Here is a 71,331-nt window from a genome sequence, read left to right on the forward strand (position 1 = left end):
TTCTCATTCTTCCATATCATTATGAAATAAATTAACTGGAATATAAATATTGCACTCACATTTCAATGTATGATATATACAGCAGTATAAACAAGTCATATGAAATTTGAGTTTGTACTAACTTCGCTTGTATTTTTTATGTAGCCTGTTGTAATACTAGGCAAATATTTAGATGAGTTGATGTACCCCCTGGAAGCCCTCTGCGTACCCCTAGGGGTGCACGTACCTCTGGTTGAGAACCACTGCTCTAGACCCTGCCCCTGCTCTGTCGAATTCCCCAGTCAGGGCAGCTCTTGGGCAGCCCAGTCTCTTCACAGTGCACCAGGATTTGTATGCAGTTTGTGCCCAGGACACAGAGTATCACTGAGAGAGATTGTGAGCTGAGGCGGGAGGAAGTGACTCAGTGACAGGGAAGGGGAGGGGGTTTGAAGAGAAAAGGAAGCAAAATGAAAGAGTACCCTGCAGCTCAGGTAATACCTTAGCTTCCCAGTCCCCGTGGGAGTCCAATTCTGGGGAGGAGCTCTGAGCCTCAGGGTAGAACTTGGTAGAAATGGCTCCCGGCAGGTCAAATGGGGACTGAAAGTGCTTTATTGGAACTGGACTCACCCAAGAAACTGCCACATCATTACACACGCACACACCCCCACTCACCAGGGAAAAAGGAAATGTCTCTTCACATATGCTAATGCTGGACTCGTGCCATGCCACATCACACTTATGTACACACATGAGGTAGAGAGAGGCACTGCATCACACAGGGAAATGCCACATTATTACTCTACCACATACACCCACACCCCCCACAAAGCATTCTTCTCGCCAAGCTACTCTCACTCATGTGCCAGAGTTATATCCCTTTACCCAGGGAAATACCCCCTCACTACAGCTACGTGTGCACATATACAGACCCAAAAGTTTGTCTCCTGCACCCAATCTCCACTCTTCCCTGAAAAAAAAAATCCTCCCCCCTCCCCATTTGGATACTTTTCCTTAAACGTTATTGGGTTTTTAAAGAAACAAAGTATAAAACAAATGCAGTCTCTCTCTCTCTGTGCACCATGATCCTGGCCAGTCTGTCCAAGCAAACTCATCAGAATCACCTGAAACAATGTAAAAAATGCACCACCAGGTGAGCTTTTGGTGAGCACCAGGGGTGTATTGCTGATCTCATGCCCTGATTGGGTCAGTTTTCTTGGATGGGTGTTCCCCTGGTCAATTTCCTTGTGTGTACCCTTTGCTCAGTTTCTCAGTACCTTGCTGTGGGAAGCCATTAGGGGACAGCGAAGTGTCACTGCTTGTTTCCAGCAGTTCCCACAAGGCGCCTGGTTCCAGACAAACACAAAAGGAGGCTCAACCCCTGCCATGCAGCAGTTATGCTCCAGATGCAGGCTACTGAATTCCCTTGCAGTTTTATCAATGAAAAACACCTGTCTGTATGTAAAGAGAGCAACAGTAGCCTTGATATTCTGTGTGAAATGCCACCCTCTCGTACAAGAGCTCAGAATAGTTTTATGCTAGAGGCAATTAGTCTTGTCGAGTAAAACCCACCCAGAATGCACGTGATCCGTACTGCACAATCCCCCTGCCCCCTTCTCTTCACATGCTTCTGCAAGTGCTCATGAATCTAATCCCCACTGGGTCCAGTGAATGGTCACTGGACCCAGTCTCACTCCCACTGAAACTGAGGAAAGGATGGCAGGACACAGCCAGCATGAAGGCAGAAGTAACTACAGCAGGTGTCGTGCAGTGCAGACTGAACAATTTATTAGCACACTGCAGGTCCTCTAAATGGCTCTATAACAGAGCGCTGTTCTGAACTATTTGTACTAATATCTCACCTGTGTTATTCCACAAAGTATGATGGCTGCCTCTTTCAGGTACTTATCTGACCCCTTGATTGGAGTATCTGAGTGCTACAACTCCCCTGTGAGGCAGGACAGAGCTGTTATACCGATCACAGATGGGAAACTGAGGCACAGAGCAGCTACGCGACTGGCCCAAGGTCATACAGGAAGTCTGGCAGAGCAGGGACTTGAACCTAGGTCTTCAAAGTCCCATATTAGTGCCCCAACCACTGGCTCAGTCTTCTCTTTTCACACTAACCAGCAACTGTGATTCCAATGACACCTGCCTTTTCCAGAGGGAGTCATAAGGGCCACACAACTGGTACCTAACAACCAGTCAATAACAGCCACTCCAGGGAATACAGGTCCTCTGACTCCGGTTCCACCTTCCACATCCTGACATCCCATCCCAGAGTGACTGGCGTTTCCCCTTCACTGGAAAGCAATCTGCTAACTAGTCTGCGAATCGTCCGCTCCCCACTTTTACAGAAATGATCAGAGTCCAACTGCTCTTACCTTGAGGGTGGCTTTCAAAGGAGTGAGCTCAGGCAAACATCGACTAGGGACTTCATATGTATGGAGAGGAAGGGGCTGGATATGTCTCTGTCCCTTTCCAGCCCAAGAGGCTTATGCAGAGATTTAGCTGGGTTGCGGGCTGCTGTGACCTGGAATTTGTTCTCATTTCAGAATGAAGTAAAACCTTGATCTAGAAATTAATCTCCGAGTGCCACATCTGTGCAGAAAGGGCTGTAGTGTATAATTTGTAAGGCTATGTTTTAGTCATGGGTATTTTTAGTGAAAGTCAGGGACAGGTGATGGACAATAAACAAAAAGTCACGGTCCCATGACCTGTCCATGACTTTTACTAAAAATACCTATGACTAAATCTTGCCTGCTGAGGGGTCGGTGGGGAGCACGGGGCCCCACTGCCACTGGGAGCGGCGCAGGGCCCCCTGCTGCTGGGGGGAGGGATCAGCCCAGGCCCCCTTGCTGCTGCTGGAGGGGGTGTGGCCCAGGGCCCTGCTGCTTCTGGGGGGAGGAGCAGCCCATTGCCCCGCTGCCACACCCAGATGGGGACAACCTGGGGTTCCCCGCCACCGTTGGTCCAGGCTGGGGAGGCAGCCTGAGGCCCCACCACTGCCGCCACTGGTCCCAGACCGCTGCTCCATGGCAGGGCTGCCAGAGCCCCAGCCAGTGCGGCTGGCCCCGGGGCTTCTCCAGCTGCTGCGGTGGTTCTGAGGTCAGCCACACCAGCGCTGCAAAATTCACAGAGGTCATAGTGTGACGTTATTGACATAAACTGTGACCGTATATATCATTGTTGCAACCAAGGTTCTATAGTTGCACGAAATCTTGTACAAAGGAGGTTGAGTAAGGTGTCTATAGAAAGGTTGCAAAGAGTCCTGTGGCACCTTATAGATTAACAGAAGTTTTGGAGCATGAGCTTTCGTGGATGAATACCCACTTCATCGGATGCATGTAGTGGAAATGTCCAGGGGAAGGTATATATATGCAAGCAAGAAGCAGGCTGGAGATAACGAGAATAGTTCAATCAGGGAGGATGAGGCCCTGTTCTAGCAGTTGGGGTGTGAAAACCAAGGGAGGAGAAACTGTTTTTGTAGTTGGCTAGCCATTCACAGTCTTTGTTTAATCTAAACTGATGGTGTCAAATTGACAGATGAACCAAAGCTCAGCAGTTTCTCTTTGAAGTCTGGGTCCTGAAGTTTTTTGCTGCGGGATGGCCACCTTAAGATCTGCTATTGTGTGGCCAGGGAGGTTGAAGTGTTCTCCTACAGGTTTTTGTATATTGCCATTCCTAATATCTGATTTATGTCCATTTATCCTTTTCCGTAGAGACTGTCCAGTTTGGCCGATGTACATAGCAGAGGGGCATTGCTGGCATTATGATTGGCGTAATTACCTTGGTGGACATGCAGGTGAATGGGAACCGATGGATGGTGTTGCAGGATCTGGTTAGGTCCTGTGATTTGGTGTCTCTGGTGTAGATATGTTGGGCAGATGTCTGCATCGAGGTTGTTTGCATGGATTGGTTTCCTTAAGTTTAGAGTTAATAGGTGCGGTGTGCAGTTTACTGGTGAAGAATATGCTTTCAGGTTGGGGCAGGTTTTGGTTCGTTGAGCGGGGGCGGAGGACTGGCCTGCCCCATAAAGCCTGTGAAAGTATGGATCATGTTGCCAGGATGTGTTGTTAGATCCCTTGATGATGTGTTGGAGGGTTTTAGCTGGGGACTGTATGTTGATGGCCAGTGGAGTCCTGTGTGGTTTCTTTCTTGGGTTTGTCTGCAGTAGGAGGGCTTCTGGGTACAACGTCTGGCTCTTGTTGATCTGTTTCCTTATTTCCTCATGTGGGTATTGTAGTTTTGAGGATTGGCCTTTTTTTTGGGGTTTGAGATTTTTTGGGGTTAGGTGTTGGTCTCTGTCTGAGGGTTAGGAGCAGATGCGGTTGTACCTCAGTGCTTGGGCTGTAGACATGGATCGTGTGGTGTGCCCAGGATGGAAGCTGAGGCAATGAAGGTAGGCATACGGTCTGGTAGGTTTTTCGGTATAGAGGTGTGTTAATGTGCACCATCACTTTTTGCACGTGGTGTCAAGGAAGTGGACCTCTAGATGTAGATTGGTCAAAGGCTGAAGTTGATGGTGGAGTGGAAGCTGCTGAAATCGTGGGAATTTTCTAGAGGTTCTCCTTCCCATGGTCAAATTGATGAAGAATGTCATCAATGAAGCATAAGTAGAGGGGGCGTTGAGTGACGAAAGCTGAGGAGTGTTGTTCAGGTCTGCCATAAATGTGTATATTGTTGGGGCCATGCGGGATGCCCATAAGCAGTGCACTGATTCTGAGATATATATTTGTCATCAAATTGAAATAGTTGTGAGGATAAATCAAGAGCTCACAACCAGTTTTGCTTGTTGGCATCATCGGGATACTGTTTCTGACAGCTTGTATTCATCTGTGTGTGGATGTTTGTGTAGAGAGCCTCTACATCATGTGGCTAGGATTGTGTTTCTGGAAGGTACCAATGGATTGTAGTTTCCTCAGGAAAACCAAGTGGGTCACGGAGATAGCTGAGAGTGTGTAGAATGGGTCTGAGGGTCCACAAAAACCTCAGTGAGAGCTCCATGGCGAAGATAGGGCAATCCAGGATTTCCGGTTTGTGTTCTTGGGTAGTAAAGAATTAATCCTGGTTCGGGGCTCTAAGGGTATGTTGATTTGTTCCGGTGTTGGTGTACGGAGTGTCCTGAGTAGATGGTGCAGTTTCTAGTATTCCTCAGTGCGATCTGAGGGAAGTGGCCTGTAGAATTTTGTATTGGAGAGTTGTCTGGCGGCCTCCTTTTGGTAGTCAGACCCATTCATGATGACAACAGCATCTGCTTTATCAGCCTCTTTGATTATAATGTCAGAGTGGTTTCTGAGGCTGTGGAGGGCATTGCGTTCTGCACGACTCAGGTTATGAGGCAAATGATGTTATTTTTCCACAATTTCTGCCTGTGCACGTCGACGGAAGCATTCTATGTATAGGTCCAGACTGTCATTTCAACCCTCAGGAGGAGTCCATGTGGAGTTCTTCTTCTTGTGCTGTTGGTTGGTGGGTAACTGTGTATCAGTGGGCTGTTCAGTGTTATCCTGAAAGCATTCTTTGAGTCGGAGACGGCAAAAGTAGGCTTCCAGATCACCACAAAACTGTATCATGTTTGTGGGGGTGGCAGGGCAGAAGAAGAGTCCCCGAGATAGGACAGACTTTTCTTCTGGGCTGTGTGTGTGGTTGGATAGATTGACGATATTGCTGGGTGGGTTAGGGGTAACATGGTTGTGACCCCATGTGGCAGGTAGGAATTTAGACAGCTTACAGTCCTTTTTCCTTTGTAGAGAGGTGAAGTGAATAATGTAGATCTCCTGTCTTATTTTAGTGAAGTCCGTTTATATGGAAGTTTGATTATTTATGACAGTCTCCAGGTTGGAGAGCTCTTTTTTGATGTTTTCCTGTTTGCTGTATAGGATGCTGATCAGGTGGTTCCTCAATTTCTTTGATAGAGTATGGCATAATCTCTCACTGTGGTCTGTGTAGTATGTAGATAGCAGTGGATTTTTTACCCTTAGTCCATTTGGTATGATGTTCATCCGTTTGCATTTGGAAAGGAAGATTATATCTGTCTGTATTTGTGCAAGTTTCTTCATGAGGTTGATGGATTTCCACTCCATATGGCTAAATGCAGTGCCTTGCATGGTGTCAAGTATCAGAGGGGTAACCGTGTTACTCTGCATCTGTAAAAGCAGCAAAGAGTCCTGTGGCACCTTATAGACTAACAGAAATTTTGGAGCATGAGCTCTCGTGGGTGAACAGAAAGGTTGTAATTTGCTGGTTATTATTATGTTGTCTGTATGCATGTATCATTTTTGTATTTGAAATTATGAATATTGGTTATGTACTTGTACCTCAGTGTGTTTGATTCTAAGTAGCACCAGTGAAGCATTTGGTCAACTTCTTGAGAAAGGACTATTCTCAGTAAGTGCCCAATCAAGTGGGTCATTGAAATGTAATGAACTAGAAAGCACATGCCAGCCACACCAAAAGCACAGTGCAGCCCCTGTGTGGCATGCTCCTGCTGCAGCCTTGCCAAGGGCACAGAGACCAGAGGCCTTGCACGTGTCAACAGTTCTTAAAGTGATGGCGGAGAACAACTCACTGGGATCTGGGGGTGCCCCAAGCGTGGAGACTCCCAGGCACTTTAGCAAACTCAGCTGGAAACAAGGCACTGGGCCAAACTGGACCATGGAGTCAGCAGGGGTGATGCCATTGACTTCACTCACAGCTTCGCCTGTTTTCACTAGGGTTCAGATTGGCCCATCACACCTATAAACTTAAAGAAGGATCATTTGGATCCCAAGCCAGAGAGCAGAACCCTCAAAGTCTGGGGTGGTGAGATGCAGGGGTTTGGCACAGCGGTGGTCCAGGTGTGCATGGCAAATCTGGATTCGGATTCCGGCCTCTGTCCCAACTCCACTCCAAGCCTTAGAGAGAGTTTGTAACCCAGGGGTTGGTTCTAGCCCCTCCCTAATATGACCCCAGGAGCTGGTGCAGTGAAAGAAACCCACCTCCCCAAAACAAGCCGTCTCCTAAGGAAACGACTGGCCTTCAGCCTTGCCCTGAAAGATACCATGATGTGTGTGTTGAGGTGGGGAAGACCCTGACTCCCATCCACTACGTATAATTTTGGGAGGCCAGGCCCAGAGGTGAATTAAGGTTTCGTGGGGCCTTGGGCCAGAGCAAGTGGGGGGCCTTCTTCCCAGCCCTTCTGCCTGTGGTTCCACCCCCATTCCACCCCTTCCACCTGTGGACCTGTCCGAAGCCCCACACCATTCTTCCCCTTCCCCGGCTCACCCCCTTTCCACCCAGAATCCTGCCCCGTTCTGCTTCTCCAACACACTACTCCCGCCTTTGCTGTTTTCTGCCCCACCCCGTGGCCCCAAGACTGGAGAAGCTCTGTCACCCTGCCAAGGCCCCGGGGCCTCAGAGGGGTGTGAGAGCTCCTCAGCCCTGAGGTCATGGCAGGGAGCCAGCCAGAGCTCCTCCAGACCTGGGGCCGCAGCCAGGGTCCGGGTGCTGGGGCTTCCCACACCACCCAGCTCTTCTGCTGGGGATGGAGTTGGGGCACTGGGGCTTCACCCATCCACCTGCCTGGTGCTGCTGCCAGGAAGTAGGATCAGGGAGCAGTGATTTCCTCCACCTCAGCACTTGTCTCCAGAGGGCGGGGTGCCAGTTTTTTCTGGGGCCCCCAGAATTGGCTGGGGCCCCTGGGCACGGGTTCCATGGATCTATTGGCTAATCCACCACTGCAGCCAGCCACGCCCATTTCACTCACTGCGATGGGGCAGAAGGAAGCAGTGCCGCCAGGCTAGATGCTGCTGGAATGCTGCCAACCTCAATGGAAGCTTCCGGCTTCAACTCCATCCCCGCTCCCCAGCTGCTGCCATAAATCAGCCTTGGGCTCTGTAATGCAGGGGCCTTGCCACCAGCCAGCATAACTGTGGCAGAGACCCCAAGGGGCACAGGAGTGTTCCCCACCCCATGGCTGGGGAAAAACACCCCTCCATGCCAGTCCTCAGCTCTGTCAAAACACGGACGGTACCTCCGGGCAGGGAGGAGAGCTGGGGAGGTCTTGGAGACTGAGATGCTGGTAGGGGGCAGACAGTGCCAAAGGGCCACCAGGGAGCAGTGGGCAGAGCCCTGTGGGAGAAGGCACCTGCTTGGATGAGCGCTAAGCCATGCTGGGGCAAGCTTCCGCTCTGACAAAGCACACAGGGGGTGACACTTTCCCTCGCAGCAAAGCTACTGAGGGGCACAGGAGTGGAGCTCAGCTGTCAGCCGGAGGGGAGCTGGGCTGCATGGCCTGCAAAGCAGTGAGAGCTGCAGGGAGTAGCTCCCCTGCATGCTGCAGTCCTGAAGTCCATGTGATCTCCGTGGCGATTTCCTGCCCAGACCGTAAACTCCCAAGGTCCAGGAGCTTTGCGTCTGGGCATGCCCCAGTCCTGCAGAGATCCTCAGCCTAGGCCAGGGATGGGCAAGTTTTTGGCCTGAGGGCCACATTTGGGTGGGGAAATTGCATGCAGGGCCATGAATGTAGGGTTGGGGCAGGGGGTTGCGGTGTGGGTGGGAGTGTGGGCTGTGGGAGCAGGTGTGGTGTGCAGGAAGGGGATCAGGGCAAGAGGTTGGGGTGCAGGAGGGGTGTGGAGTGCAGGAAGGGGCTCAGGGAAGGGGGTAGGAGTGCAGGAGGGGTGTGGGGTGCAGCAGGGGGCTCAGGGAAGAGGGTTGTGGTGTGGGGTGCGGGATGGGCTCGGGGTGCAGGCTCCGGCCTGGCACTGCTTACCTTGAGTGGCTCTGGGATGGCAGCAGTGTTCTGTGGGGCTGAGGCACGCTCCCTGCCTGCCCTGGCCCCATGCCGCTCCTGGAAGCGGACAGCACCAAGACCCTGCCACCCCTGGGAAAGGCACCCGCAGGTATCTCCCCCTGCAGCTCCCATTGGCCATGGTTCCCTGTTCCCGGCCAATGGGAGCTGGGGAAGTGCCTGCAGGCAAGGACAGCACAATCAGAGCCCTCTGTCCTTCACCCCCCAGAGGCCGCAGGGACGTGATGCTGGCTGCTTCTGGGCACAGTACGGGTCCAGAGCTGGCAGGGAGCCTGCCTTAGCCCTATGGCGCCATGGGGGTGGCAATCCCAGGGCCAGATCCAAAGCCCTGACAGGCTGGATCTTGCCCATGGGCCATAGTTTGCCCACCCCTGGCCTAGGCTCTCGAATGAGATATCTCAGGCCACAGCCAGGCTGGGAAATACGGTGAGTGAGAGCTGCATTTCCCAGGATGTTTTGGCAGAAAGTGCAGGGATTCAGGACCATTACAGACAAAAGGCCCCCGGCCTGCCATCACCTGCTTGCAGGATCAGGGCCAAGGAACCAACCAACCAGACTAACCCCATTTCCCCCACACCTCAGAAATGCCCAGTCTGGGCTGGTTCTTACTGAATCCAAACCTGTTCAGCCACCTGTAAGTTCCATGGGGGCTTCTTGACAATCTAGATAGAATTCAGAGCAGTCAGAGCTCTCTTTATACCTCCTGGACAGGGCCAGTACTCCCCAGTCCTGCAGCTGGACAGTCCACTCCTCATCACAGAACTCGGCTCCAGAATTCATTATTTCATTTTTTTAAAATTATGTTTCTAGCTCTTCTGGTTATGAAGTAACCCTTCCAAATGTGACCTGTGCATAAAGCATTGCAGCAAGAACTGCCTGAGCATGCAACAATAGCTCTGAGAGGCACAAACTCCTCCCATTTGTCTCAGAATGTTAACTCTGGAACATAATGATGATACTACAATGTCAACATTATTAATGATTTCACTGTTCTTTGCCACTTTTTAGTGATTTCACTATTTATTAAGACAGCAGGAACTTCCAGCTGATGTTCTTAGCCAGGAAACAGCCTCCCATAACTACTTGGTACCAAAATCTCCAACTGCTTCTTACCTAGCAGCTAAAACCTTCTGCTTCCCCATTGACAACTTCTAGCATGTAGTTGGCTGTTATCAATACAAAAATCTACAGCACATTGAAAATATTGGGGCACAATGAAATAAACACAGCAACACTGGACTGGATCCAAGCCCTGGTCCACCTACCCAGAGTCCTGTTTCTGACAATAGCTAAAGTTACCTAGCATAGGTGCTGACTTCTGCTCCCACCGGTGAGTGCTCGAACCCTCCGCTGCCTCCAGCCCTGCCCCAAATCTACCCCTTCCACGAGGCCCCACTCATGTCCCACCCCTCCCATCCCTGCTCTGCCCTCATTCCAACCCCTTCCCGCAGATCAGCATCTCCCCCTCCCTCCCAGCGCCTACCACCTGCTGCGGATCAGCTGTTTCACGGTGTCAGGAGACATTGGGGGGGCAGGGGAGGAACGACGGTGCAGTGTGCTTGGGGGCAGGGCAGGAAGAGCTGGGGCACTGCGGGGGTGGTGTTATACCAATAAAAACTAGCAGGATCTTATTAAAGGGGACAAGACATTTGTCACATTTATTGTAAATACCATAATAAAATAAAAGATAACAGCAAACAATGTTGTTTGGATACTTTTCCTTGAATATATAATATAAAATTCTCCTCCACCCTATGGGTGGTATGTGTCTCCTCAACCTCGGGTCCTCTACAGAGGCCTGGGATTGAGGTTCTGTGCAGTATCTTAGCTGTTCTAACACTGCACTCTTTGGACAGAGGCTCTAATGTTGTCCTGGGATTGTTGGAGCACTCACCCAGCTTAGAAGTCAGCCCGAGTGCTCTACCACCACTGGACACTTTTGGCTCTTTCCACATCCTCTTAGTTCTCTTTCAGGCTCTGGTACTTCTCCAGCTTCTCATATTCCTCTTCTGATGTTGCTGTCAATTGGCATGCTATACCTATCACCACCGTGTCTTCTGGTCTTGTCTATTCACCGATGTCTGGTTGATTGGCAGTACTGCCCTGTCCATCTGAACTGGAAGTTCCTACAGAATCTAGCCTGCTATCTCCACAACCTTCTGTGGAATCTCCATCTGTCTTGGAGGGTCTAGTCATCGCTGTGCAGATGTTCCTGTACACATGCCAGCCACTTGGTTGTGCGTTCAGTGTATGCTGTTCTGCCTGCATCTTACATCTGCCACTATGTGTTGGACTGTCTCTGAGGCCTTCTGCAAGTCTGCCACTTGGGTCCTCTCTAGTGTGTAGACCTGCTTCAATGGATCTGGTGTCAGTGCCTGTTTGTGCTGCTATGATCAGTGCCTCAGTGCTGTCTTTTATCCAGCCTTTAGCCACTGGTAGGATTTCCAATGTCAGCCCCTCAGCTATCTGTCGATGTGAAATCATGCAGGTCTTGTCTGCCATGGGCACTCTTCTGCTTGGTCTTCCTCCCATGTTCTGCTGCTGCTCAGGCATTCTCTCAGTAGCTCATCTTTGGGGGCCATCTTACTGATGTACTCTGGATGTTCCGGTTGTCAGGACAGTGGCTTTGACCTCACCAGCCCGCCCGCTTCTTCCGGTGGTATACAGTCTTTGGGTGTTGGACTTGGGGTGGAAACCTCCGTGCATTGTGAGGAGTTCGGGTCTTCACATCGGCAGCCTCCATGTCCTCCTTTGGCAGCTCACTATACCGGAGGGTATCTGATGACCGGCAGGGTGTATCTGTTGATGGCGTGGATCTTGTTCTTCCACTGAGCTGCTCTTCAGGACCTGTTTATCCTTGGTGATACTGATGTTGCTGTCTTCCTTGCTCCTCATCGTGGTTTCATGTGATGTGGGACGCCAAGGTACTTGTAGCTGGTCTGTATGTCTGCTATTGGGCCGCTGGGAGTTCCACCATCAGACTTGACTACCTTTCTCTCTTCACTGCATCCGGCCACACTTCTCCAGTCCGAATGACTCCCAATATCCTCACTGTAGATCCGCGTCAGGTGATTAGTAGTCGATGTCTCGTTTATTCTTAGCATACAGCTTGATGTCATCCATGTAGAGGAGGTGGCTGATGGTAGTTCCACTCTGAATCGTACCCGTATCCAGTCCTTGTGATTATCTGACTGAGGGGGTTTAACCCTATGCAGAAAGCAGCGGGACGTGCATCACTTGGTATATGGCGCACTTGATGGCCACTTGTGCAAGCTGCCTTGAGTTGACTTCCAGTGTTGTCTTCCATAGTTCCATTGAGTTCTTGAGGAAGGTCCTTAGTGTCCTGTTGACTTTGTATAGCGCCAGACATTCACAGATCCACGTGTGCGGCATTGAGTCGTAGGCTTTCCTGTAGTCAATCCAGGCTGTGCTCAGTACATGAGCACAGCTCAGAAGGGCATTGTGACTGGCATAGTCAATCCAGGCTGTGCTCAGATTGGCTGTAGATTCTGGTGCCCACAGTTCAAGTAGGATGTTGATAAATTGTACAGGGTTCAGAGAAGAGTCATGAGAATGATTGTGGATAGGACAACATGTCTTATCGTGACGGACTCAAGGAGCTCAATCTATTTAGCTTGACAAAGAGAAGGTGAAGGAGTGACTTAAATACAGTTTATAACCCTCAGGTGGAGGATCATTGTGGAGACTTTTGCCTCAAAACCTTTCCTACAATAGCCTTTATCCCAGCAGGGGGTGCTCACACCCATTATGGGCACTTTTCCCATACACAGTCACCCTCTGAGATAGGCTGCAGAAGTAAATTACTCAGGGCTAGTGTCAGAGACAGGATTAGAACACAAGACCTCTCGGCTGTTAGCCTTGTGTTTAGCCCACTAGATCACACCACCAAAGCACTGATGTTGTTATTACACAAATAAATACCATAAAGGAGCTATGTAAGCACCCAACAAAGTGGGTCCGCTGTGTACATTTTATTGCTGTTCACCTCCAGTCGGAGAAGAGAGCTCCCTGACAAACATGCTGCCAAGGTTTCCTTTGCATTCAGTAAACTATGTCTCATATCCTTTTAAACCATAATGGGCGAAAACAGAGTTCCATGGCGTCGGCTCTCCTGTGGATTCAGGCTGTTTCCGTCTATTATTTAACAGGAAGTTCCGAAAGAATCAATCCAGGCCAGAAAATTTCTCCTCACCCCTCTTTCACTCATAGTATGGATAGAGCAGGCTGTGCAGGCACAAGTTACAGAGAAGATGCTGGCCCTGAACCTCTATCTGCTCTTGTGGGTATTTGGCTGCTTTCATTTTATAGGTAAGGCAATTAAATCACACTGCAGTGGGGAGGGGCAGATTTTAGAAAGAGTTTGGCTCCCATTTAAGCACCTGCAAGAGGTATCCGCTTTTTCAAATGTTCCCAGCCCGCAGCAGGTCCAACTGAAAATCTCAGAATCTGTTTAAGTGCTTATATTGGGAGATCAGCTCTTTAGAAAATCTGGCCATGTTAGCACTTCTAAAATTTACTTCAGAGGGATCATACTGACATAAAAGAACGCCTATCTGGTGATAACATAGGGACATGGAGGTGGTTTTTAGTATTTAATATACCACTTTGGTATAGAAATAGTATTGCTAGAGCTACTGCATTTTGAAATGTGCAAGATATTATTGTCCTGTAAAGTATTTTGCATCTTTCTCTTGATTGATTGATTGTTCATTTCTTGTAGCTGTAAATACAAATAATGTAGTGCTCTGAACAAGACACTGAAATAAGAACATGAATCACCATCCTTATCCAAATGAAGTTCTGGCAGCAGAGATTATTTAATAATCCGGCTTTTAACTGTTCGTTAACACATGATGTTTGGATGTGGGGCAGAGCAAGTGTTAATCCAGAGCCAGCAATTAATGTTTTGAAGTATGGCCTGCTGCTTTTCCCTTTGTTGTAGGCAAGCGGGGCATGCATTGTACTATTGACAGAGTGCGGAGTAGCTGTGTTTGTTTCTGTATTTAACTGGAGGCAGTGGAAGGGACTGCAAAGTTACTTACTGTTGTTTCCATAATAGATAGCTGCTAAAAAAACCCCAAAAACTTCTTCCTGCATTTTTGGGATGAGAGGTTTTTATTTTATAACTAAACTATATGAAAAGTTGTCCATGAGGTAGAGGCATTGTGCTGTGATAATAATAGGATTTACAGCATGCAGATCAGAAAGTAGAGAATAAACCTGTGCATGTCACACGTAATAATGCTATTGACTCTTCAGTTGCTAGCTGTTCATTTATCATGTAATTCTCAGGAGCAAGAGCATATGTCTTTGAAATTATATCCAAATGATGACTAGACCAAATTCATCTCGGATATAACACCCCTGGCTTCAGGGGAAGAAGGGATTTTGCCCAGTAATTAGATAAATGTTTTTAACTGAATTAGAGGGGTTCCTTAGTGTGCTATTAAGCTTTCTAGCAGTTTTGGACAGTTGGTCTCTCAGCAACAATGCTGGTTATTCCACAGAAACCTCTCCTGTGGCTTGACAGACCTGCTATGTCACCCAGCTCTCCAGCAACCTTTTGGATCAGTATTGAATATTTAAACTCAAAATCCACCTACCTGTTTACCAGGGCCGGCCCACAACATTTTGGCACCATGTCCCCTCGCTTGGGCCAAACCTCTGAAAGGTCTCAATTCTGCCTTCTTTCTGTTCTACTCCTCTCATGGTACTGCTCTGCTACCTACCCCAGTGAAGGAGAACTAACAACTTAAAATGCCTTGTTCAAAAAATGTAAGTAACACTTAACTTTCAAACACCTGAACAACAAATGTTACTTTTCTTGTCTGCATAGTAAACACTGGCATTTTTATCTGTTTGAATAATCAAAGTGGTGCTTTCCATGCCTTCTTGGCTTCAAAGATTTTAACTGCTTCCTGAAGGTCCACAGTCTGGGCCAGCTCATGCTCTATTCAGATGGTTGCAAGGCTGACCAGCCTCTCCTGTGTCATTATGAAGCATAGATGTGTTTTTATTAACATCAGCTTGGAGAAACTGCATTCTCCACTGGCCACAGTTACAGGAAGTGTTAGAAGTATGTGCAGAGCAAAAAAAGCATTTGGAAAGAGGGTGGTCATCTTATTTCTGCACATATATTCCATAAGAGCCTTTGGATTTGATCCTGCTGAAATGTGTCTTGAAAGGGCTTTCAGTTCATCACCTAAATCACTCACATCAATATCGCGCATGTCATCATGTGTCAACACTGTCTCTAGTGCCCTGCATTGCTGGTGTAAGTCTTCTTCAGGTATAGTGAGGAGTTTTGGAATGTCATACAACATCCCAAATTTACTGCTATGTTCCTTGAGCTGCACGAAAGGTTCTTCACTGACTATATTGCACAATCTAGCACCTGATTAAAGAATTCAACTCTGAATTGTTGTTTGGGGTCTCTTATGGGATTATCCCATGCCTCGTAATCAAAATGTCTTCTTCTTTGGTTTCAGAGTAGCAGCCATGTTAGTCTGTATCCACGAAAAGAACAGGAGTACTTATGGCACCTTAGAGACTAACAAATTTATTTGAGCATAAGCTTTTGTGCCAGCAATGCCTCTCTGCCATGTACATTGGCCAAACCAGACAGTCTCTATGCAAAAGAATAAATGGACATAAATCTGACATCAGGAATCATAACACTCAAAAAACAGTAGGAGAACACTTTAACCTGTCTGGTCATTCAATGACAGACCTGCGGGTGGCAATTTTGCAACAGAAAAGCTTCAAAACCAGACTCCAACGAGAAACTGCTGAGCTGGAATTGATATGCAAACTAGATACAATCAATTTAGGTTTGAATAGGGACTGGGAATGGCTGAGCCATTACAAACATTGAATCTATCTCCCCTTGTAAGTATTCTCACACTTCTTATCAAACTGTCTGTACTGGGCTATCTTGATTATCACTTCAAAAGTTTTTTTCTCTTACTTAATTGGCCTCTCAGAGTTGGTAAGACAACTCCCACCTTTTCATGCTCTCCGTATATGTATATATATCTCCTCAATATATGTTCCATTCTATGCATCTGAAGAAGTGGGCTGTAGCCCACGAAAGCTTATGCTCAGATAAATTTGTTAGTCTCTAAGGCGCCACAAGTACTCCTGTTCTTTCTTCTTTGGTGACTCTTGTATTCTTGAATGGGTAGGAAAATAGCTTCAGTCTGAAGTTACTCTGCCAATTTCTGTGCACTCTTCTGAATGTTTTGAAATCCCTCATCTGACCGATAAGACTGTAAGTATGACTTGGCTTTGTCTAGTTGTTCCATTGCTCCAGATATATCAAGGTCAACACCTTGGAGTCTCTTGTTTACAACATTTATTTCAAACAGTATGTCATGCCACAACGTTAATCCATACGGAAATTTGAAGTTATGGATGTTTCTGATGATTCCATTTCCCTCTGCCACTGTTCTCCCACGAACAGTTCCTGTCATAGCATTATCCTCCATAATGACAACTATGGCATCATCTATCTTCCCAGTTTGGTGTTTGATAGGCTTTATCGCCTCCACTCGACGTTCCCATCGTTTGCACTCAGTGGTTTCAGTGTCAGAGAGGATGTTCTCAGATGTTGCTTCAAACTTTGCCATCGATGAGTTGATGCAGAGAAAAATACGTAGATGCTTTGAATTACATTAAAAAATTCAGCAGCCTCACTAGAAGCTGATGCTGCATCACTGATCACCAAGTTCAATGAATTAGAACTACATGGGACTAAAAAAGCTCAAGGGTTTAACTCCCGGATCTGTGTCTGCTCTCCTCTGTTCTTTCCTCTCATGTTGGCATCACTATTGTAGCCGTGACCTCTCATGTCAGCTATCGCAATTCCCGTATCCTCCAGGTTTTTAAGAAGCACATGTGTCATACCAGCTCCTGTAGTATCATCAGTGTCAGTACATTCTAGAAAATGCTCTCGATGGTCACCATTGCAGGGACAATTTCACTAGGTTCTGTTGTTGTTACAAAACACACCATTAAAGTCATTTATTCCATATGGCTGATGTCAGGTGTGGAGTCCAGAATAATGATAATATCTTGCTGACTTCAGATCTGCCACAATCTTCTGTTTAACTTTTTTTGCCAGTAACTGCATGATCTCATTTTGAATTGTTTTTCCAATGTAGTGGTGTGTTTCCCTTTGTCTGTTTAACTAGTACTCTCATTTTAAGTTTGTAGGGTTTACTGTTAGATTCAGTTATGGCCTCTGATCAGCAGCTGGCCATTTAATATGTTGGCATATTTTGTCTCACGGTGTTATTCTTCCATTGATATAGCAGTTCAGGACATAGCTTCTCCGGCTTGTCAGTTTTAATTTCAGAGCAAATTCATACTGATGTGTATGTTGCACGTTATTTCAGCTCCCTTGCAGCTGGTGAAAGGGTCTCTGTGTGACGGCTGCGTGAGGCTTAGCGCAAATGGCAGAGGTCAGAACATGTAGGGATAAAGTTAGAAAGGCCAAAGGCCATTAGAGTTTTCCCTTGCAAAGAGAATTAAAACCAATAGTAAAAGGTTCTATAGCCATATAAATAAGAAGAAAACAAAGAAAGAAGAAGTGGGACCACTAAACACTGAGGATGGAATGTAGGTTAAGGATAATCTAGGCATGGGCCAATATCTAAACAAATACTTTGCCTCAGTCTTTGATGAGGCTAATGAGGAGCTTAGGGATAATGGTAGGATGACAAATAGGAATGAGGATACGGAGGTAGATATTACACATCCGAGGTAGAAGAAACTCGAAAGTTAATGGGATATCAGAGGCCGCATAATTATACAGAATATTAAAGGAACTGGCACATGAAATTGCAAGCCTCTTACAAAATTGTAAGATCTGTAAACTCACGGTTGTACCGTAGACTGAAGAATTGATAACATAGTTCTATCTTTAAGAAGGGGGAAAAATGATCCGGGGAACTACAGCTCAGTTTGACATCTGTAGTGCAAGGTCTTGGAAAAAATTGAAAGAAAAATAAGTCAAGACATTGAGGTCGAGGTAATGGAGAAATACAACATGGTTTTACAAAAGGTAGATGTGCAGCCAACCTATCTTCTCTTTGAGAGGTAAAGATTTTTTAGACAAAGGAAACACAGTGCTCTAATTTACCTTGATTCATAAGGCATTTGATACAGTCACATGGCAATTATTACTAAATGGAAAAGATGAGATCAATATAAATTGAAGGTGGATAAGGACTGTTAAAGGGAGACACAACGGGTTCATACTGAAAGGTGAATATCAGGCTGAGGAGGTTACTAGTGGAGTTCCTCAGGATCGGTTTTGGAACCAATCTCATTTATCTTTTATACTGACCTTGGCACAAAAAGTGGAATTGCTAATAAGTTGGATGACACAAAGCTGGGAGGTATTGCCAATACAAGAAGGACAGGATACATACAGAATTTGGAGACATAAACTGGAGTAGTAGTAATAGGATGAAATTAAATAGTGAAAAGTGCAAGGTATGCATGGGATTAATAACAAGAACTATTGTTATAGGAGGCATCAGTTGGAAGTAACAGAGGGAGAAGGACCTCAGAGTATTGTTAGTCAAGGGATGCTATGAGCGCCAATGTGAACTGGCTGTGAAAAAAACTAATGCGGTCTGGGATGCATCAGGTGAGTATTTCCAGTAGAGATAAGAAGTTTAGTACCGTATCAAGCACGTGAGACTCATGGAAACTGTGTGCAGTTGGTCTCCCATGTTTAAGAGGATGAATTCAAACTGGAACAGGTACAGAGAAGGGTACTGGATGATCCAAGGATGGAAAATCTGTCCTGAAGGAGATCAAGAGCTTGGCTTTGTAGCCTAAGAAAGAAGGCTGAGGAGATATGATTGCTCTCTATAAATATATCAGAGAATAAATACCAGGGAGGGAAAGGAATTATTAGTCAGTACCATATGGACACAAGACAAATGTGATATAACTGGCTATCAGAAGTTGTAGACTTGGAAATTAAGATGCAAGGTTTCTAACATCAAGGAGATGAAGTTCTGGAAAAGCCTTCCAAGGGGAGTAGAGGGGAAAAAGCTATCTGGTTCAGACTAAGCTTGATAAGTTTATGGAGGGGATGGTATAATGGGATAGCCTAATTCTGGCATGCATTAGTCTTTGACTATTAGTGGTAAATATGCCCAATGGCCTTTGATGGGATGTTAAGTGGGGTGGGATCTGAGTTACTACAGAGAATTCTTTCCTGGGTGTCTGGCTGGTGAGTCTTGCTCACATGCTCAGGGTTTAGCTGATTGCCATATTTGGGGTCAGGAAGGAATTTTCCTCCAGGGCAGATTGGCAGAATCCCTGGGCGTTTTTCGCCTTCCTCTGCAGCATGGGGCATGGGGCATCAGTCACTTGCTGGACGTGCTGGAAGGTTCTCTGCACCTTGAAGTCTTTAAACCATAATTTGAGGACTTCAGTGGCTCAGACACAGGTTTGATAGAGGAGTGGGTGGGTGAAATTCTGTGGCCTGCATTGTGTAGGAGGTCAGACTAGATGATCATAATGGTCCCATCTGACCTTAAAATCTATGATTCTATGATTCTATGACTGAGAGCAGTGCTCTTTGTCATCAAAAACACATCAGCTTACAGGGGGCAGCTTGGGTCTGCTTTTGAAACAAAGATATCACAGAAGAGCTGTATGGATGGGAATACCACAGGGAGAGAGACTGTGCTTAGCATGTCACAAGAGTATATAACTAAAAAATCCTGGGAGGATGTGAAAGAAGATCAGGAAAATATTCCTAGCAGTGAAATGTATTCGATGGTGACCTATGCTCCTGAGGAGAAATAGTGGCAATCCCATTGCATGGGCCATTGCAAACTGGACTCGACAGTCTGGGGAAGAATACGTTGCTGGCCAAAGGAGTAGTGTGGGGGGACAGGGGGAGTTAAAGCTAGTATTAAGCTATCATGGAGTTACCAGGCAAAGCTCTGGAACTACTCCATATGAAACCAGTCAGGACTCTGGGGGAGCATGCCTCTTCTCTGTGAGCATACTGTCTCCAGGGCAAGAAGCTTACACAGCTTCAACCGTCCTGGGTCTGACCTCGGAGCATTCAGCATCCCCTTCTCACACCATGCGCTTCCCACGGTGAGTCCACACAGGCGGGGCTCCTGGGGAAGCTAGTAGGCCCTGTACTCCAATTCTGCAGTCAGACGTGACTCTCAGCCAGCCAGGAAAACAGAAGGTTTATTAGACAACTTGTAGGTAAAGAGAACAGGACTTCTCAGTCAGGTCCATCTTGGGGCCAGGGAGGCCAGACTCCCGTCTGGGAGCCCCTCCGTTTCCCCAGCCAGCTCCAAACTGAAACTCTCCAGCCCCTCCTCTGGCCCTCTAGGGCTCTGCAACAATCACACACCCTTATCCCACCACCTAGATACTTAAGAACTGTATAGGGGAAACTGAGGCAGCCACACAGTAGTCAGAGAAAACATTAAGAACATTCCCACTTCATCACATAGGCTATGTCTGCACTGCAGTGTGGTTCCCTGTTTCCTGTGCATAGACATATTCGTGCTAGTTCTCATCGAGCTAGCATGGGTATAAATAACAGTGTAGCCTTGGTAGCATGGGTAGCGGCAGCAGAGGCACAACTGAGCCATGCCGAGTAGGTACCCACCAGTTTTACCACATTTGTACCTGGCATGGCTCAGTCATGCCTCTGCTCCTGCCACCCTAGCTACTGCAGCAAGTATGGTTACCACATGGCTGGTAGGTATTGGAACAGCCTGGAGGGTTTTTTTATGGATTTGCCAGTTACCAGAAAAGTAATTTTATCTGCCAGGTTTTCCTTTATGTGGGTCTAGAGATCTGCATTATTATCACAATGCACTGGGGTATGGAATGTTCAAAGTGTCTATGTCCAGTGTGGCAAACTAAGGACAGTTAGCTACCAGGAGAGGGGTAGTAATTGGTCCCGGAAGGCTTAGCCCTAGAGGAATGAGGTTCAGCTGGGACAGGGGTTAGCAGGGAACTAATCAGGTTCAGCTGGCTCCAATTGCTGGAGACCTTTTTTAAAACCTCCCTGGCAGGGAAGCAAGGGCAGCAGCAGCAGCCGCCGCCGCCGCCAGCGCCAGCAAGTAGGGGCAACTAAACTCTAAGACTCTCCTTGGAAGGCAGCTTGCATTCTCCCCAGAAGGAGAGGAAACTAGAACAAGGGGCTGGCTGAGAAGGGATCAGCCAGACCCTGTGAGATTGGGACGGGTTTTTTTTCTGTTTTCTTTTACCAAGCCTGTGTCTCCGGGGCTGAAAGGGACTGAGCAAACAAACGGAGAGGCAGGTACTTTGTCACACCAGCTAAAGGTGCTACAGTGTTCCCACTTCCACAGTTTAAGCGATAACAGATCAAAACTGTTGAAAATACAGCAGCTGGCTGCCCACCAACACGCAAGCGTATGGCATGGATGTGTGTGAGAGGGTTTGAGTCACATGAGAGTGAGGAGACATGCAATGTTAGCAGTCTTGTCTATATCTGTGATCTCACTAGATTTTATGAGTGGCTGTTGAAGTGGAAGGGGTCACAGAGTTGCCTTGTGGTTGGGGTTATGGCGGACCTGTCTTGCGGGTGGGTGCATTTCAAAGGGTAAATCTAGCAGCTACACTGGCTGGCACACTGAGAGCTCGTGCAAGTATGTCTGTGTATGCGCCAGGGGAATCACAGTCCAGCTCATAGTATAGTCTTCCAGTGGCAGGTGCCTTAGCTCACTGCACTGCCAAGGGGGACCACATTCAGATCCTAGCTCTTGCTCTCCAAAGCTGCTGCAGAGGCCTTCTCTGCCTCCCTGGATGGGAGCTCCCGGGGTTATTCCCTGGCCACCATCATGACCGACAGGCCTCGAAAATGCGGGTCGACAGGAGCAGCCACGGTGCAACCCTCCACTTTGCAGCCTGCTGACAACTGCTGACTCAAGAAGCCCAGCCCCAGTTTGAGGCTCCACCCTGATGCCCCCTTGGCAGAGTCCCAGAGCAGCTGATTGACCGCTGGCCCTACTTAAGCCAGCAACAGGAATGGAAAGCTATCGGAACAACTGGATCCACCCTGCTCTGGACTGTGTACCTTGTGCCTCCTGCTCCCCTGGCTTGACTTCCTGGCATCCTGTCCTGGTGTGGCTCTGAACCTCTGGCTTGTGGGTCTGATCTCTGGTTTGTCTCCTGCCTCTGACCCGCTGGTATCCCAACTCAGTTTGACTCTGGTTACAAACCTGTAGTTTTGATCTCCAGTCTCTCTTTGGCTTCTGACCTCCCAGTATCTTGACCCAGCTGACTCCTGACTGTGGACTCCAGCTCCAACCACTATGTCTGTCTGTGCACAACCCAGCCCTTACAGCCATCCTCTTTGACCAACCCAGCAAGATCCGCCTTCTCCACTCCTTGACCAAAAAAGCCAAGCCAGTCTGACATGTAAGAGAAATGGGGAGGGTGAAAAACAGGAGGATCCCAAGCAGGAGCAGCACCAGGGTTTCTGGCACCCTAGGCAGAATTCAGGGGGTGGCATTTTGTGCGCTCCCCAGGGGGCGCGCAGGAACTTCTGGTTCCACTCCCATCGCGCTGCCAAAGAGGGATCCTCCACTGAAATGCCACAGGTGACAGCAGCAGTCATTGAGCTGCCCAATTGCCTGCCGCTGTTTTCCACGGCATGTCAGCAGAAGGTCTTTCTTCGGCGGCGTGACGGGAGCGGAACTGGAAGCTCCCATGCACCCTGTGGGGAGCGCACAAAATGCTGCCCCCTGAATCCTGGCATCCTAGGCGACCGCCTAGGGTCGCCTAATGGAAGCGCCGGCCCTGATCCCAAGAGAACCACCTTCCAAAAACTTTGCTCACTAAGCAAATTTTCCTGAACTAGTGTAGCTTTCGCCCACACATCATTACAGTACATGCTTCAAGTTCCCCAGAGGACTCTCCAGGGAGCTTCTCAAAACTGTTAGCAATGTCCTGCAGGCTGTGCATCTGGGAACCAAGTTGTGTCACAGTAGCTGAGTCAGCAGCAGGTGTCCTTAAGGGAAATCGTTCCAGTAACCAAACACCAGCACGTCTCTGCTTTGAAAGTGGATTTTTGCTGTAAGCCCCAAGCCCGGAGCTGGCAGAAGGACTAAGGCCTGTACACACTATAAGCAAGAGCCATCACTGCTGAGGCTTAGCCTCAGGGCCAGGTGGTCCAACCTCTAAGATTTGATGGCTATAAACCATGCAAGAGACTGGCTGGGACAAGTTTAGCTCGGCTGCTGCTGTTTTGGTGAGATGAACTCCCCCTCTTTGACTCGTGTGGTAGAGCTGCTGCTTATGAGGTAGGAAGGTCCTGGCTGTAGCCTTGCTGGTAATAACCTGCAGGGTGTGCACTAAGGGCACACCACATATGGCTTGACAGAGGGGTTAAATCCAGCCTAGTGTCTGAGCACCACATGCCTATGGGAGAGTTCAAAGTCAAGGACAACATGGTGACATTCAGGGATTGGAGCCGAGAACGAGAACACAAGAGTGGCAGGCGTCTCTTAGATCTCATCTCCAGTGCAGGATTGTTCCCTCTGGCCTTTCCAGGTCCATCTGCATCTCTGTCTATGTCTCTAGCCTAGAAAGGTTGTGGGTGTTTGGTACACCAGACTGCATCTTTGGTAGTTGTGAGATGACCACACTTTTCAAGCACTTGGGCACCTGGCCTCCAGCCCTATAACTTGTCGGGCAGCCACGTGGCTAGTTGTAAGGTTTGATGCACTGCTCAGCTCCTGCATTTAGAGGGGTGCTTCTGTCTTTACACTGATGATCTGGTGAATAGTTTATTTTTGGATTAGACCCAGCAGCTGTGTGGGGCAGTCAAGTGACTGGGACACCCTGACCCAGTAGCAGTGAAGGAAGAGACATGGAACGTCACAGCAAGAATTCTCATCCAAGATTTCCCAGAGTCTGGGGATTTGCAGACTGGGGGACTGGTCCAGGCCCATCTTGACAAGAAACAAGCATGGCCTGCAGAACCCTGGGATTCTACCATTGCACATGTGCTAGAGATGCGGACTGGGGTACAGAACTGGCTGCTACCAGAGTGACGTCCACAGGAGCAAAGGTCCTCAAGCAACAGGAGAAATCATAGATCACTTTCTCAGGGTTGTGTCGCCCTAAAGCTAATGGCTGTGAATTACATGCCCAGTAACTGGAATGTTTAGCCCAAGCATCTGTCAGGGGTTTACAGACCCATCCTACCACAGGGACTAAGGGGTCAACAGGCAGGTTAGCCATCTTCTCAGCTGTGACTAATTGCTGGGCCAGCAACAGCTGGGGGATAAAAGGCTGCAACTCAGAGGAGAGGGGAGGCTGCCAGAGACCCAGGGGTACTGAGAGGAGCTGTCCTTGGCAACAGCCTGGCAGGAAGTCAGACCCCCGCCCCAAGGAAGAATCAGAGAATGTGAGTCTGCAACGGGCCTACGCTAGAGGGGAGATGGGTGGCAGAAATGGATTGTGAGGAGCTGGTCCCAGCTGCTTAGTGTAGGGTCCTGGGGCTGGAAACTGGGGGGAGGCCTCCCTTGCCAGCCCCCTTGCCAACCACCCCACCCCCCAGCAAAGGGGATAGTAAATTCCAGAGGAGCAAAGGGGTCAGGACAGTGCAGGGGCCTGAGATTTTTGGGCTCCTAGTGTATCAGACTCATTATTGCCCTGGAAGGGGAGACACTATAAACAACCCGGCTGCAGTCGTAAGAGGAATCTCCTCCGGCATAGAGACAAATGATTGTTGGTGGGCTGGGGAAAACTGAGGCAGAGTCACTGTAATCATGTGCACTGTGGTGAGAGGGTGCTGGATGGCAAAGGCACCTCTGGACAGTACCTGAAAGGCCTGGATTGAATTTTGGGGATAGAGAGTGGGTGAGACTCTGCACGAGCCACCCGTGCGCTGACACTTGGCTTCTCATGGGCAGACCATTCACAGTACTCCCCGGGCAGGCCAAGCACCAGGAAGCAAAGCAGCCCAGAAGCCCCTGCAGACCAGTGAGCCTGAACAGTAGGAGCGCTGTGTCTTGTGCCCCCACCCAGTGATAAGCTGCCAAAATCTTAACAACCGGTTCCCTACTGGGTCTTCGGCGGCACTTCGGCGGCGGGTCCTTCAGTGCTGCCGAAGACCCGGAGTGAGTGAAGGACCTGCCACCGAAGACTCGGCACGCCACCCGGTGACTACAAGCCCCACGTGTTTTTTTACATGTTTTTTTAAAGTCATCCCTGCTGGGGCCCCATCTAAACTGTTTGAATTGGGCCCCACACTCCCTAAAGCTGGCCCTGCACATCGGGGTTGCAAAATTGTATCGGGGGCCAGGTAGGGAAGGCTGTGCCTCCCAAAACAGCCCGTCCTCCCCATCCCACCCCTACGCACATCCTGCCCCTGGCTGCCCCCCTCAGAACCCTCAACCCATCAACCCACTCTGCTCCTTGTCCCCTGACCACCCCCTCCTGAGACCCCCCCACCATAACTGCCCCCCAGGAACTCACCCTCTACCCAACTCTCCCCGCTCCCTGTCCCCTGACTGCCCTGACCCCATCCACCACCACCTGAACAGACCCCCGGAACTCATGCCTACCTGAACCCCCCCATCCCCCGACCGCTCCCCCAGAACCTCTGCCTCCTCCAACCACTCCCTGCCAGGCTTCTGCCTTATCCAACCCCTCCTCCCAGCCCTGGCCCAGCCCCCTCACCATGCTGCTCAGGGCAGCATGTAAGGATGCTGCGCAGCCCACTGGAGCTCGCAGCCCCACGCCTTACCATGCCGCTCGAAGCGGCAGGAGCTGCAGAGCTGCGCAGAGCACTGGCGCCGGTGGCCCGGTGTGCTGAGGCTCCGTGAGGGGGGGAGGGAAGCGGGGGAGGGGCCACAGGAGCCTCCCCAGCTGGGAGCTCAGGCGAGCCGGAGACAGGACAGTCCTACAGGCCAGATGTGGCCCGCGGACTGGAGTTGTTTGCCCGCCTGCCCCTTTAACAGCGGGTTCTACACCGGCTTCTAAATTTAACAGCCGGTTCTTGTTAACCAGTGGGAACTGGCTCCAGCTCACCACTGCCCCCACCCCAGCAGCAGCTATAAGGTGAGGCTGGGGAAGGTGACACGGAATCCTTTGTCTCAATGATGTGGAACAGGAAGCTAATGTCCTGGATGACTGAATTTGTCCTCTGCCTTCTTCCTCTTCCCCTCACCTTGCCTAATCCCTTTGTGAGGGACCACAGCACAGCTACATCTGGGCACATTCCTTAGTGCGGGCAGAGGAGACTGCTCTCAGATGGAAGCTGGTGAAGGTGTTTACACAACTCCCCAGGGCATGAAGTGGATGAGTTCAGATAGGCCTGCTTCATCAGGTACTTTCCCTTCCTCCCTCAGCTTTGGCGAGGAAGAACAGGGGAAGGGGAAAGGAATTGGAATTAGAAAAATCCACCCCCTCACCATCTCTCTGCCGAAATCCAAGCCCTCAAGGTGGGTGTTAATGCTGAGCCAGCCAGAATAAAATGAGAAAAAAACAAAGGCGAGTCTCCAAGAGGGAGCACAGTGTATGTTTCCTCTGTAACATGCTGCAGCAGCTCTGAGGACAAAATGGCAGCCAGCCCTGATGCCAGCAGACTCCTTTGAAATGTAAAAGTGCAGTACAAAAAGAAAGTTTCGTACAAAATAACTAATAGCTGGAAGTCTGTATTGTTGCACTGGTGTAGCCGCTGAGCCAAGTAATCCACCATGTGTGCAGTTTCCCTCATACAACCAATGAAACTGTTGCATGCAAATTAGTTGTAGAGTAAGGTGGGTGATTGATTGAGTACCTCTAATATCGCAAGGGTCTAGGACTCTTGGCACAACCTAGATACATGCATTGCTGCAACTGTACACCGCACAGGTGTAATTCATAAAGTCAAAATGGCTGAGAACTTAAAAACTGGACCGTACCAGACAGTGAAATCCCAGTGATTGACCATGGGATATTCTGAACAAAGAATGCTCTCAGCCATGCTTGTATCTGTTCCATGGCTTCACCCTGATTCAACAGACAGTCCACACTTCAGAGTGCACAGACAGGTGACAATCCTGTAATTTTATTAGCTAGAAATGCACCATTTTCGGAGTGAAGATTGTCAGAACCCTGCATGATAGCTCTGTTCGTGGACAATGCTTGGATTAGACAATATCCATCAGCTAGCTGGGCTGGGAGCTGCAGTGGGTTTCTAGTCCCAGCCTGAACAGAAGGTTTTTCTCAGCCTATTTCACTCAAACATGGCAAGCAGCAGATCCTTCCCCAGGCCAAGCCAGACAGACCCAAGCAACCACACAGCAGAGAGGCCGAGAGCACCGCTGCCATGGGAACCCAGAGCAAACACACCACAGTTTTCCAAACAGAGGTGTGCTTAGGAAACTGGAAGTGCCGGCTGGGTGGGGGATCTCCTGGCAGCGGCCAGGGACCTATTCTGAGGACACGGCTTCACAGAACAGATCTGTTTCACTTGGAAAGCTGATGATGATGAGGAATGTTGGCGTGGGGGCGGACAAATGCAGGAGGCAGCTTTCCTAGGCCCAGCCTTCAGGAGGGCACTGGAAGGAAGCACATGCCCCTCATGCATTGCTAGCTGCTTGACTCAATGGAATTAGTAAACAGGATTCGACAAGTACCGTAACGTGGCCCTCCCGTCCCACACACGCCGCTTCCTCGCATTGTTTGGCCTTTTGGCTTGCTGCCTTTTTTTATTATTTTTAAAGAGTCAAATGGTTTTTGATTGACTTCCCATAGAACACTGATCCGTCTCCAGCACAAGCATCTAGAAAGCAAATCCAGTGAGTAGGGAACAAATGAGAACCAGCCCTCTGCTAGGAGCATGGAGCTGTGATTAAAGCTCTTGATTAGAACTTTTAATAGTTTTTTGTTGTTGTCCTGTGGACTTTCCCCAATTTGTCCACATCTTTCCACAGTATGGTGCCCAGAACTGGACACAGTACTCCAGCTGAGGACTTATGAGTGCTGAGTAGAGGGAAGATTTACTTCTTGTGCCTTATTTGCAACATTCCTGCTAATACATCCCATAAGGATGCTCGCTTTTTTTTTCTTTTTGTACAACACTATTACATTGTTGACTCCTATTTAGTTTATGATCCACTAGAACCCCCAGATCTTTTTGCAGTACTCCTTCCTAGACAGTCATTGCCAATGTTTCCTCTAATTTTTCCCATCCATGTGCAGAATGAATTTTGTTATGTGCACCAATATGGAGGGGATGTGTGGCAGGGATGGGGCTGAGGGGTTCCGAGTGTGGGAGGGGTTTCAGGGCTGAGGCAGAGGATTAATGTGTGAGGGGGTGAGGGTTCCAGCTGGGAGTGCAGGCTCTGGGGTGGGGCTGGCGGGGTTGGGGTTCAGGCTGCCCTGGAGCTGCAGTGGGGAGACAGGACTCCCCTCAGCCCTCTCCCCCCACAGCAGCACCTGGACTGGGGGAGAGGCGCCTCTTCCTGCCACAGCAGCTCCGGTGCTGAGGGAGTGCTCCTCTCTCCCTGCCGCAGCAGCTCTGGGGTTGGGAGGGAGAGGCCCCTCTTCCTGCCACAGCAGCTCTGGCGCTGAGGGAGTCCTCCTCTCTCCCTGCCGCAGCAGCCCCAGAGCTGGCAGGAGGTAAGTGCAAGGCCCTTGGTGGCCTCCTGTGCAGCTGATCAGGTGTGCGCCTTAGCAGGAACTTACAAAATGGGCAATGACCTATTTGTGCAACTGATCATTCCTTCCTAAGCGAGTACTTTGTATTTGCCCTTATTTAATTACATCCTATTATTTCAGACCATTTCTCCAGTTTGTCAAGATCATTTTGAATTCTACTCCTGTCTTCCAAAGCACTAGTGACCCCTCCCAGCTTGGTGTCATCCACAAATTTTATAAATGTGCTCTCCATGCCATTAGCCAAATCACTGACGAAGATATTTAATAGAACCACACTCAGGACAGATCCCTGCAGGATCCTATGCGATATGCCCTTCCAGCTTGAATGTGAACCACGGATAACTACTCTGTGAGTACAGTTGTCCAACCAATTGTGCACCCATCTTATGGACACCTAGGTAGCACAATGGGGCCCGGATCTTCATAGAGGCCTATAGTTACTAGTGTAATATAAATAATCAAGGCTAATAGACACAAGGGCCCTGGTCATGATGCTGAATGATAAGACATGTCTATGTACATTAAGTAAAGATGGATAAATAGTGTCACACTTTCAGGGTTAACTGCACCTTTGAAACCCCCAGCCCTACCCCAGTTTTTTTCAAGGTCACCCACTTAAAGTTTCAGGCTTCCTAGTCGTCACTTCTTGGCCAGAGACCTGTGGGTGTCTGTCTCCAGCCTGGGGGTTTAGACTAGCAGTCCGTCTGCATGTCACTGTGATTTTCCCCATTAGATCTGAGTGGGATCCGGCATCTGTGGGTAACCTTTCTCCAGGGGCTATAACAGTGTATACCAGTTACCTGCCAGCCTTCACAAAGCCTAAGAATAGTCATATTTGGGTGAAAGCATTACAAAGAACACCCATAAAAACGACCAAGGTTCCTATACGCATACTCAAATCTTACCAGAGGTCACTCAGCCTTTTCTTCAAGGGTTGGGTTAATCCTTGGCCAGGTGGGTGTGTCCATTTGCTGGATCAGAAAGAAGTCCCTGGATCAGTTTAAATTCAGGCTGTTTAAAGAAAAGATTCTTTGTCTGCTGGTCTCTGAAACCACCCCCCCAGTATGAACTAATCTCTGCAAGCCCCCCTAGCTAACTGTACTTCTCTGGAGTTGTTTACAGCCTGAGTGATTCCCGCAATCGACTCCCATTGTGTTTAATGCCTGGAGAAGCTGTGGTAGCTCTCCTCCCCATAGAATCATAGGACTAGAAGGGACCTTGAGAGGTCATCTAGTCCAGTTCCCTGCACTCATGGCAGGACTAAGTATTAGCTAGACCAGAGGTTCTCAAACTGTGGTCCATGGACCACCAGTGGTCCATGAGCTCCATTCAGGTGGTCCACGGATGGTTCTTTCTAAGGTGCGTGCCTGGGCAGCTGCACACAAGAAAATGAAGGGCCACCCACCTAATTAATGGAGCCGTTCAGGCATGGCTCCATTAGTTAGGTGCCTGGACCCTGGAGAAGATGCACATGTAAAGTGAGATGGTGGCCTTGGGGGAATAAGGGGTAGGTGCGAGGGGGCAGTGGGGTGAGAAGAGTGGATGAGGGGGAATTTGGGACATGCTGGGCTGTGGCGGCTAGAGAAAGAGGCGACTTTCCTCAGCTCCAGGGCTGTGGCTGCCAGGGAGAGACCTCCCTCCTTCCCAGCCCCGGCTCAGGGGCTGTTGTGGTGGGGGAGAGACCCCCGCTTCTTCCCAGCCCCAGCTCGGGGGCTGCCACAGCAGGGTGGGAGAGGGCATATCCATCGCATTAGAAAGGTAAGACTACTGATATTAAAATATGAGTTGTGTGCTTTTATTTGTAGAACAAAAAGTTAATTAAGTTTTTTTTTATATAGTGCTTTTATCCAAAGCATGTTAAAATAGTTAGCTAATGGTACAAGCAACATTTAGTCTGCCGAGACCCTCAGCAATTTTCAAGTGATCCATGGGAAAAAACGTGAGAACCACTGATCTAGACTGACAAGTGTTTGTCTAACCTGCTCTTAAAAATCTCCAGAGATGGAGATTCCACAACCTCCCTAGGCAATTTATTCCAGTGTTCAACCACCCTGGAGTTGCCTACAGTCCGTGGCCCTCAATGATGTATAAACTTAAAACAATATGGTCCCCAAAGTCTAAGATCCTGCATGTGGTTTCAATATCTGTCACAGCTAATAACTACAAAAATTATATACAGGATTCCACCCATCAGATTAAATTCTACCTAGCAGAATCTCCACCTGCAGCTTCAATGAGATATAGGATTTTCCTTCAATGCCATCAGAAACTGTTCTTTACTGTTGCTGTGGGCTGCTTAGCAGCTGCTGTGTTTCACCCACGAGTGTATATCAGGATTTTTGAAAATTGGGTCACTTAAGTGGCTCAATAATTAATTTAGAAGCCTAAATGTAGGCTCGTAATTAGGAAAACCTTGGCTAAAGTGTTGTGAAAGTCTGAGATGAAAGGTCTAAGTATTATTGCGATGATGATAATGATTCCACTCTCTTTTCTGGAAGCATGTATTGTGTACCTCATAAAAAACAAAGGGGGGTGTGGATCTCGGGGCAGAGGGCCGCTAGAAGGTCACAGAGGCCCTGTACTTATCATTTACAGAGCAGAGCACTAGGGGAATGTGGGAGCTCTTTGCACGTTCAGAAAGGAAGGATTTCACTCCACTCCCAAACAGGCAAGAGTCAGGCCAGGAGGGGGCTACTTATGTGACTCCAGTGGCATAACACCCTCAACATGTGATGCCAAGGAACAGGGTGTTACACAGCCCTCCTGCATTGGTGGGATGGAGTTCTGTCCCTCCAACCCCATGCACTTTGCCCTCATAAAGCCCAAATCTGAGTCTTTTTATGGATGACATGAATTTCCCCTCCATGAGGAATCCAGCAATCTGCTAGCACATGTCTCTGAGCAGAGTCCTTCTGGGGCCTGATTCAAAGCCCAGTGAAGTCAAGGGAAAGATCAGGCCCCTGGTGCCAAAGAAGAAGATGAACTACAGCTGTTGATTAAGTTCCTGCCGCTGACTGTAACCTTCTTAAAGAAATCAAGTGCCTCTCTTTATGCTGCATCAGAGCAGCTGGGAAATACGCCTGCGAGTAAAAACTCTTGAAACATCTGAAGTTCCAAAAATAAAAACCGACCAGCAGGGCCGGCTCTAGCCATTTTGCCGCCCCAAGCACAGCCCCACACCGTGGGGGGCACTCTGCCTCTCGCCGGTCCCACGGCTCCGGTGGATCTCCCGCAGGCATGCCTGTGGATGCTCCACCGGAGCCTCGGGACCAGCGGACCCTCCGCAGGCATGCCTGCGGGAGGTCCAACGGAGCCATCTACCACCCTCCTGGCGACCGGCAGAGCGCCCCCCACGGCAGGCCAATCCCCAAGCACGTGCTTGATGTGCTGGGGCCTGGAGCCAGCCCTGCCGACCAGGAATCTCTAAAACCCATCACATTATTGTTTTAATGTACGTGTGGCTCTCTCTATATAAAATAAGGTTAAAGAAGAAATACCACAAATAGAATCCCAAATTCTCCTTCCTCTGGGGGAAAAAAGTTCTCCATGAATGAGGGAGGTGACATGTCTCTATAGCCCTATGGGGAGCCTGGATCAGTGTTATCAGGACTTTCCTGTTCCAGCAGGGCCAGAAACTGCAGTATTTCCCATCATGAATCACTCAGCAGCATCCCACCCCCCACCTAAAACTGCAGGATCTAACCGTAAATCACTCCCGCCTCAAGAAAACGGTAATTGGGCAGCACTTAAATTCAGTGGCAAGTCATTTGAGTTGCTCTGATGTTTATTGTAATTGCAGCCCTGCTGGAGGCAACCTGTCTGTTATTGTTACTTCTTTGTATTTCAGTTGCGCCTAAGGGCTGTTTTCGGGGATTGGGACCTGTGGTGTGATTGATGGGCACTCTCCAGACACATACAACGTATTCTTCTATGACCCAAGTCACTCCTCCCCCCTCCCCCCCGCAGCATACAACACGCATGTTCTTTGTCAGCATTATTCCCCTCCCCTCACAAGGGTTCACCACTTGGAAGCCTGTCAGCAGTAAGCCTGGACGCTTGGCATTTCCTTTAAACACACCCTTTGCGTCTCCACTCCTGCGCCATCATTTGGGCTGCCTTTCATTGCTTCCTTGGCTCTGAGTTTAGTTGTCTATCTTGGGGTACATCCACTCGAGATGGAAATTAAACCTTCGCTCCAGTGTAGACATAGCTGTACGTGTGACTTGATTAGGGCACAGCGTGGGCATGGCTTCGGGGGGAAGAAGCTGAGCAAAAGTGAGGCATCTGAGTGGAGCGTGAGTGGGGCCTTTGGGGGCGATGCCATGATTCAGGCACTAAAGCCCACAAAAGATTAATCAGGCCCTGCACATTTTTAATGTGAAGTTGATTTAACCACTGGAACAAACCGCCAAGGGAAGGGGCAGATTCTCCATCTCAAAAACTTCTCAACAAGACAGGCTGCCTTACTGTAGGAGATGCTTTACTCAAACACAAGTTATTGGGCTCAGTGCAGGAGTAGCTGGATGGACATCTCTGGCCTGTGTTATACAGGAGGTCCAACTAGATCTAATGGTACCTTCTATGGATCTCTGCCCTCCCCCTGGCAGACCACTTCCTTGTGATGACTGCCTGTCTGAGCGCATGGTACTTCCATCAGGTAGTAGGGCTGATCAGCCCACTGCTCAACAGGTCAGCTAACTGGATGAAAAATCCCATTCTGTCTTTCCTGCTTTAAAGGGCCAGCTCCTAAGTGAGGCCAGGAGCCTGGCTAGCTCAGTCTCACTGGTGTCCTGCAGGCTCAAGCTTACAAAGGTCTCCAGAAATCCTCAAGGCTTTTGTTGACCTTCCTATAATCGGAGCTAGCATGTTGATGGTATACTGTACTGAAGAATGAGCTCCCTCTAGCTGTACAAAGCAGCAACACAACACGACCCTCACTAAGATCTAGTGGGTTGGGGTGGCCAAAGCAGTTGCAGTCACCTTCCCCTTTCCTTTATTTGCCAGGAGGGAGCTTCCTCCTCTCCCCCTGCCCTCCCTCATTCCCATATGTCCAATTTCCGGGCTTAGCTGCTTTAGGACTTCTATTCAACTGGGCTGAAAACTGTATACGTCAATTGCCAACCCAGATGCCAATTCTCTTAAAAGTGCATTAAGCCCCAACTCAGCTGTCTGGAAGTTACCAAGCATAAACAATAGCTATTGTAGAAATTTCAGGTGCTTGGAGTGATACGCGTGCTCTAAAAAATATGGCTTAATCTAAAAAAGAAAATGTTATGTTACAGGCAGTTAGTCGTCTAGGCAAGGTGACAGAATGGTGCCTTCGGTTTGGGAAAGTGACAGTTTGGGGAAAGAAGAGCTATTTACTTTTGGGGAAATTTCTGTGGTACAGTTGCAGCAGAGTATTGTTCAGGTAGGATATTTACAAACCCTGATGTTTAGGGTATTAACATCGCAGCAATGCCTGTTAAGAGGCGTGGGAGGGATTGTGGCCCAGCAGCTGTTGTCAGTGCAGACTAACTTCCATTGAGATTTGATGCAAATTGTTTCAATTGTTTTGTCACCACAGAGCAAAAAAGCAAGGGAGCATTTTCCAGGTAAGGGAGAAACTTTAGCTGGAAAGAAATCTATGGCTTAATATTTATACATCAAATTGTATGTGCTGTTAATCTCAACATCTGGCTGGGATACTTTTAAAATGGCTTTGGAAAAAAACCTTCTAGTTGAAGGGCTTCCATCCGAAAAACATGCACCAAGCATAAGCTCCCGGGGGCCACACAAGCACGATCCAATGGCTGGGAGCTGAAGCTAGAGAAATTCAGACTGGAAATATAGTGTAAATTTTGAACAGTGAGGGTAATTAACCATTGGAACAACTTACCAAGGGTCATGGTGGATGTTTTTCTAAAAGATCTGCTCTGGGTCAACCAGGAACCCATTCAGGGAAGTTCTTTGGCCTGTGCTATACATGAGGTCAGACAGATGGTCCCTTCTGGCCTTGGAAACTATGAAAGCCCCAAAAGCTTGGGTTCAGCAGGGCCAGGATGTGATTGCCCAAAGTCAATGGCATTTAGGCTAGGAGCAGACCTAAATTCCTTTAAAATCTGGTCCTATGTGCCTGCATTCTATTTAAAAATGGGATTTAGGCCCTTCTGAAAATTTGACCGATTGTCATCACTGAATAATTAAGACCACTCAATCTCTTTCAGACAGGCCAGCAAAATCATTTTGAAGGCTTGGACCTCACTGTCTGGTTCTCCCCTTGCCCGTGGAGAGAAGTGATCTAAATCAGTGCTATACCCAGGGCTGAATTAACTCATCGCTGGGCCCTAGGTGGACATACACACCTGGGCCCCTATCTGGTTGGAGGAGGAAGTGGTTTCTTTACCCAACCCCCTCCTCTCTCCTTGGTGGGGTTGGGAAAGGCAAAGCTAGTCTCAGCTGTGAGTAAGAATTATCTGCCCACTCATCCACTGGTGCCAATTTGCACGTGAACTGAAAGGCCCACATTTGAGCAGTGTTACAAGGTCACAATGCCATTCATGCAGGGGAGTGAGGGTCTTTCACTTTGCCTGCAAATCTGTATCAGTTAAATAAAATAAATATATTTTAAAAATATAGGCACTCCCTCTGAATTTGGGCCATAGCCATGTGCCTAGTTTGCTTATCCATTATTCTGGCTGTGCCTATGCCCACTGCAGATTAATATCTTCTCCACAGCAGCACAACTTTCTGGCCAGCCACTGGGGGTAGGAGTGGAGTCAAAGTTCTGGTCAGTCCCCCTTCCCCACCAGCATACCCCTCGCCCACCTGCATGGGTAGGGAGCAGTAGCCTAGCAGACGCTGATCTCCCATGAGTAGCTCATGAAATGGAGTAATGGAAGTGATACCCATACAGGGCAGTGTGCTGGTGGGCTACAAGACAGTTTGTTTACACTTGCACGGCAGCCCACAGCTCCCAGTGGCTCTCTGCATTGGCCGGATTACCCTGTGGATTACCCTGACGGGCTGCGTTTGGCCCATGGGCCGCAGGTTGACCACGACTGCTCTGGGGTACATTCAGGTCTCATTTTCTAGCATCTCTCCACAACCAAGAGGGCTAGAATTTTTTTTATTTTTTTGTCAAATAAAAGCAGAGATTCTCATGTAAGCACAAGTGTCCTGGAGCTGGAGTGTGAAGGAACAGCAATCACCTAACAGACAATACTGAGAGGCCAAGCACCCTGGGAAATCCAGGGAAGGGAATCATGGTAAAATTGTTAGTTAATTATCATTAGTTCTGACCAGGGGCAGCTCTAGGGATTTTGCTGCCCCAAGCACGGCAGGCAGGCTGCCTCCAGCGGTTTGCCTGCTGAGGGAGGTCCGCCGAAGCAGCGGGACCAGTGGACTCTCTGCAGGCACGCCTTCGGGAGGTCCACTGAAGCCATGGGACCAGTGGACCCTCCTCAGGCAAGCCGCCGAAGGTAGCCTGCCTGCTGCCCTCGCAGCGCCAGCAGAGTGCCCCCCGCGGCTTGCCACCCCAAGCACGCGCTTGGAGTGCTGGGGCCTGGAGCCGCCCCTGGTTCTGACCTCACATCTTGGGGGCATTGTGGAAGGTCAGTTCATACTGAATAGTTGTGCACATCATGAATCCTGCACTCAGTCCATGCTCTCAGAACTGTTATAATTCACTTGGCTGCAACTAGTGGAACAATGTCAGTAATGTGGTTTGCAGAGAGATGATACAAGAACAATGTGTCAGCAGCCCATTTGTCGGGCTGCTTTCTGGCTTTCAGTCACGTGAGCTGCGTGGGAGGAGATGCCCAACGTTCTCTTCTGTTACCACGCTTTGGCAAAGTAATTATGTCCATTGATTTGGCTGGAAGCCTGAAAAATGCTAGTGTCGTAAGGGATCATTATCATTCCTTCTGTATCTTCCCTTCTCGTGTGTGTGTGTGTGTTTGTGTGCACGCACACGAGTGCTTAATAATAATCCAGGGATATTCTCTGTCTGTGCGTAATAGCAACCATGCCGGCATACACTCTGTATGAGCACACGCACGCATATATGCATGAGAACAGTAACACTAGGGTACATTCTGGGCTTGCACTGTAAATAAGGACGGAGCCTGTGTCGTGATGGGGCTGATTCAAACTCTCGGTGCTGTCTCTTGGCACCTGCAAAGCAGTTTTCACCCTAGTATTGAAGCACTGACCTGGAACAATGGGTGCAAAGTCTCTGTGGCCTGTGCCTGTTTCAGTTTCTATTACGTGCAATGATACTGCTGTGCATGGGACTGATTGGAACTGTAGAATCCTAAGGATCACTTCCCCTGCAGGATTCATTGCTTTTACAGCTATGTGTGACTACTCCCTCCATCCTCTACTTCTCTGGTCTGGTGCGAGGCCAGATTCTGCCTAGAGAACAGGGAAGGGGAGGTAGGACTCCTGGGTTCCAGTCCTGCCTCTGCCACTGAGCTGCTGGGGGTTTTGATCATGAGCAAGACATTCCAGCTGTAGACAATTCCTTGGCTATGGTGGTGCAAAGCAGCTGTAACCTCACTTACACCCAAGGAGACAGTACTTGTGTGAGGAAGAGGGCATTGGCAAGGGTGAATAGGGGATGTGCTGCTCCACTGCCTCCCGTCTACAGAGCCTCACTGGGAACTAGACTCATTCCTCTAGCAGAAACCTAGAGGGTGGGGATGAGAATGAGGGATGAGTCCTCCTTTGGGACTAGGGAGGGGCAAGGTATTCTCAGCTGTACCCGCTTCCCCAAACCTGATCCACAGAATGCCCTGCAGGCTCTGAGGCTGCTTTCTGCCTAGACAAACAGGGGCTTTCCCACATACACAGAGCCAGGCGCCTAGGGGTGGATTTATAGAAACCTGTCACAAATGGAGCCAGAATGGCCAGAGGGGCTCTGCCAAAAGAAACCCCTCCCTGCCAGCCTCAGGGAAAATACCAGCCCATTATTTCATTAACAAGCTGCCTTTTTCTCTTTCAGATGCTGAGACCATAACTGCATCTCTCACTAGAGGCGGCCCAGCAGGTAAAAAACAAATCATCCCAGGATCTCAGCCCCTCCCTTTTCATATGTGTCTCTTAGAGCAGCCACTGTTTAGAGAACAGCTGAGATTACTCCTTAGGATGAAATTCACCCCTGCCTGTAGGGGCAATGTAAGGACCCCAGCATAGTGTGGTGCTTCTGCTATGCAAGGGGCAGGCGCATGGAGGTGGACTGGCTCCCCCTCATCCCGCCTCCCATCCCCTGCCCGTGGTGGAGTTGAGCTCTGCACCAACTCCACCAAGCTCATCATGTAGAGTGTGGGGAGGAATGGGGGCATAGACATTGGGATCCCAACTGGAGGGATGGAGAGTCTGTGAAAAAGCTACATTACTTGAACTGCCCCCACACACCCAGGTTGGGATGGGATCCATCCCCCAAGGGCCGTCCTCAGCCATAGGCAGAATAGGTAGCTGCCTAGGGCACCACTCTGCCGGGAGCCCGGACAGGTGGGAAGCAGTGGAGCATGTAAGGGCAGGGCTGCTAGATCCTAGAGAAGCTGAATGCAGCACAGTCTGAGGGAGGGGATTGGCTGCTGGGATCTCTGGGAAGGAACTCACCTGTGAGTGTGACTCTTTCCCCCAGCGTGAGGTGAGGCAGGCTCTGCAGCTCTGGCAGTATCCTTTGTTGTCCCCCATAACGTCCATTCTTCTCCCTCCTGCCCCACAGAGTACCCCCCTTTCCCCCTCCCCCCCATGGAGCACCCCTCTCCCCCCGCTCCCCTCTGTCCCGGCTGGGTTAGGTGAGGTGCTGCGAGGGGAGGGGAGGCTGGCTGCCTGCTGAGGAATGGCAGTGAAAGTAACTCACTTCCTCGCAGGCAGCCAGGATTGGAATGGTCACAGAGGGCTGGGCTGGGGATAGCCAGATAGCAAGTGTGAAAAATCAGGACAGGGAGCTGGGGTAGAGTGAGCAGATGTCCCGCTTTAATAGGGACAGTCCCAATTTTTGGGTCTTTTTCTTATATAAGCTCCTATTCCCCCCCACCCTCCAGTCCTGATTTTTCACACTTGCTGTCTGGCCACCCTAGGTGGGGGGTAATTGGTGCCTATATAAGACAAACCCCCAAATATCAGGACTGGCTCTATAAAATCAGGACATCTGGATCTGGTCACCCTAGCTGGGGAGCGCATCTCTCCCCCGGGCTGGCAGCGATCCATCTCATCCGGAGGGAGTTGCACAAGGCAGGATGAGCTGCTGTGGCTCCATAGGTGCCCCATTCCTGAAATCAGATGCTGTGCTAACTTCACCAGGGTCTGTTGGGCTGGCAGTGGTGCCAACTGGCATGTAATAGGACCTGAGGGTTTGCTGCTGCTGTTGTCACTCTGCACCCCAAGAGGTGGATTTTGGGGTCCTGCAGTTTTCTACCTATCTCCTCCTCTACTGCAGCTGTTGGACCAGCAGGCTGGGGGGTGAGCCAAGCATGAAAGCACTACTGTGTTGCCATTTAGATTGTCATTTAACAAATTTGTTCTCCAAAAATGCTTGCTAACAATCCTGAATTCAATTTCAATATTTTTTTTTAAAAAATCAATATCTTAGCCAAAACCAGAAAATTAAGTTGTTGATAATTATTTGTGACAAGTTTGGTATGGGGAAAGGAGTGGGTCAGTTTTCATCAGAGAAACAAAAAATGTTGACTGACTTTCCTATAGCCCTGTCACTGCTAAATAGAGCCCTCCAACAACTGTAATATGCTCATCTCCTTATAAGTGTATAGTGCAGGGGTCAGCAACCTACGGCACATGTGCCAAAGGTGGCAAGTGAGCTGATTTTTGATGGCACGCAGCGGCGGGCTGAGCGGCTCAGCCTGCTGCTGCTCTGCCGTTCCGGCTGCTGCCCCATTGCCACCTGGGGTCCCAGCAGCCGGCCCCACTCAGCCAGGAGCGGCTCTAGACATTTTGCCGCCCCAAGCACGGAGGGTCTGCTGGTCCCGCAGCACCCTGAGGGAGGTCCACCGAAGCCGCGGGACCAGCGGACCCTCCGCAGGCATGCTGCTGAAGGCACCCTGCCTGCCGCCCTTGCAGCTCCGGCAGAGCACCCCCCATGGCTTGCCGCTCCAGGAGCCGCCCCTGCACTCAGCACCCACTGCTGGTCTGGGGACCCCCAAGGAACCCCAGGCTGGCAGTGGGCTGAGCAGGCCGGCGGCTGATACCCTGACTGAGCCACTCAACCCGCTGTCGGCCTGGGGTTCCATTCACTCAGCTGGTAGCGGGCTGAGCAGGACTAAATTCAACGAAATAGGGAAACAAGAGCAACTAATGACAAAGTGCAAGAACCTAGAGCAGTGGTCCCCCAGGTACCAGACGAAGGATCGTGGCGGAGGATGAGCATCTGCCGAAATGCTGCTGAAATTTGGCGGCGACACCTCTGGATGACGATGCTCGTCCGCCGGCCAGTACACAGGCATCCTGAGAGGCCCCAGCAGGCGCCATGGCATCCACGGGCACTGCATTGGGGACCCTTGACCTAGAGAGCCTCCTGAAGCATGGCAATCGCTTTGATTTAAATGGACTTGAACTGTATGAAGAATTGAGTACACTGTCATCAATGTTGCCACATGCAAAATCGATGATGGACTTTGTACAGTTTGTTCATATCAGCAAACTTGTTGACATATATCCTAATGTGTACATTGCCACTCGTATTCTACTGACAATTCCTGTCACAGTAGCATCAGGAGAACGGAGTGTCTCAAAACTAAAGCTCATTAAAAACTATCTCCGTTCTTACAAGGAGTCAGGAACACTTGACTGGTCTTGCTATTCTTGCAATCAAACAAGACATCACTTTGTCTTGTCATACGATGACATTTATTACTGATTTTGCAGCCAAAAAAGCCAGAAAGATCACTTTTAATTAAAAACAAAATCCTTCTTTCAATACCTCTTCATAGAAATTTCCAATAAAATGTTGACAGGCATTAAAAAACATTATATTATTTGCATTCATTCTATCAAATCAGAATTTTTTTCTATAGTGCTAGCTTCTTTTAGTGCTAGTCCATCAGCATTACAGCAGCTTAACTACGTTAAACTGTTTTAATAACATGCATGTGGCAAGTTTTCCAGTAGTGTAAGCGTATGTTTGTGTTGCTAAGAGCAAGACAGGCACAGGGGCACCAGTTTAATAATCTCGCCTAGGCACCATAAATCCTCAAGTGACGGCCCTGCATCCCCTCTGCCCCCATGTAGGTTCCTAGATACCACTATCTTACAACTGCCTTTGTGCTGGGGCACGGAAGGCATCACAGTAGTGAAGAATCTTGGCCTTCAGTTTGCAGACAGAGGCCCTGGCTTTCAAGGAGTACAGTGCCAGCAGCTCCGCATTGCAACAGTCAGCGTGTGCTGAGCAGGGCTGGCTTTAGGCCGATTCACCCGATTCCTGGGAATCGGATATCGAACCTAAGAGGGCCCCGCGCTTTAGGCGTTTTTGAAATTTTTTTTACTTACCCCGGCTGCGGTCTGCTCCTGGGGTCTCCATGGCCCCCGCTCCCCTGACCAAAACGCCGGCGGGAATGCGGCTGCCCCACAGCCCCACTCTCTCAGCTAGAGCTCTTACCAGAGCACCCCAAGCCCCGCGGCCCCCGCTGTCCTGGCTGTGGAGCTCTGGCTGGGAGCTCTGGCCCGAGCGCGACAAGCCCGCCGGCCCCGGCTGGAGCTTCGGCCGGAGCGCGACAAGCCCCGCAGCCCCGGCTGGAGCTCTGGCCGGAGCGCGACAAGCCCCGCGGCCCCAGCTGGAACTCTGGCCGGAGCTCCGCAAGCCCTTTGTGGCCCCGCTCTCTGCGCTGTGGCTCTGGCTTAGAGCGCGGGCAAGCCCTGTGCCCCTGGCTGGAGCTCCGGCAGCCCTTTAAATTAGCCCCCAGATCCCCTGGGGTATCGGGGGGCTCTGGGGGCTATTTAAAAGGCCAGGGCTCCAGCTGCCTCTGCCACCCCCGGTCCTTTAAATAGCTGCCGGAGCCCTAGCCGCCCCCATGCATTCCCCAGGGCTCCCGCGGCTATTTTAAAAGGTCCAGGGCGGGGTAGAAGCAGGGGAGCCCTGGGCCCTTTAAATAGCCCCAGAGCCCTGGATAGCGGGGGGGGCTATTTAAAGGGCCGGGGCTCCAGCTGCCTCTGCTGCACCCCCTGCCCTGCCACACCAGCCCTGCCCTCCCCCTGCCTGCAGCCAGCTCTGCACCCCCTGCCCCACAGCCCCCTGCCCCTGTAAAACCCCTGCCAACCAACTGCCACCAACACACCCCTGCCCAAAGCACCCAGCCCCTGCACTGCCCGCCCTGCCCTGTCTCCAGCCAACCCCTGCCTGCACCCCCCTGCCTGAAGCCAGCCAGTCCCATACTGTCTCCAGCCTTGCCAACCCTGCTGCATCCCCCCAATCTCCTGCGCCCTGCCTAAAGCCAGCCTGCCCCACACTCCCATCCTGTTTCCAGCCAGCCCACCGCACCCCTTGCCCTGCCTGCAGCCAGACCCTACCTCCAGTCAGCCCCTGCCCTGCCTCCAGCCAGCCCCATGTCCACTGCTGCCTGCAGTTCCCAGGGCAGTAACCTGCACACCTGCTTCAATGAGGGGGGGCAGGAAGCAGCAGGGACCCACACATGTGCACACCCCCAGGAGTGGCGGGGACCCACACATGTGAAATGGCAGTGTCATAATAACCAATCAACAGCATATATGATGCAAATGTACATAATATACAATTTTATTATTTATATACTTATAGAAAGTAAATAATACATGGAAGAAATGGAAGGCTTTTTTTTTACACTTTTTTCTTTTTAAGTCATCCCTGCCAGGGCCCCGCCGAAAGTGTTCGAACTGGGCCCCGCACTTCCTAAAGTCGGCCCTGGAGCTGAGCGTGTCAGAAACCCTGGCCCTGGCTGTAGGTGATGGGCTCATCTGAAAATCCAGCACTAAGACCCACATCCTCAGAGGGATTTAGGTGCCTAACTTTCATGGAAATCAATGGGAGTTAGGCACCTAAATCCTTCTAAGGGTCTAGGCCTAAGAATCAGGTTTGTGTAAGTATTTAGACACTGAGACAGTGCAGACACCCATAGAACAAAGCGGGTTGTTTTTCCCCATTAATGTGGATGCTTTTGAAACTATGGACCTTTAAAAACTCCACGCACGAAAACCCGACCTTTTAACCAATTAATCTGCAAGGGTGAGGGAAACCAGAGCTCTAAGGAGAGCAAGTCAGGTCCAGAAGTGGGACAAACTAAAATGACCTTTGTGCAATGCAGGAGGAATTGGGGACACAGTGCTGGTGGGTGTTGGCTGTGCTGTGCATAAGGAAGTTTGCAAGGCCATTGGCTCTCTCTCAACAGCAGTGCAATCAGTTTTCCTACTACCTCACTCCAAATTCCCCTCCCCAGATGTTATCTCCCTGTTTACCATCAGAAATGTTGTATCTTGTATCTGGAAACCGGTGCTCTGGGGAACAATATCTGTAAAAAAAAAAAGAAAGAAAAAGAATAGTGCCCCTAAGCTGCCTGTCTGGGCACTAATTCCTGTTGTTTCCCTTGTTTTGAACTTCTGCTGCACATTTGAAAGCTGCTGTCACTTATCTAGACACCATCGAGTTAGGAGCAGTGACTGCAAACTTGGACTCAGTATTGCCAACTCCATGTATTAAAAAATCATGGGTTAGGCTCCCAGAATTATGAGATTGGCTTTAAAATCATGAGATTTGAAACAATAATTATAATAATTAACTTCTGGATTTTTAATCTGGCCTTTGATTTCTGAGCTTTTAGGGGGCACTCAGCTTTTCTCTGTAACTGTGAGGACTAGAAAGTTACTTTTAAAAAAGAAATGGAAGCTGAGACCCTGCCCTAATCACAGGATTCCAGGAGCTGGGAGTTGAAGGCAAACACCAAATAACACAAGATTCATGGTAAAATTCTGAGAGTTGGCAGGACTGGCTAGATGTGGAAGCGGGAATTTTGATGTTACTCTTTTTCGCTTGTGTTAACTACTGTTGGTTTCCACTGAAGGACATCCTCCCTGGAGGACAAGCTCTTGCTTGACTGTCCCTGTGTTTTCTTTCTAATGGTTGCTCCTCTATCATAGAGGTGGGCAATGTGATTGTGACAACACAAAAGAGAGGCTTGGGAATTAGATTTCAGTAGTGTTACTGGCACCCGTCCTTGCTAGAACTGGTCAAGGACACTCAAACTCTTCCCTGAATACTGGAAATACTTTCCATCCCCCGCCCTCCAAGGGGCTTTACTATGAAATGGTGCTGGTTTTCATATGCTTATTCCTGTTCCCTGAGGTTTATATTTTAATGAATTACTGGAAAGAAAGGATCTGAGAAGTTGCGATTGGAAAACTGTTGTTGTCATTTCATGTAAACTAGGGACCAAGGTAATTCTGGCATCTGCAGTCCAGTCCGGAGATGAAAACTTTGAGGAGACGGGCAGACTTTTAAAGCGCCATGTGGGATGCCTAGCTGCTTTTGAAAACCCCACTAAGCACCAATCTGTATCTTTAGGCCCCTAAATATCTGACCCATGGTGGTGCTCAACAGCATTAAGATCCAAATTTAACAAAGCACTTGAACATGTGCTTTAAGGATTGTCTCAGCTCCAGAAAACAGCTCAAATGGCCTTTCTCTGCCAAGATAGAGCAACGGGCACTAGCTTATTATTGCACAATGCCAAGCATTGGAAACATGTGAATGAGCAGCACAAGAACAATAAGAGACCCACAGAAAACAAAGTTACCCTAAAATGAAGCAGTATTATACCCTCCTCTTGTAGCCGTGACCATTAGGAACCTGACTGATTATATTGTTATGTTATACGTACCAGTGGGCTTTGTTCTTGGGGGATGAATTCACCCCAGGGCAAAGGTGTGGCACAAGACCGAGGCACCACTGAAATGAATTTCAGCCTGAGTGAAATCATATCTGCACTTTTTGATTAAATAAAGAATAAAAATAATATAGATTCTAAGGGCAAAACATAGTGACCATCTAGTCTGACCTCCTGTAGCACACAGGCCAGAGACCTGCCCCCAAATAATTCCCAGAGCAGATCTTTTAGAAAAACTTCTAATCTTGATTTTAAAATTGTCCGTGATGGAGAATCCACCTCGACTCTGGGTAAATTGTTCCAATGGTTAATTATTCTCCCTGTTACAAATGTACACCTTGCTACATATACATATGGCTCCTTAAACAATGAGATCAACAGATGTCACACTCTAAACTGCTCATCACCTCTGAGTATCTGAATCTTTTGAGAAGTGGGATTAGGTGTCTTCTGAAGCCTGGCCAGACAGAAGATGGGACGGGGGACACAATCCAAATGATTAGCAGAGAAGAACATGGGAAGTGAGGTAGCTTGACTCTCCAGTCATGACTCTATACAAAATACCTCGGTCATGTCATTTCAGATACTACAGCCATGCCACGAATCACAGCCGGCGTCACAGCAGGTACTGTCAGCATCTCGATCCAGTTACGGGGTCTGCTGGTTCACCATATGTATTGACTGTGAGCTCTTCAGGATGGGGCTCAGTGTGAGATGTGGAGAGGGATACAGTGTCCCTGGGTTCTGGCCTGGGCCTCTAAATGCTACTGCAATAGAAATAATGAGAGCAATGACATCCTTCATTAGAAGAGGCTTCCCTGCACCACGCTCACTTTACAAACATTAAGTTTGAGATACACAGGTGTCCCTTTTTCATGCAAACAAGTGATTAACAATGTGTGGTGCTTGACCCACAAGCCCCTCTTCACAACACCCCTCCTGGGTTGAGACATTGAACCAGAGACTCCTTCTGAGAGCTGGGACTAAACCCACACTCCAGGCTCCTATTCCCTGATTTAATCCATTAGCCCATGCAGATATGGCTAGGAGAGGGCTCCTGTGTCTAGTTCCATGGAAGCAGCTGTCAAATCACATTGCAAAGGATTGAAACAATGGATTTTCAAACAAAAAGTGCTCCCTTACCTTATTTTTGCTTTTCTTCCTTCTGGTTCCACTGAAACTGGCTCAGGGAGGCTGGTGCAGGTGGCTAGAAGTGAGGACTCCTTCCCAAGAGATGGGAGACAAAGGCTGTCAACAGAAAGCTACAAGCTTCAGTCTGCAAATATAAACTCATATGATAAGCAAGTCTGAATTCTTCCTATTTCCGGTCCACATGTTTGCTATCTCGGTAGATTCCTCTAGAAACATACTGCACCTTTTGTTTGAAAAATTCCTCGAAAGACATAATTTCCCCCCAAACAAGCAAACACAACATGATCCTAAATCAACCCCCTAGGTCTGAACATCCCAAATCTCTGAGAAAGATTGAATCTGAAATCAGATCTTAACGTCACAGCTGGCTCCTATTTCTGCGATGGGCCGTACTATAACACTATAGCTTTTATACAACACTTTGCATCCTTAGCTCTCAAAACACTTTTGCAGAGAAGGTCAGTATTATTGCCATTTTACAGATGGGGAAACTGAGGAACAGGGAAGGAAGTGACTTGGCCCAGGTCACACAGAAAGCCAGTGGCCAAGCTGGGAATTGAACTCAGGTCTCCTGACTCCTAGTTCAGTGCCTTATCCACTAGGTCACACTGCCTAAACCCTCTGAAATTGAGAAAGTTTGACTTCAGATTTAGATCCAGGGATTTTCAAAAGCACCTACATAACTTAGGAGCACCAAGGACCAACACAACATGTGTTCCTAAGTCACGGAGGACTGGTCTAAGCTCAGAAGCTGCACCAACAAAATTCTGCTTTGTTCAGTGGATGCAGATGTGTGTCTGCTCAGCTGCACATCTGCTCTCCTGTCTGTCTCCTACCAAAATAACCATTGTGAAATAGCTATTCCCCTTTTCAGTGGTCAGTATCCTGACCTATGGGACTGAAACATGGCCCATCACCATCATCACTATTCAGATGAAGCATCTCCAAATGATCAAAAACATTAAATGGTTCAAAGTCAAGTCGGATGAAGAGATCCGACCACTAACTAAACAAGTCCTGCTCTCTCAAACGGTCTCCCAACGCAATTGAATCTGTTATTGTCATTTGCGCCAAATGCCTCCCTGCAAGAATCATCTTTGACCCAATGAAAGCAGGATGGAAAAGACCCTTCAGAAGACATAAAATATGATTGCTGGATGTTGTCAACAGCCACCTGTCTCTCACAGGCATCGTACCCCATGATGTGCCAGATTTGGTTTAGGACAGAACTACATATGCCATAATGTGGCATAAAGTATTTGGCCTTTCCTGGAACTGATAGTTGGGAGTGGACTACATCCACCCTGATGGAATTGGCTCTGTCAGCATTGGTTCTCCACTTGTGAGGTAATTCCCTTCTCTTCATGTGTCATTATATAATGCCTGCATCTGTAATTTTCACTCCATGCATCTGAAGAAGTGGGTTTTTTACCCACAAAAGCTTATGCCCAAATAAATCTGTTAGCCTTTAAGGTGCCACGAGATTCCTTGTTGTTTTTGTGGATACAGACTAACACGGCTACCCTTTGATACTTGATAACGTGTTTGGGCTGCTGGGCTGTCTAAGACAGCATGACAACCAGGCACGGCTCTAGACATTTCACCACCCCAAGCATGGTGGCATGCCACGGGGGGCGCTCTGCCAGTCGCCAGTCCCGCGGCTCCGATGGACCTCCTGCAGGCATGCCTGCAGAGGATCCGCTAGTTCTGCGGCTCCACCAGAGCTGCAGAACCAGCGGACCCTCCGCAAGCATGCCACCAAAGGCACCCTGCCTGCCGCCCTCCCGGCAACCAGCAGAGCGCCCCCCACGACATGCCGTCCCAAGCACGAGCTTGGTGTGCTGCGGCCTGGAGCTGCCCCTGATGACAACTAACTAACTAACTTTTTGGAGCAGCACAAGCCCCTTACTAGCAGAGTTATATTGACAGCTAGAGCCAGTGCGGATGTCCACTGCTACATATAGCTATGCCGATAAAAGAAGTCCTCCCACTGCAATCCCACACTGTGCAACTCCTTTAGGTAGTGACCTGGCTGATAACCATTTTCAACTCTGCTGCTCAGGGGTCAGAAACTCACCATAGGACAGATTTACAAAGGGATTTCGGTACCTTAAGATGAAGATTGCTGTCTAGTGGGATTTTCAAAAGCACTTAAGTGGATACCTTTGTAACTCTGGCCTGTGGCTTTTACGTGGCCACCATATACTTCACAGCCACACCTGTGGCACCAGCAAGTACATGAAAGAGCATCACTCCTGTCCAATGGGAAAAGCAATTGCATTCGGGTGCAGCATGGTTCAGAAAGGAGGTCAGCGAGCCCCTTAGATTGTGGGGATCCCCAGGATCCTCTTGGCCACTCCTTCTAAAAGAAGAGTTCCAATTTGCAAAAACCTAAGGCAAGCCTTCTTGTCATCTAATTCATGGAGGGAGAGGGGAATTCAGCATGGCTCCTATTTATCAATCCATGCCTATTCAGCAAAATACTTGCATATGTGCTTAAAGTTAAGCATGTGCTTAAATGCTTTGCTGAATTGGAGCCTAAAGGAGAAATACTTTAAAGCTGTTTTCCCTGCATTTCTTTCCCATCTGACAGCTAGGAGGATTCTCAGCAACGAAAACCTGCAAAGCCATGCGATGCTGCTTCAACTTTCCTTGCAGGGATTTGTGTGCAGCTTTATTTTTCTGCCTTGTTCTGCACAGGGTTCATGCCCCAAAGTTTTGCTTAGAGTGTCACGTTCAAGTGGACCCCCCAAAACTCAAAAGCAAACTGCAAAGGTGAATTTCTGTAGCTGCTCTTGAGCCATCCAAGCATAAAGGAAGTGAAACACATAAGCCAGCATGTGTCGGAAAGCAGACAATTGTGTGTGGGGGTGATGGGTATTTCTAAGCCAGTAAAAACCTCTTTATTTTAAAAATTCAGAAAAAGGAAAAGATGCAATACGAGATGGAACTTCTGCCATCTAGCCCAAGAGTTGTGTTCACCTCAACACACACGAGCAATAAGATTTCTGGCTACTGCTAAAGTCATAGTACTGCAGGCACTCTGTTCCCTCAAGCAGAACTAGAAGCAGTTTCCTTGGCTCTTCAATGCTATGCTCTTTTTAACAGATTACCCATAATTCCCAGGAGGCCTGAGGACTTCCTGGGAAGGGCACTGCCTTTAGCTGAGCTGTTTCTAAACATTTATTCCACAGCTTCAAATGTGTTGACTTTAATTACATCAACTCCCAGACCCTCAAAGCAGACAACAAAAGGCCATCTGTCCAGGCCAGCTGATGGAAAATCAAAATCGGCATCAACATCAGCTGCAGTTGGTAAGTGCCTGCCGTGTTCCTAGCACAGTACGGTACACTTCATTGTAGTGACACTAAGACTTTGCACACACATACTATGTCTACACTGCAAGCGAAGGGTGATTGTAGCACAGGTTGGCATATCTGTGCTAGCTTTAATCTAGCTAGCAAGGTAACACCAGAAAGATGCACTCTGGTTGCTACACTGACATATCTACACTGCGCTACATGCCAAGTGTGCTACAATCTCACCTTCACTTGCAGTGTAGACATACACAGAGGGTTAGATTGTGCAACTCATCCTCCTGTCAATGAGTGTTTCCTTATACAAGTGATGCCAGGAAGACTATGTAGGTAAAGGTCAAATTGTTGCCTGCCCAGTGCACTGAGCCCTTTGGAATAGCAGGCTCTAAGCGCTCACCAACAGGAGTATGAGCCGTCCAGTCTGGCTCATACGCTGTGTAGGAACTTCTCAAACTCTTCATGAAGTTTCACACAACTTTCCCCTGTGTGGCTGTTGGGTTAGGCAGAAGAGTTACAGAATCAAAGAGCCATAGGATTAGGGACCGCAAGGGTCATCTAGATTAACCTCCTGCCAAGATGCAGGATTTGTTGTGCCTAAACCATCCATGACAGATGGTTATCCAGCCTCCTTTTGAAAACCTCCAGTGATGGAGCTCCCATGACTTCCCAAGGCAGTCTGTTCCATTGTCCTGCTGTCCTTACAGTTAGGAAGTTTTTCCTGAGATTTAATCTAAATGTGCTGTGCTGTAGTTTGAATCCCTTGCCACTTGTCCTGCCCTCCGTGATGAGAGAGCTATGACTTTTCTCCATCTTTTATATGGCAGCCAGGGCCAGCGCTACCAATTAGGCAGCCTAGGCAATCGCCTAGGGTGCCAGGATTATTGAGGGGGCGGCATTTTGCTGGGGGAGGGCGGTAGGTGGCTCTGGTTGACCTGCCACAGGCATGCCTGCGGAGGGTCCGTTGGTCCACGGCTCCGGTGGAGCTGCCACAGTCATGTCTGCGGATGGTCAGCTGCTCCCGCGGCTCCGGTGGACCTCCAAAAGGCATGCCTGCGGCAGCTCCACTGGAGCCACGGACCAACGGACCCTCTGCAGGAATGCCTGCGGCAGCTCCACCAGAGCCACGGGATCAGCGCAGGGAGCGGCGAAATGGCCGTGCGCCTAGGGTGCAAGAAACCCTGGTGCCAGTCCTGATGGCAGCCTTTCAAGTATTTGAAGACCACTATCATGTCCCCCTTTATTCTCCTCTTTTCCTTCAGCCTTTGCTTATATGGCTTGCATTCCATTCCTCTGATCATCTCCCTTGCCTCTGGATCCTTTCCAGTTTGACTATATCCTTTTTATACATTAGTGACCAAAATTGGACATAGTCCTCCAGCCAGGGCCTAACCAGCACCGAGTAGAGCACTGAGTCTTTAGTTTAACATCTCAGGGCTTGGCTACACTGGAGAGTTGCAGCGCTGGTGGTGGGTTTACAGTGCTGCAACTTACTCATCGTCCACTCTTGCAAGGCACATACAGCGCTGCATCTCCCTGGCTGCAGCGCTGGCTGTACTCCTGCTCTGCCTGGGGTATAACGATTGCAGTGCTGGTGATGCAGCGCTGCTCCGCCAGTGTGGCCACCAAAAGCGCTGTAATTGGCCTCCAGAGGTATTCAGAAGTATCCCAGAATGTCTGTTCAGCCACTCCCAACAGCACTGCAAATGCTGCAAATGTGGCCACACTGCAGCACTGGTAGCTGTCAGCGTGGCCACACTGCAGCGCTTTCCCTACACAGCTGTACGAAGACAGCTGTAACTCCCAGCGCTGTACAGCTGCAAGTGTAGCCATACCCTCAGCCAGTATCTCTGATGGTTGCACAGGTAAGCTAATGCGTGCCATAGACGGTTTATTGGCAGGCTATCTGATTTTGTTGGGCAGAGATAAGGAAGAGACAGTGCTTAATTTGCAATGAAAGAGGTGCGGAGGCCCAAGCAATTTTTTTACTTTCATAAAAGAAGCAGGAAAGCCCAGAGTGCCGGGGCTATGAACTGCCAAACTAGAGGTGCCAGGGCTCTGCCCAAGCAAGCCCTGGCAAAAATTAAGCACTGGGAAGAGAGTCTGTGGTTAAATTCAGGTTGAGAATGCAGTAACAACTGCAGGGTTTTTTCCGGCTTGCAGTGTTATCCTGTGAGCTGAATTTTGAGGGTTCAGTGAAAGCGACAGTTTCCCCAAGGAACTTTAAAAAACAAAGGGCAGCCCTAGAGTTGACTCCCCTGCGCTGACATGCATTGTGGTCTGAAAATGCACCAGACATTCTCCCACACTGCTGTGTTCAGGGTCTGCACTAATTTGTTCACAACCTTGGCATTCAGCGTGGCGGGGTGGGGCTCTGGCACTGCAGAGGCTCAGGAAGCTCTTTGGAGTGGAGCGTGGTGGCTGCTGGCCAGCCGAAGGGGTGGAATTTTCAAAAGCACCTCAATTGACTTATAATCCCCAGGCTTCTGGAAGATCAATGGGACTTGTGCTCTTAGTCACATACACTTATGAAAATACCCCCCCACATGCCTCCCCAAGGCCTTTTGTTGGTGCGCTGGCAAACAGCATTGAAGTCAAGCCTTCTGATCAGTCAGTGGCACAAATATCTTTGGCAAACAGTTTAGGTGAGTTTCTGATCAGTCACAGGGGAATTTTTAATTCCCTGTTTCCTCGTGGTTTCGATCTCACTTCGAAGCATGGAATAGGGGGTGGGGATGGCGTACAACCATAGCAGGGGGTTGGTTTGGTTTGGTGGGGAAGGTGTTAAGCCTAAAACAAAGCCCTTTTTCACTGGGTGCCACCATGGTTAGGGAAAACCAACGTTTCCCTCCAGCTTGGTCTATAATTCTTATTAATTGCTACAAACTGTCCATTGACAAGTCTCATGTCTTGTGTTTTCCTCATCTAAATCCAGGGGAATTGGGAGCACAGGCTGTGTCCCTTTATACAGCAGCTTTTAATTTAAACAAGAATTCAATGCAATTGAACTAGCTGGTTTACAGGGTCCAGGTGCTCTAAATGAAGTCCAACCTTGGAGTTCTGCTGTCCGTAACACCTGGAATACATGGGGGTGTCATCCCAGCAGTCAGTATAGACCAGATGACAAAATCCAACCAATGTTCCCTGTGTCTGAGTGTGAAAGGAGTGACCTCACTTTGAGAGTAAAATGCCCCCTGTAATGTCTTGGAAAGATCCTTGCCATGCTTCTGACGTAGGCCCTAATCCTGTAGTCTCTTCTGAGCAAGATTCCTGTAGACTTCAGGGACAGTTCTTCCAGAGCAAAGGCTCGATCCAGCACTGAAGTCAGTGGAATGACTCAAATTAAGTTCAGCAAGAGTTGGACTGAGCTCTAAATCCTGAGTTCAGGCTTTGAACCCAAGACTGTGGAACAACTAAAGTCCACCCCCGCCCCCTCAATAGTCCATTTCAGATTTTACACAAGTCCAAGTGCATGTAGTGTAAGTTAGTTTTATCTGTGTAGATGTTTATGCTCAGTGAAGCTAATAGTTCTTCAGGGTATCACAGAGCCTGGTATTTAATCTGAATCCTGCTTTATGTAAAAGCTAAGTGCAGCTTTAATTATGAAGTTGCTACTGATATTTCCATCATTCCAGGCTTTTCATGTGGGATCTAACATTTCCCAAATACAAAATACCCAAGCCAGGCTCAGCAAGCAGAGTAGCAAAGAAAGTCCTATAAGACAGTTGTCAAGTGACCATGGATAAATTAGAAGATGCAGTATTTTAGCACAAGGCAAACAACTTGATGACTAATAGAACCATTGTACAGCAACATCTGCAAGCTGGATAATCCCACTACCAGTTATGTTCCTCTGGCACATTTCTACTCTGGGAGGCAGCTGTTGAAGGCTGCTTGAAAATTTCAGTCAAAAAGAAGGTGTGGGGTGTTTGTGGGTTTTTTTTGAGGGGGTGGGGAGGGGCAGGGGATGTTGAGAAATGTGTTTTGTCTACATTGAAATTTTCCATGGGTAAATGTCAGTTGGCGTTAAAAATTTCCCTTTTCCAAAGTGACATTTTGAACCAAAATGTTTCCATTCAAATTAACATTTTATTTCAATTGAAAATATCAACATTTTTCATTTCAACACTTCCAAATGGAAATTTTTCAGAAATTTTCATTCTGTGAACATTTTGATACTTCACTTTTTTTGTCCTGATTTGGATGAAAACAAATGTTGAAATATTGGAATGTTCCACAGGACAAAAATTCCGTTTTCTGACCAGCTCCTTTGGTTTCCACTTGGAAAATCTGTTTGTGCTCCACTGTAGGTGCCTAAAGACGGTGTTACAACCCTTTGCACAGCATATCCTAGATTGGTGCCATTACATCACTGTCTCTCAAAGCCATTGCCATAAGCAGAGGCAGAGAGCTGTGCCAGGAGCTAACCAGTGTGTCTGATAGTTCCCATATACTCTCTGGAAAACCTGAAAACACCACAGAAGTTTCCCTTCCTTGGGATGAACTGTTCAGGCATAAAGGGCGGTTGGTTGAGCTAGGCAGGAAAGCTGGTTCTCTGAGAGGAATGCTGGTCTTCTGGCTAAAGCACACAAATGGAAATCGGGAAGTGCAGGCTCTATACTTGGCTCTTGCTGAAGATGTGTCATGCCGCAAATCCTTTGACCTCTCTGTGCCAGCTGTAAAATGGTAGGTCATGAACATTCATTCATTCATGCAGCTCTTTTGATGAAAAGGGGCACAGACATGCAAAATACAGTCCTGCTCTCACTGAGGCCAATGGGAATTTTGCATTGATTTCACTGGGAGCAGCTCAGTCTCTCTCGGCTGTAAGGCTAAACGCTCTTTGGGGGAATGGAGGCACCTTGCCAGTGTGGCCTTGGAATTACATTCTCCCCAGATTCTGAGTAGAAAGTCTTTAGGTAAAACTACCTTTTCCACAGGTGCTTCGAAACAAGTGCCCTCTACAACCATCACCTCTGACTGGAGCACAAGACCTTCCCTCCCAGACCCTGCCCCAACGGAGGAGAAATCAGCTCTGACGGTGGCAGCGTTTGGTAAGGGCCTGTATTTTGGTGATCCGGAGGCGAAGCTTAGTGGTGCAGTTATTTTCAACCCTGGTAGGATTAGACCAGGAATAAACTCAGCCTTTTGTGTTAAAGGTTTATTGAAAGTCAAGATGTATTGTCATTTGAGGAAAATACCACCTAAGACAAAAGAGCAAGAGGTTTCTCATTCTAGTGAATATCACATCTCTGGTCAATACATTTTGATCTTCATTACAACAGAAATAAAAATCTGCTTAATGTTTTTCCTTAAGGATGCAATCAAAGTCCCATAGAAGTCAACAGGGCTAACTCATTGACTTCAGTAGGAGTTAGGCTGGGCCCCAAACAGACCTGTTACATTATCATTGACTAATTATTCTTTTCTCCATTGCTCAGGTGTCATCAGCTTCATAGTCATTCTGGTAGTTGTTGTTATCGTCCTGGCCAGCGTAGTCAGTCTGAGATTCAAGTGTAACCGTTCCAAAGATGCAGAAGGTATTTGTATATGCTTGTGTGGTTACAGTCAGTCCAGAAGTGCTATAAGGGGTTGTATCCAGAGCTAAATGGCATTTCTGGTCCAGATCCCTGTTTTCAGTCACAGATGGGCTTCAGAACTGGGCCCATGTAATTTTGGTATAAAAATCCTTTGTAGGCCGAAACTCTCCATGTTTGGTCTCATCCTGAAATTATTCCTTTCCCACTTCCCCTTTACCCCCACTAATTAGCAAAAAAACTTGATCTGGCCCGTTTGAGTAGAAGGGGAGAGGAATGAGCTTAAGATGCTTTTATTAAAAATGGCTTTGTCTTTTAAAACCAAACGTAGTGCAGTGGAGAGTAGTCATTTTTGCCTATGTAAATAAAACAATCCAGTGTGAACATATATTGAAAGACTAAATCCTACCCTACACATACAAGGAACAGAGGTAAGTCTGGAGCTGCCTCAATGCAATTTGCAGATTTTACTGGCTTTAAATCTCTTGCTCCACGTTGCATTAGCACAGATTTTTGCACTGAATGTGTAGTAAAATTTCCTGGTGAAGCCTGTATTCCAGCTCAAGGACTGTCCACTAGGGGCAAAGCAGCTCAACTGACAGGACACTCGATGCTTAGCCAAAAGGCTTAAACGAAACAAGCAAGGCAAACATCAGCACTGTATTCAGCTCACTCAGCTTTGTACAGTTTTCTCTAATCAGGGCTGAAATACTTGGCAGAGGCTTTACATTCCATTGATTGCCATTTACGATACTACCAAGGTCATTCTGAATACATCTTGCTTTGCTCATTGATAGATATTTTTTTTCACCCAGCACCAACTGTTTTCTTCCCCAACAGATAAACAGAAGCCAGAGAGCTCCATGGTATCTGAAAGGTAAGGCTGCTCGGCAATCACGGCTTTCTTCACGGCCCACTATGAAGGATCAGGGATTAATATAATTTATTTGTATTGCCATAGCACCTGTGAGCTCCAGGCATGGACTAGGACCGATCTCTGAATTTCTGAGATGCATTGAAGCCAGTGGGGGGTACAGCACCTTCAGAAAATCAGCCTACTTATATTTAGGTACCTAACTATCTACTTAGATGTGTAAGTTTAGGCCCCCAGATCTGAAAATGCATTCACTGAGACAGGAGTGGTCCCAAAGACCAAGTTTATATGACATGCCCCATTACCACAGTATCTGAGCACCTCACACTCTTTAAGGTATTTACTCCCAATTTACAAACGAGGGACTGAGAGGCTGAGAGTCTTGCCCAAGGTCACTCAGAAAGTCTGTGGCAGGGAATTAACTCAGATCTCCCCAGTCATAGGCTAGTGCCGCAGTCACTAGATCAACCTTCTCTAAACTGTCTGACAATCTAATCTGAATCAACAGAGTAAAGGGAAAGGATGCCTCTTCCTGACTCACTTTTTTCACACTCCTCCACAACACAAACGGTAGTAATACCCCTGAATGCTGCTGCTGCTACTTTAAAACAATGTGTCCCTGGTGCTTCTTTGTATAACACAATCAATAACCTAGTGATTGCCAGAGCCCTGGAGGCTGAACTCCGCTGTGTAGCCCCAGAACGGACACAGCATAAGCAACAGTCAGTGCAAGACTCCCCATGCTAGCAATGTGTTCAACCATGATGCTGAAGGACCACGTAATGAAAGGGTAATTCAGGCGCTCTGTCCATTGTGTCCTTGGCCTCTTCATGGAGTCTGCCAGCAACGGTACTAATTGTGCTGATAGATTTGTTACATGGACATTTACCTACTTAAGAATTGGTTTGAAACCACAACTTGTTTCCCAGAGACCACTGAGGAGACATCGGATGAGAAGAACTTTCATTTATACCAGTAGAGATGGGTCAAAACCAGAACAATGATTCCAATATCAGATCCAAATTTCACAGGACTATGCTGTATCTCACTGATCCAGTTTGGATCCATTAATCCAGAAGCCTCCTACCCATAACTATGGGGAGTGCCAAATCCAGATTTGAGTTCTGTAGCTTGGGCTCCTCTCTCTTCATGGATTGGAAATGAACCAGCAACCAAGAGGGGGAAAGCTTTAGCAGCTATTCCTGGTCCACTGAGCCATCCTTTTCCCTAGCCTTGTCTGATTGTGATGAGAAACCTCTCCTCTTATGACAGTTGCTTTAATTTTCCAAAGACAGTAATTGGCCTGCACCTTCTCTTGTTTAGCAGTTGCTCTCCTGCTGCAGCCAAGGACAGCATCACTCTGATCTCCATGAAGAACTTAAGCATGAACAACAGTACAAGTTACCCCTCTTCAGAAAAGGTTTCTCTTTCTAGCCTCAAATTTTAGAGAATTGCTTAGGATATTGTTTCTGTCCTTGGGGAGAAGATCCCTTTGCTTTCTTAATCCATCAGAAAGGTGATAATAAACAGGTCCATGCAAACTTCCAGAGATCTGAGTTGGTTCAGAACAGCATGGAAGAATTTGGGTGCTTATCCAAAGCTTACCTGAACTATCTGAGTACTTTGAAGCACTATTAGCATGTACTGTCTGTCTTTGTAGGTATAAGTGAGGGTTATGTTGCCCTCTAGTGGCCACCTGACAACACACTGGGAAGGTACTACCACTATGAGTGAAAAAAGTTCTTTAGCTGGAGGTAGAGACCTATGTTTGAGAGATCAGGGACCACTGTCCTCCTCCCAACTCCCACCATGGGTATGATGTGTTGTGATTGGTGTTTGTAGTACATAGTTTAATTAACATCATATGCCCCTCCCCCCCGCAACAGCTGGACCATCACTTCCCTAAAGGTTACTATTTGACACCTAGTCTAGCATTTGGGATTGTTAGAGGGATGGCCAAGAGTTTCCAAGTGGCTCTCCAAGGGTTAGTCCCTGGGGGGGTACTTTGCTTGTTTTCTTTTGTCTGCCAAGAAAACCTGCTGATGCATCATGTTTTGGTTCTTTTGTAGGTGTTATGAAGACAGTGACATGACAGGAGCCATGAGGAAACACTACTAGCTAATCAGCACTGACTTTCTATTTTGGCAGGGGGAGGCATTTCCTTTATAAGTTATTACATCCTTTCCAATCAATATATCTACTCTAAAATCAAGCTCAGTAACCCGATGTGGGTCATAAGAGTTTTCTCCAGCTGGAGCCAGCCACTCCTAATATTTGATGTTCTCATATATTTCTGACAGGCACACCAATTTCAGTGTGTTCTAGCAGCTCCTACGGGTAGAAGAACCAAACCTACAACTTCACTGATGACACAAACCACTCCTTTAATGACCCTTTGGCATCTGTGGCAGACAATCATTGGCTTGCCCCACAGCTGATCACAAACATCCCAGTTCAGCTTTGCACTGAAAGGCATGATCCAAAGCCCATTGAAACAAACAGAAAGACTCCCATTAACTTCAGTAGGTGTGGATCAGGCCTGAAGTCAATGCTTAAGTGCTTTGCTGAATTGAGGCATTATTGCTGATAGGAAAATTGAGGCACGGAGAGGGGCTATCTAAAGCAGGGATGATATTTACCTACCTCACAGGGGTGTTGTGAGGCTACATTAATTAATGCCTGGAAAGCAGTTGGAGATCCATGAATGAAAGCTGCTGGAGAAGTGCAAAGTATTTTAATTATAATTTTTATGAATTAAACTTCAGCCAGTCAGACATGTTCCTATGACTATAGTAAGCTCCCTGCAGGGAATATCCATAACCCTTCCTTGACGGCAAATGTGGTCTCTGAGTATATGATGCTTCCAACAGGTCTGTGCTCTGATCCCTTCTGAATGGGGACAGCAACATCTGTTAGATGAAATGATTCAGTTACTTGGAATAACAGAAGTAAAATCACTTTAACAGAATGCAGCCTTTTCTTTGCGGCCAGTCTTTGGTTCCTAACTAACAGCTTCAACAAGCCACCGGGCTTAACACTATGTCTACATTTAAAATGCTACATGCCACAGCTGCGGCTGCTCCACTGTAGTGGAGACAATACCTACAACAACTGGAGGGGTTCTTCTGTCACTGTAGTTAATCCACCTCCCTGAGAGGTGATAGCAAGGTCAACAGAAGAATTCTGTCAACCTAGCACTGGCTACAGCTCAACTAGTTTCCTGGGTCAACCTAACTTTTCAGTGTAAACCCAGCCCTCAGGCAGAGAGACACCTTGGCACATAATCACTGTACACTGGTGGACCTGAACACCAGCCTGGGACAATCAATCAACCACATGTAATTACATTTCAGCCCTTTCTTGAGGGCTCTGTTTATTCTTCAGCACACAAAAAGAAACATGAAATAATGACACAAGCAACAGTCCTTTTTCTGAGACTGTTCTCTAGTAGCAAAAGGGTCTACTCTCCCCCAGCTTGGGGGGTCTTCTTACTCCTCAGAGCCTTCTGCTACAGCCACCAAAGAGAGTACAATGAACTCTCTCCTGGGCCCTTATTGATATCCTCCACCTGGGAATCAGACCCAATCATTAGCTACTGTCCAGCTGGGTCAGCTGATCTGCAGCACCTGCCTCCCTGGCCCAAAAAGGAACAAACCACACCCTTGTTACACTCCCTATGCAACACATAACACCAAACATCAATGAGAGTTTCTGCCTAGGCATTTATACTGTGCTCATCACTGTGATGTTTGAGCAGTGGTACCTCAGGTTTAACACAGATGTTTCTTTGCAACATGTATGTGGCCAGACCACCTCCAAAGCTCTGAGCTTTCAAAAGCTAAGCAATGCTGGGCCAGAGTATTTTGTAGATTAGAGTTCTCCAAGGAAGATGCAAAGTGCTGCAGGAAATGATATCGATGGGTGCTCCTTCCACCTGCAGTCAGTACTGAATACTGAGCTAGCATGCTGGAGGTGGTGTCCTTTAGGCATGACATAGAACAGAGATCCTAGGACACTTTTGGTAATAGCACAGCTGACCTGTTCAACTTCCCAGCCTCCTGATATGGCAGAATTACATTGTGCCTACCTCCTACATTTTCCTAACTTTCAAATGGATCTGGGGATGTTCTACAACAGGGGTCGGCAACCTTTCAGATATGGTGTACTGAGCGTTCATTTATTCACTCTAATTTAGGGTTTCGCGTGCCAGTACTACATTTTAACATTTTTAGAAGGTCTCTTTCTATAAGTCTGTAATATATAACTAAACTATTGTTGTATGTAAAGTAAAAAAACATTTTTAAAATATTTAAGAAGCTTCATTTAAAATTAAATTAAAATGCAGAGCCCCCCAGACAGGTGGCCAGGACCCAGGCAGCATGAGTGCCACTGAAAATCAGCTCGCGTGATGCCTTCGGCACGCGTGCCATAGGTTGCCTACCCCTGTTCTACATCCTAATCCACTGAGCACTGTTAAAGATGATACACAAAGAAGTCTGCAAGTCAGACTTTTGCTGCTTTTTTTTTGGCTACTGTGTGATGTATATGGAGTCGGATAGGGTTATTTAAAAAAATTCTGCTAGTTCACCTTTAATAACAGGAATTACTATTATTTACTAGGGGGTCACACCCTTTGTTGCTTATGTTGGCTAAGGCTGAGCTGTACATCCAGTGCCCTTGCAGTCTTCAGTGTGATTTCAGGACTATAGAAGAGAGACAATAACAAAAGCACACTGTCTCCTGGTGGGTGTGTGGGTGTGTTGCCTTCCTGCTTATTGCTTCCTTCTCCCTCCCTGGTCCCATTCCTGTTTGTTTCCTGGTTCCTGAACTCAGTGTTCCAGTTCCTGTAAGTACTTAACTTTGGGGGGGTGCAGTTACATAGGGCGTGCTGCTACATACCTGCTAGTTGGACTGCAGTTAAGTTTTGTTCAAACTGTTTTGACCTAATTGGTTCATCGTTGTTACGTTTTGATTGACTATCTACCTGAGGGTCCTGCTTCCATTTCCTTGTGTTTAGGGACTGCTGTTCTGGGGTGCATCAGAATGTAACACCTGGCTTCCTAAAGCAGCCTGGCCTGTCTAAGGAATTCTCCAGCCAGGTAACACATGCTAATCCTCAAAGATAGCTCAGACTCCTGTGCCTGGCTTCTTGGGTAGCACGCCAGCCTAGCCCAGATAAGGTTCCTGTAGCCGTGACATCAGAAAGGTTCATGGATGAGCACCACAGAACCTCTGAGGACCCAGATGACTAATGCAACCCTGTCTCAGAGTAGGGTGCCTGAGGTAACCCCAGCAGAAATCCCTTTGAGGCCAGAGAGCACCTCCACTTGACGTAGCCAGAAGAGATCTGACAAAGCCCCTAGCTCAGCAAGGTGGCACTGTATTGTTATGGATTATAAATAGCTAGGTAATAAGACAACACCCACCTACCCCAGTGGGGTTGGGGCACCCCAAAGTTGGTTATATGGATCTTGAATCCCCCCCTCAGCCCCGCACTTGCCTCTGATTGGGCCTAAACACATTGGTTCCCTTCCGCAACCTCTGAAGAAGCAGGAACTAACCCCAGAAACAAACACTGCACTCAGCAATGAAACAACAAGCTCTCCAACAGCATCAGAGACAATCGGGGGGTTTTCTGGAGGGCAAGCACACAACTCCTCCAATCCCTGCAATAGTACAACCAGGAGCCAGGCACAGGCCTCAGGGCAAGTGTGCTCTTTCTAGCCCCATCCTGTGGCAGACAATCAGCCCACAGCCCGACTGATGTCCTGCAGTCCATGCCCTGCCCCTGCACTGGAGGGGCATTCCTCCCGTCCTGTGGGGCAGCTGGTGGGCAGCAGGCAGTCAGAGTGGGATTTCCTCCTCATCCTCCAGGGCTAGCTCCCTTTTCAGCCTACCTGCTCCTGGGGACAGAGCGACCCTTCCATGCTGCAGCCACTCTGCACCAGCACTAGGTCATCAGAAAGGTGTCCTAGGTCAGTACTGGGCCCCCCTGGGTTACAGCACCCAAGACTCATTGCCTCTGTGCCCAGCTCCCTACACATCTCCCTCCTTTCATTCCCCACAGAGCTGCTCTTGTCAGCACAAAAGCATTGTGCCAGTTTCCCATATCCAGGTATGGTGGTGCTTTCACCCTGGGCTAGCTGACTTGGCTGTGTTATAGACTAAAGCCTGAGTGAGGCTTTCACTTGGGCTGATCACACACTCACTTTGCAGTGAGGACGCAAGCTAAACCACTCCAGTCATGGACAGCAGGTATAATAGGCCAGGGAAGGCTAAGCCCTCCCTGGCGCAGCTGCTGCCGACCTGCTGCCGGACACCTGGGCCACGGTAGCCCTGCCCCTTCCCCGAGGTCCACACTGCCTCCTGCTGCTTCCTGATGGTTAGACCTCCACTACACCACCACCTTCCCCCTAAAAATCCCTGCTGCTCGTTGCATCCCTCTTCCTCTTGGGAGGGGGAGTGAGGAGGGACACAGCAAGCCAGTGGCGGGTGGGGGCATCTGATTGGGGAGTAAGCGGCTTGAACAGACGCTTGGGCCAGCCCGGTGCTGGGAGGGGGTGATTCAGTGGGGAAGACCGGCAGCTCGGCCTGGTGCTCGAGGGGTCCAGCGGCTCGGCTGGGAGATCTTTCAGAAGAAGGGGGTCCAGCGGCTTGGCCTTGCGCTTGGCTCACCCCAGACCAATGGCCCCGGTGCTCAGTACTGATAGTCCTCCAATGCCTTCTTATAATCCTCCCCATGTGCTCAGAAGGACAGGCAAGTTCTCCCACAATTCACTGGGATAGAATCATAGAGCAGCTCATCTTTCTGAAGCACAAAGAACCAAGTGCTGTGCCCTGGCCTCAGCAATTCCAATTACACACGCAGTGAGTGCAGCACAAGTGAGGATGCAGTGCAGTAGTTTGGGTATGGCTTGGCATACCCAGGTTGCTCACACAGGTGGCGAGATCCAGATGCCAATCACTTAAGTCTGCAGTGAAAACACACCTACACTGACTGAGATTCCCAAGACCACCTAGGATCTGAATCCCCAGTTTCCATTTGATTGTAATGGGAATTTATCATCCAAATCTGTCCGTAGCTTTGAAAATCGCAGCCACTATAATTTGCAATTTAACATTCTAAAGCCCAAATTCCATGACTGATAACTGTACATTCCTCTCCGCCCAGCCTACACTCAAGACTCACTCTAACAAACTTAACTTGCTCCATAGCCTGAAGGAACAGACTTTTCAAAATGCCTTATTTAACATGCTGCACAACATGCAGATATTGACTTCCCTTGAGGTGAACATCAAGATGTATCGATCTTCAAGCTAAACATTAATGGTAGTGAAAGAAAAATAAATCTCACTTTCACTGACAGAGTTAATATATGTATTGTTACATATACTCCATTGCACCAGTCAATCTGGCACAATCATTTAGCTTGATTTAATTTCATAGGGTGATTTAAGGATGTATTGTGGAGAACGCAGGATTGAAATATGCTGATGGCAATTACTGACCTGCAGCTGGGTTTTACAGAACATAATAAAGTGTATGGAATAATAAATGCAATGTTTTCACAAGTAACTACTGATTGCGTTTCTAAATATATCCATTAGTTTAATAATTTAAATATGTGTGAAAGGTGGAGTACACAGGATGTTTTTTAAATAACCTGCAAAACTCTTCTGTAAAATTAAGGAAGGGAAAAACATATAGTCTGGAGCTGATTGGAAAATAGAATGTCTGTCCCACTGAAAATTCTGTCTGTCACAGTTTGATCCAGTCCCCTTCTCTGGACAGACACCAGTCTGTTGTGAGTGAACCCCAATGGCTGGATTCTACGTGCTCTTAAACTTACTGAGTCTGGGCAGAACAGGGTCATTATTCCTAGCTCTGAGTCTCTCAGGCACACTCCTGTGTGCAGACCCTGTGTTGCCACCCTTTGTTGGGGTGCAGACTCTGCTGCCAGCTGCCTTACACCCCACTTCTGTAGGTCACCTTGAAAATGAATTGTACAAAAATAGAGTAAAAGTGTTTGCAATATTGAATAATATGAGGGTCAAATTCCAAGAATTCTCCTTCTAGTCCTTAAACCGGGGGTGGGCAAACTGTGGCCCACGGGCCGGATCCAGCCGTTTTAAGCCAGCCCATGAGCTCCTGCTGGGGAGCAGGGTCTGGAGCTTGCCCTGCTCCAGCGTTCCAGTTGGGGCTCTGGCTCGGGGGCCGCTCCACACACCTTGGCCCCCACTCCAGCTGAGGTGCTGGAGGTGAGGATCGGGGGCCACTCTGGCGCTCCAGCCGGGGTGCAGGTTGAGGGCTGCACCACACATCTCCCGGAAGCCACGGCATGGGCCCACTCTGGCCCCTATGTGCTCCAATGGCCCCCTCTGGAGCTCCAATGGGAGCTGTTGGGATGGTGCCTGCAGATGAAGCAACATGCAGAGCTGCCTGTCCGAGCCTCCGCGTAGGAGCCGGAGAAGGGACATGCCACTGCTTCTGGGAGACTCTTGAGGAAAGCGCCACTCGGAGCCTGCAACCCTGAGCCTCTCCCCACGCCCCAACCCCCTACTTCAGCCCTGATTCCCGTCCTGTTCTCCAAACCCATTAATCCCTGGAGCACCCTCCTGCACCCCAAAACTCTCAGCCCCAGCCCCATCCCAGAGCCTGCACCCACAGCGGGAACCTTCACCCCTTCCTGCACCCCAGTCCCAGCCCTGATTTCCCTCCCGCTCTTGGTCCCAGCCCAGAGCACCCTCCTATACCCCAAAGCCTGCATCCCCAACCAGAGCCCTCACCCCCTCCTGTACCCCCAACCCCAATTTTGTGAGCATTCATGGCCTGTCATACAATTTCTATTCCCTGATGTGGCCCTCAGGCCAAAAAGTTTGCCCACCCCTGCCTAAACCATGTGCACATGTACCTCTGAAAACCTGTCCTTTCGTGCTAATAGTTCCTAGGGTCCTACTGCCCCTTCTCAATCTCTAAACTCACGGAAGACACAGTCTACAACCAATGAACTCCCTTCCTGTTCTCCAGCTCTGCCTTGGATCCCTTCCAATCTGTCTCCTGATATCTCCACTTTACAGAAATTACTCTCAGTAGGGTCTCTAATGACCTCTTTACGGCCAAACCTCAGGCCCTCTACTCTGTTTTCACCCTCCCCATCCCTCTGCTGCTTTTGACACTGTTGTTTATTCCCTCCTTGGCATCCTACCCTCACTGGGCTTTCAAGATACTATCTTCTCCACCTACCTCTTTGACGTCTCTTTCAGCATCTTTTCAGCCTCCTACATACTGCCCTAATACAATCTGGTCATGTAATTAAGCAGTACAGTTGTTCCAAATAAAAGTGTGGAATGAGACCACACAGCTTATGAGGGAAGATGGTCCCTGAGGGAGTCTGTCTGAGGAAGTGGTCAACAATAGGAACAAGTTTGAGAACCACAAATATTGAATCATCCAGCCTGCAGGAACTGATGGGGCCATCTGACTGCAACCTAGGCTATTACTGCAGCCTTATCTCTGGGCTCACTGACAGTCACTTAACCCCCTTCAGGCTGTACAAAATGCAGCTGCCAAAATGATCTTCCTAACATGTCACCCTCCTCTTTGGATCTCACCACTTGTTCCCACCTTTTCCACTACATCAAAATCAAGCTAACTGCGACTTGCTCATCTCTACTTATGGGACCTTGTTTCTTACTGTGATGCTCCCCACCTCCTCCACTCTCAGTAATGCAAGTTTTGTTGCCTCATTTAATTGAATCTCCCACAACCTTCTCTGCATTTTCTTCCATGCTGTTCCTACACACTGAATGCCCTTCCCAAGCTGATACACTATGACACTATCCTCTCACAAGCAGCCACGTCTGGGTTTAAACCAGCCATTCCTGTTTTTGCCCCTTTCCAGCACCGATATAAAACTGGAAGTGGTTTTGTCCAGTATCATGCACAGAGAATGTCATTTTGCAGAGCACACTGCTCTGTGCCTGTAAGCATGCTGCATGCTAAGTCACACAGGTGGGGGCAGGGCATTCTGCAAAATGGTGTCCTCCATGCAGCATGACCTCACACGCACCGTGCATGACAGGTCACACTGGTATGTATGTGTGTGGGAGGGGGGTCATGCAGGTGGCAGCAGGGACAGCCAAGGGGATGTCCTGTATTCTGGGGAGGCACAAGTGGCCACCGTACCCTCTCATCATTTAGATCCTTCAAGATCCACTTTTGCCATGAAGACTGCAAGAGAATTTATTCACCTCCCCATCCAAAAAACAAATGGCTCAACCAATATGTGCCAGCCACTGCCCTGTCCTTGTCACCTGTAACTCCATCCCTCGCCCTTCTATTGTACTTGTCTTTCAGGATGTCAGCTATTAAGACAACGGACCGTGTGGCCCTCTAGGCCTTGTGCACTTTGCAGGCGCTGTGCAGGCAGACACAATGACAATAACAGCACTGCTACCACACCAGAGCTCACTTCGGTTCCTGAGAGCTGCCATGCAGTGCCTCCTCTGAGCCAAGCCATATAGGAGTAAACCGCAGTGCCTAGCACCAGCACGAGGAGGGGATGCTCCGAATAACCAGCCGCAGCCAGCCCCGACGAGCTGACCCGGAGGTCGCAGGCCCATCTCAGTGTTCCCAGCAGTGTGGGGCGAGCCAAAGGGTTGAGGCCTTCCCCAAGAGGCAGGAAGGGGCAGGCACTGTGCAGCACCGGGCTGGTTGTTGCCCTAGTGCCACAGACCTGATAGCTGCCTGGGAGGTTAAGTTTAAAGCATATCAATGACGCCACTGAGCGTTTCCGTGACGTCATCGCTTACTACGATGACGTCGCCACTCACCCGGACCCCAGGCGCCTAACGCCCTCCCTGCCCCCAGCCACGCGGGGCTCCTGGGTAATGTAGTCCAGCGGCAGGACTACAATACCCAGGGGGCTTCGCACCACCCCCCCCCTCTGCCGGCTCCGCAGTAACGCCGGGTCCTGCGCCCGCTCCCTTCCTTCCCCCCGAACAACATGGCGGGGCTGGGCAGCGGGGAGCGCTGGGCAGAAGGTACCGAGCGCCGCGGCACTTGACAGCGGCCGAGGGACCTCGGAGGGCTGGGGAGGGGAGGGGGCACTGGGGGGCTGGGCAGGGAGTGGAGAGGGGAAGGGGGTTGGGTAGGGAGTGCTGAGGGGCGGGGGTACTGGGGGTGCTGGGCAGGGAAAGGAGTGGGGAGGGGAGGGTGCACTGTGGGGGCTGGGCAGGGAGTGGGGATGAGGTTACTGTGGGGTTGAGGAAGGGCTTGAAGTTACATTACATTTTTCTCTGCATACCGTTTTGTGCAACCTAGCCCTGAAGCTGTAGTTTCCAGTCCATGCAGCATTTATATTATTCTGCACTGTTATTAATTTGCAATTTGTATTTGGTTCTTGCTTTGTTGATATTTCTCCTTTGTTTTCTCTATTACTTGCTTTGTGTAATATGTTTCCCAGCTACAACACACACAGAAAAAAGACCCCCATTAAAGATAATCCATGGATAATGCTGTGATGAAAGATGAATTTTTCTTTCATGGATTTTTGTATGTGAAAAGATGTTTCCATTAGAATGAATATTGGGATTATTTATGCAGGATATTATCACAACACTAATTTAACCATAAATTCCTTTATTAAATACAAAGGCTGACTGATAGTTATACAGTTGCTCTAAACGTGCTGAAATAATAAGCAATGTACTACTCCAAACAGTAACAAAACATTTATAAGCATTTGATCGAGATAGTTACAAATGGGCTAAAACCAGGGATGCTTAGACTCATACTGGACCACTCCAACGTGGTCAAGCAGGTATTAGCAATGAACCCTTTAAGAGCTTACTTTTTTTAATACCCATCAACAAACAAGTGATGTCCTTGCCAATTGGTGACTTCAGTGAAAAATTGATTTGAGGCAGTTCTCCCTTATTTGCAGTCTTAATCCAGTTAAGTTTCCAACCTCCTTTCTTCTGAAGGCCTTTCCTCCATGTCTCTCTCCCTCCTCCTTGCTGACTAACAGTTTTTCCTTTGCATCTGAGTTCACATAGGCCCCAATTTTTGAGAACACTGATAAATGGAGTGGGAAGGTCCATGTTGATTATTTTTAAGACAGTTTCTTTGTCTTATTTAAAACCATCTGCAGTCACCGCTATTGGTCAGAGGCCTTTTTAGGAACTTTCCTTATTTCATTCTTTGAACAAAGCATCCTCCCTCCTTCATTCCATCTGGCCTTATAGCTTGTTACTTTCAAGACCTTTCTTTTTTTTACTTGCTAGTTTGGTACTTTCTTTACAACACATTTCTTTAACCAGATTTATTAATACTTTAATTCTCTAATTAAATGTTTGTTTATTGTACAGTGAAACATGCAATGATATGTCACTGCATTTTTGGTAATACAGTCATAATGGGGACATGTTGCTTTGCAGCCTTAATTGACGTGCTCAGAAGAAATGCACACTCAACAGAGGAAAACAGTGAGAGTTCTGACTTCTGTGCTTGCAGCAACTGTATGAAAGGGAAGAACGAGAAGTGCGACAATGAGAGGGGTCAAGCAGGCTCTGAAGAAGCTAATATGACTTACACAGAGGAGCAGTTGTATGGGGTACAAAGGTAAACAAAATATTTTCAGTAGACTATTGTATTAAATTGTATTGGCAGAGGGAAAAGTCTCACATACATGATCTTTTAGTAACCAAATATCAACTGCAAAGCAGCTGTAGTCCTGAGCAGCTAATGTGCACTTGTGGTCTGATTGATTGGAGTTTTGGGTGCTCTGCACCTTTTGAAAATTGGGCCCATTTATTATAAGTATCTCTGAGTGGTGAAATCTGTAGTATCAACTATATTCTGAACTTTAACTTAAACTTCCTTGAGGTGTTATGGGTTTGTCACAAATAATGAACAGTTATGTCTGTTATGAATATCTGTATTTCGTATCTAGTCGGTTTAAACTATGGAGCCATCATAATTATAGGAGGAATATGCATAATAATAGGTGATCAACAAAGGTTGCTGTATATAAACAGAATGTTAGTCACATTGCCTTCCTAAATTTAACTTTTTACTAAAAATACTGCAGCTAATTTACCCATATTGTAATCTAAAGAGTTAGCAAAAGATCATTTTAAAACAGCTGTTTTTTTTAAGTCACAGGAGCACAAACATTTCCTTTTTAGATTACTAGGTTTTAAACTTTAAAAGGTAGAACCATTTTTAATTATTTTTTTGTGGCGAGGAGACCTAGCTCTAGCTAAGACTTGAAATTCTAAGTTTCAGCCCAAGCTTACTTTTCCATCTGAATCAGACTCCCTAAAAAGAAGGATTTGATGAAAATAAGCATAAACTGTATGTTTAAATTTAGGCCTTGTTCCTACAGGGACCGCTGCATGGGGAAGACCCCTGTTTCTGTTGACTTCAGTGGGGCTCTGTGTAGATATGTGTGTCCTCTGTGTGCAGTGCTTCACAGGACTGGAGCCCTGCTCATGAAAATAAGGCATGGCTGAGGCAAAGGATAGTATAGTCAAGTATTGTTCACCCTCCTGCATTGTCAGTGAATCTCAGTTTTAGCCCTTTTTGCCCTGAGCTGCTGAAGTAGAGAACGAGGAAGGATAGTTCAGTGGTTAGTGCACTAGTCTGGGTTGTGGGAGACCTGGATTCAGGTTCTGCTCTGCCACAAATGTCCTGTGTAACCCGGGGCAAAGTCACTTAGTCTCTCTGTGCCTCAGTTCTCAATCTGTAAAATGGAAATAATAGTACTTCCCTACCTTACAGAGGTGGTGTGAACATAAGTGCATTAAAGGTTATGAGGTGCTCAGGTACAACATGGATGGGGTCTATATAAGTATCTGAGATATGCAGACAAACGTCGTGGCTTGCACAAATAGAAATAACAATGGGGGACCCACCAAGCTCCTTTTCACTTGTTGATCAGTGTCAGGATTTTAAATGTAGTCTTCTCAGGTGAAAGTAATTTAAATAAACTCTTCTACTGCAGACAATACGTATGTCTGGTTTTCTATCATATATGAAATGAACCTGGCGATGTCTAGTTTTCCAGCTGGCCAGGTGTTCAGGTTCCGAAGTTATGTGCATGGTACAAATGGGCACACTAATGGCTTTCTTACCAGGACAGGCAAGAGATGGGTGAACATGGAGACCGAATTACACACCAGCTGTTTAGATCTCCTCCTTTCAGTTGAGGGTTGAGCTAGATTGGTGGGGAAGCTTGTGTTACCTCTGCCTGTGTTGCAACTGCTTTGTGGCTTAACAGAAGACTTCAGTTTCTAGAATGCACAACCTGGAACCTTTCTTCAGCATTTACATTTTTACTAAGTGAATCTTAAGTTATACATGTGACCCCATCCCTGGGACAGTGCTCTCATTCCTCATGCATCTTAGCAACGTACAGCCTCTCTCTCTGCTGCTACTTTTTCCTCACCTATATTAAGTGCTGTCTATTTGGTTTCTTGTAAATTTTTCTCTCAACTGTATTGTAGGAGGAGGCATGCAGATAATAAAAAAACAAACAAAAAAACCCCAATTTTGTCTTTTCAGAATAAAGAAGTGTAGCAATTATTATGAAATTTTGGGAGTTGAGAGAGATGCCAATGAGGAGGATTTGAAGAAAGCTTATCGAAAACTGGCCCTTAAATTTCACCCTGACAAGAACTGTGCTCCTGGAGCAACAGAAGCTTTTAAAGGTATGTGAGATGAAGTATGGTTTATTCTAAAAAGAATCTTTCAGCAAGGCTTGCTTCAGACTTCCTGGCTGAAGACTTCATAGAAACACAGACAGCTTATAATTTTCATAGGTGATGGTAGGATGCATACAGTTTTTTTCATAAAATCCCACAGCTGCCTGACAAAGAATTGTCTTTGTTAGGAGGCGTTTCAAAGTACAGACCTCTGTGAGATGCAGGATAGTAGTAAAATGAAAAGGCATCCTAAATCCCTTTGAAGTTTCACAGTGGTGCTTAAGCAGTATTGTTTGTAACGAATTGCCCTCATCCATTTGATCAACAGTTTCCCTGGTTATCTAATCACCTGTTGTTCTGTATGTTGTATTTACTAGATTGTGAGCAGATCCCTACCATAGTCAGGGTACAATTTGATCAATTTCATGGCCAGAGAGTTTTTAAATTGGTCAGTTTCACCTGAAATTTCATGGAATTGTAACTGGGGGGTCCCAACCCAAAGGTACCCGTAGGTAGGTCTGATCTCTCCTCCTCCCTCTTCAACCCAAACAACCTTGCAGGGAATGGACAAATCCTGTCCCTCCCCAGCCTGGTGGGTTCTCACAGCTAGGAGCCCTATGGCTGGGGTGGTACCAGCAGCAGGGAGAGATCGGATCCGCCTCCACAAGCATCCTCCAGCTGCAGCAACCTCAGGGCTGCTGCCCAGTCCCAGAGCTTTCTGAATCAGGGGGAGGCACTGGGAGGTGGGTCTGATCCCCGCCCACCCCAGCGCAGCCATGGAGGGAATGGACAAGTTCTGTTCCTCCCTAGCCTGGCAGAGACTTGCAGCGAGGAGCCCCCCAGCAGGAGTGCTCCCAGAGCAGCATGGGGAGATCAGATTTCACGGGAAAGGGCTTATTTCACCAGCTATTACATGTTTTTCGTGGCCGTGAAATTGGTAGGGCCCTAATTATGAGTTAAAAATCATGAAAACTTTGAAAGTTTTTGTGTGTTATTCTGATTCTCTGAATTTTATATTAAGATTATATTATCTGTATCAACAATCTTAGTATCTAAAGATTTAAATTAAAGCTGTTATACCTTCTTTTTTTATCTTCCAACTATGGCCAGGATTATCTTAACACAGAGTTTGGCAAAGCCTTACTTTCAGTTAGCCAGTGTTAAGGTAAAGAAGACATGAAATTTCAAACTTGTTGGGTTTTTGGGGGGCTGGGGGTTTGCTTTCAGTGTAAATTTGCCTGTGAAAAATGTATTTCAAATAGCATTAAGGTGGTACAAAAGTTCTAAATTTTAAAATCAAACTTCAGTGTTCTTCACTTGCATTAATATTTAGATACCGTGAACATTAGAAAAAACTATATGAACACAACTTTCCAAGAGAAAGTTATTGCATACTTGAGTTTGTTGCTGCAGCTATTTGACCATCAGA

The 71,331-nt window shown here is 48.1% G+C and overlaps 2 protein-coding genes across 2 annotated transcripts in view; both read left to right on the forward strand.

Moving 5' to 3' along the window:
* The first annotated feature begins 12,996 nt into the window (after nucleotides 1–12,996).
* ECSCR (endothelial cell surface expressed chemotaxis and apoptosis regulator) lies at nucleotides 12,997–57,780 on the forward strand. The gene is made up of 8 exons (XM_075068290.1): nucleotides 12,997–13,096; nucleotides 37,449–37,493; nucleotides 48,666–48,765; nucleotides 53,724–53,839; nucleotides 54,227–54,325; nucleotides 55,163–55,199; nucleotides 56,523–56,616; nucleotides 57,266–57,780. Exons 1-8 carry the CDS (start codon nucleotides 13,039–13,041, stop codon nucleotides 57,272–57,274), a joined length of 558 nt encoding a protein of 185 aa, XP_074924391.1. The 5' UTR covers nucleotides 12,997–13,038; the 3' UTR covers nucleotides 57,275–57,780.
* An 8,347-nt stretch (nucleotides 57,781–66,127) lies between these two features.
* Nucleotides 66,128–71,331, forward strand: part of DNAJC18 (DnaJ heat shock protein family (Hsp40) member C18) — a 34,694-nt gene continuing 29,490 nt past the window's right edge. The window contains exons 1-3 of the mRNA XM_032777696.2: nucleotides 66,128–66,239; nucleotides 67,635–67,818; nucleotides 69,763–69,908. Of these exons, the coding sequence (XP_032633587.1) occupies nucleotides 66,203–66,239; nucleotides 67,635–67,818; nucleotides 69,763–69,908 (367 nt within the window). The 5' untranslated portion in view covers nucleotides 66,128–66,202. The remainder of the gene's footprint in view (nucleotides 66,240–67,634; nucleotides 67,819–69,762; nucleotides 69,909–71,331) is intronic.

The sequence above is a fragment of the Chelonoidis abingdonii genome, chromosome 7 (assembly GCF_003597395.2).
Source record: "Chelonoidis abingdonii isolate Lonesome George chromosome 7, CheloAbing_2.0, whole genome shotgun sequence".
Taxonomy (NCBI): Eukaryota; Metazoa; Chordata; order Testudines; family Testudinidae; genus Chelonoidis; species Chelonoidis abingdonii.

Bases quoted from the DNA above. Each gene is read 5' to 3' on its own strand.
- ECSCR (XM_075068290.1), top strand. From the start codon at position 13,039: ATGCTGGCCCTGAACCTCTATCTGCTCTTGTGGGTATTTGGCTGCTTT. The intron at 13,097-37,448 runs GTAAGGCAATTA...TTTCTCTTTCAG, and splicing joins TGGCTGCTTTCATTTTATAG to ATGCTGAGACCATAACTGCA. The intron at 48,766-53,723 runs ATCAACATCAGC...TACCTTTTCCAC, and splicing joins GATGGAAAATCAAAATCGGC to AGGTGCTTCGAAACAAGTGC.